A 72,089-nucleotide genomic window follows, 5' to 3' on the forward strand; every position below is an offset into this window, starting at 1 on the left:
TTTGTTCAACCTAAAAAAAATGTAGAAACAATTCAAGAACGCTTCTAATCAAGGGAAAGGAAATGGAAGTCATATTCTATGGGTGTGCTTCTATCCAACAGATGAAATATTATAGATATAATTTAATACATTATGTTTTAATTATTGATAAAGCAGGTTTTGAAAGGGCCTGAAGCCTTATACAATGAAATAGCCAATAGGCAACCAAAATAAGTACCATGAGAAATGGGACAAACAAAACAAACCAGTACAGCAGCCCCACTGCCACTGCCTCTACCACTCACAAATAACAAAACAATAAAACACACAATACGAAAGGATCAGCAACCACCTATAACCTGATAACCAAATATGGGAATCTGAAACGAATTTAGAAAGACTTCTGTTCCTTTTTGAGCAATAGTCCAAGATACACTAGCATCCAAATCTTCAGAATGAGGAGAAGAAGGGGTATCTCCTCCTGTCGTCTCCACCAAAGACATCTCACAGAATGGAGAGTCTAGCCGCAAGGAATCTATTTAATATATCATGTTGCATATTCACATCTTCGAGAATGTACACAATGGTATTTTGCCATATTATATTTGAATAACACAAAATAAGAATATATGCAATGCTTTTTTGCCATATATATTACATTTGAGGAACAAACATGTAGAAGAAAAAAATGTCATTCAAGAGATAAAACCACTTTCAACATTTTTGTTGTATGGAATGTTGCCATGCAACAATACAGATCATCGAGTATTTTATATCTACCTGTGGTTATGTGACTCAAATTGAACCAATTTTTGGTATGTGAAACAGCGATCAACAAAAGGAAAGAATATGGAAGGAGCGTAAAAAAGTATCATGATTCCCAAAAACAAATCAGATTTATTTTGATTTCAAAAATTGCTTTCTGTCAGATCCCAACCCTTTGTTCAAATCTTTAAACTCGATGTTGGGAGATATATCAAAGCCCCCATTAATCAACTTTGACCTTTGCCTTTGAAAAAAAGATGAGTAATGTTTTAAAAACATGTTTAACCAATTCTATAAATTATTATTGAGCGCTTCTCTACTTTTAACTATAGTATTGGAATTGCTTAAAGAAAGTATACTATCACACAGATATGAGATCAACGCAAATAAAGTGTAGAAATAATTTCTTGAAGAAAACATAGCATGTTACATAAATTGGATGCAGGCAAGCAGATACAAGATTTGGTTCTCCTGTCTTAGTGGGCAAGGTTTGAAAACAAAAAATCGGCATTAAAGCTGTTTCAAATTTACTATGGCTTCTGACAAAGAAAATTGATAGTACTAATTTTGTTTTACTTTACACTTATAGATTGCAATTTTCTGAATACAATCTACCAATCTAATGTGCTAAGTTCCTTGGGATTTCATATCATAGAACTTTCACTTAAAGGTTGAAAATCTAGGAAGTTTATCTCGTAGGTAATACAATTTTGCTCGACGAACCTTCCTATGTTTGACGACTTTGATCTCTTTGATTTTTGGCGAGTATCTGAAACAAACCAATAAAAATTAACAAGCTGTGAGCTTCAGAAGAATGTAGCAAGCATAAATATGATCGATGTCTTATCTCATAACCAAGGTCTTAAGTTGAATATTTTTCATACAGTTAAGATATTGCTAACCACTATATCATTATATGCAAGAAGAATTGCAGTCTTTAATTTCCAAGTCGAGACATTCAGAGAGGAAAAGCTTGAAATTTTGAAATCAATACTCAAGGTAGATTTTGAATGACAATTAGACTCATTCTTTAGCATTTGAATATAATACTCCAGGATGATTATAAAACAGTAGAAATTTACAATGATTTTTTTATTGGTAAATGAATTATTATGGCCAATATTTAATGAAGCTAGATTTCAAGAAAAAAATAGACTCGGTTATGTAGCATTTGAAAATAATATTCCAGGGTAATTATAAACTAGTAGAAATTTATACTGATGTGAATGAATGGTTATGACGATCCCGTGGATGCCAAATTTAATGGGTAGTTACCAGTGTGACTCAAAACTGTAACCAATGATGTGTAAGCTATCTTTGCCTACTATTGAGCTGCAGCTCTCGGGCCAAATTTATATAGATTTTTCTTTTTAAATGAAATCTGGTGTGATGGAAAAGCATACAAGATCTATCTAAATTAAAATTAAAATCTCAAAAAAACCCAAAAAATTTTGAAAAAAAGTTAGCCCAAAAATTGCAAAATTTTGGGCATGACTCGTCAAATATTGGTCAGCAATTTTTGGGGGAAATCTCATGACATTTTGATGAAAATATTGGTTTCTAATCTGAGATCTAATATATTGCAAGTTTTTCAGTTACAGTTATCTGCTTCTATGATTCCAAGAACTAGAAACACACCAAAAATGAATACAATTACAGAATACGCAATCACGTGGCCTCACATCTAAGACATTCAACATTAGCAATGCCATGCAATAAATATGCACAAGAGAATATAATGCTCCTGCTCAACTTTTTTCTATTTTGAACAACTAAGTGTTTAAATGTAGAACTTTCACAGAAATTTCGATTCAAATACCTTATTTGGTGGCTATATCGTAGCTCACTTCTTTGATAAGCAGTTACATTTGAATTAAATACGGTAACTGAACAAGCCAACTTTTAAATAGAAAAATATGATTAATTCAGAGAACAATTTCACAACCAAAAATACATCGGAAAATAAAAATACTTACAATGGAAACACTATCTCTATGCCAATGCCTGCAATTATTCGTCTCACTCGGATAGTTGTATGTATACCAGCGTTTTGCCTCGATATTACTATACCTTTGTATAAGTAAAGCCTCCGTCGAGTCTTCGATGCCTTTGTAAATGGAAAGCTAAATTAGACTTTAAATTATACTCTGATAAAACAATACCTTAATGTCAACAAAAGGAGGACCTAGTAATGAGTCATTACCCTATTATTAATTTAAAGATGTTTAAATATATAAGAACTGCTGAAACAAACACTCTGCCTATCCAACTAAAGCTAATCATAAAATGCACAAAGGATTTCTAAAGTACTGGTCATTTACCACTCTAAGCTCTATAATATCTCCTGGTCTGACATCGGGAGTAGGTCTTGCCTCCTCTGCAGCTTCAACTGCTTGCTTGTTAAGCATCTACTGGGGCATTATCATAATTGTATCAATAGTTGATAAATACTCATACATACAATGCTACTCTTATATGGAAAGTTGAATATGAGTGAAACATAAATGCCCATTTATGCTTGTTGAGCAACTAAAACAATGAACATATGGAATTGAAAGAGCAGACTGGACTTGCCAATTTACTTGAAAATTCTTTTTTAGTCAAAAGGTCATCAAGTAATAGAATGTGTAAAATATGGCAGTGATTACAAAAATACCTACCCCCATGATATCACCAAGTTTTACCCTAGGCTTTGTTGGAGGAGATTGAAGCTGTTCCTCAGTTGTTACCAAAGTTGTACCGTCTGGAGAAGCTGCTTCAATTTGGGTATCATCTGAAGAAGCTGCATCAATTTGGGTATCATCTTTTTCAGGTTCAGACACTGTGCTGTCAGATTCTGCATGCGCAATGAGATTTCTTTTTTTGGTAGAAGAGGACAGACTTGTGCACCTGCTGCCAGTTACAAGAGTTGCAGTTAAAGGTGCACATAGCTGTAAGGGTTGTCCTTTGGGATTCATAGCTGATGCAAATGAGATGGGAAGTGCTAGCTTTGGTTTTGATGGCTGTATCACCACTCTGGTGAGCGCAAACCCAGGAACCTGGAGGTAAAACATACATAAAATTCAAGCTATTGGTTTACAACCAAAAAAAAAACATAAACTTGATCTGTACGAAGTTATCGATGAGGCATGAAGTGCACAAGTACAATGCATCAAGGAGGTCCTGAGACATCAAAAGTGGCAAAAGACATTTAATGACACATATTTTAGGTACTACCTGATGAAGGATGTTTGCAGCCATTGATATAATCCCAGCAGCAGAGAGGAACCCAAAAGATTCTGAATTTCTCATCAAAGAAGAGATAAAAGGACTTGTCAGAGAATACTTAAGGCAGACAAATAAAAAATGCAAACAGGCTAACCAAATATTAACCCATCGGGATTCGGAATCCAAATAATTTAATCTTGAGATTAAAAAATAAAGTTAAAACTGAGTTGTACAATGATAAATGTTCCAGAAGTCAAAAATCAACCAAGTAAACAACAATAAAAATGTAATGACAGTTCACTGCCTTAGAAATGAGGAGAAACAACCTGTCATCCAAAACAAGTATTCTGGCACAGAAAATGATATCAAAAACAAAACCATAGAAGAAAAACTCACATTCGAGTCGCAATAACTCACTGCTCACCCTGCTCGGTGATTTATTCTTTTAAACAAAATATTCTCTAAAAGTTGGTCAGCACATTTTTTGACCAAAATGGCAAAAAAAATTATTTGGGCATTCAAACTTTTGACCAGTGCTATGAACCAGAATACAAAGATCGCAAAGGATGCATCAAAGAAACTCTTATTAGGGACAACATGAAACAGTCAGCAAAAGGCCACAAAACAACAGCAAAGTTTAATTATCTTTATGTGCTGCCTTTCGTTAATCATTAACAAGCTTTATTTTATCTTTATTCGCTTCTAATCACTGCCTTTGTGATTAAACATAATCGCTGCCTTTGAGTCTAAATAGTCTTTGCTTGAATGAATTGCTACTCTCTATATTTCCATTGCTTCCCTTTACTAATGCATGATTGTTCTTACTGAATAGTTTGTAATGTCCCCTAGTTTGACCCTTTTATATTTTGCCTATGTAATAAGTTCTGTGCGAATGAATATCTTCTTGCTACCAGTCAATGATTTCCCAATTGATTGATGATGAGTTTGTTATTCGTGATTGCTCCTTTGTCTGATCCTACTTGGTAATTGTATTGGTTTTCTGAATGTGATTGATCTGATTGTTCTTAGGTGGTTGGATGATCGAACTGGAGCTTCTTCTCTTTGGTCGCTGCCTTTCTTTTCTTTGATTGCTGCCTTTCTTCCTTATAGATGTAATTCTTGTTCATGTTCGATGATCCTCATTGATGTATTCCGATCTGTATATGATTCCCCCCCCATAATGTCCTCAGCAATTATATCTCCCTCTATTTATACCTTGACAAAGAGGGGTGACCCTTTGGAAAGTGGTTGCCCTATTAGAAAAGATGTGTCTCTTCTTCCTAACCAATTGTTAACTTCTTTAATCGCACATCCTCATAAGGAATTATGTTTAAGAATATTAACTCTTAATGAAGACATCTTGAATCGCACATCCTCATAAGGTATTATACTATTTCTGCCAGCATTGTACTCCAGCATATTAATCTGTATGCTTGCCCAGTAACTCGCAGACTAGGCATACAATCAGAATTGCATCTCATAGTCTTAAATGCTGCGATTGGGTTTATGTTAAGCCTGTGACTTTCTTTAGACTGATAGGGGCATGTCAATTAATATCAATCTCCGCTATTGTTAAAGATTAATGGGCCACTGATCAAAAGAAGGAGTTTCACTAATATCTGATTGCTGTGGCATATCGAGTTCCCATATGAGAGAAAATTGTAAGTCTTATGACTAGATAATTTTCTGAGCATTAGTGAAGATGTCTAGATCTGTTTCTTATTTTTATTTTCCATATAAGGAAGGTGGGAGAATGCTTTGTGGCGGGGAAGTGACACATATTTGTAGTGGCTAAACAACTTGAGCAGCTGGGTTGCCTTCTTTCTGGTTTTCTCAGAACAACCCAACTGAATGACCACCAAAATCTTCTGAAAAGGCCCAAGCGAGTCCCAGATACGTTTCCATTTTTAGCTGGGAATGAGGGATGGGTAGGGTATGGGAAAAAGCCTTCCCATACCATCTGCGGTATGGGGACGGGGGTACCAGCCCCGGGGGCGTGTCTTTGTGGAACATAGGTATTAAGGCTAGACACATTGTACAAAAAATGAACCAAAGAAGAGTGATGGCCACGTTAATAAGAGTTAGCAAAGATAACTCCATAATCTATGAAGAATAAGCATTGCATTACTAGAATATTCCTAGTTACACGTTGCTTGCTAGAAAGAATGGATAATTTCATTATTTCTGTATGCTGACACCAGTTAAATAGATTAGTATTTATTAAAAGAAATGTTTATTATGATGGACAGTCCACGGGGCAAGAAGAAAACTAATACTTCCATACATGTTAACAATTAATCTTGATCAAGGTATATTTGAGTCTTTGTGGTGAAGGTAGCTGCATTTGTAGGTGAAGCCCTCAAGCATATTTATCATGCAAACAAGTATATTATGCAACGGGCATTATCTAGGGGACAAAAGAGGGAGCAAGGAATATATTTTTCACCCAAGTGTTGATTGCCAATGGAATGCATCATGAAGCAAATGAAAAAAAAATAGAGTTCAAATATAAATAGGAATATAGATATACAAAAAATTGTTTGCAGAGATGTGGCTTCAGAAGAGAGATGACCTTTATGAGTTGCAGTAAATTGTTGGGAAGAAGAGGCTTGATTTAATTGTATCAAAAGATTGATCTCTTATAAAAAGGAAAAATCAGAAGTAAAGATGCAAGAGTATCCTCTACTGCTAATGTTTATTTATCCTTGTCAAACAAAGCTATGGTGAAAAGATGTGTGTTTGCTACAAATGGCAGATTGTTATTCATGTGATATTGGGGGTATCAGAGATAACTGATGGTTTAGAGACCACTCATCAACCTTGAAAAAAGGAACATTGGAGTTCTTGAACAAACTGGTTGAGTAAAGAGACTCAGTAAGATACGCAACTTCAAGTGAATAACTGATAATCCTTAGATAACTGCAATAGGCATTATAAGATTGCATTATCAACCAATGTTTACCTAAAGCATCAAACATCGACCATGTGTATTTTGAATCATGAATGCATTAAGATGTAGCCAACTAGAACTTATGATTGTGGAAACAACAAGTTGAGCTCAAAATGAAACATGAAACAACTCTTGGGACAATAACAAGAGGAATATTACAAAAGAACCTTGAGACCATTAAACAATGTACCTATATAGCCCACATGTAACACCTAATGTGAATGACATAGTCTTAGTGGTTAACTTCTGTTACACTGAGATTATATTTACCTAACTGAGAATGGCTAGTTATTGTATTGAATGCCAATAAGGGTTAAACTAAACTAATAGCATTATCTTGTTTAAAAATCAGGTTATCACACAATATAGTTGGTAACTTGTGGCCCTAATTAGGTAGGTTTTTTCTGGATGGTGATGCCAATATCAGAAAATTAAAGACTTTTAAGTTTGCTAAAAACAAATTCTTATTAAATAGGCATTGTAATGACATTTTTAACAAGAATAAATTAAGATGATTTAGACAAAATCATGGATCTCGTGTTTATTTAGGGGTCTATTTAAGAAAGAAATCAACTTTTAAGAAAAGATGAAATTAGAACCAGTGAAATTAAAGGGTTAAAGAATTGTAAATGTGAGAATTTTTCTCTACCTAATCAAGTGGTACCTTGGGAGCCATCATCCTGACAGAGATGAAGCCCAGAAAGACACAGATTTCAATTCAGCCTTACTAGGCTGATTTTCACTGTCTTGCTTACACAAGTTCAGGCAACCACCGTAAGGTGAAACTGATGCAAAAGGTTAGTTTATGGCTAACCTATAGTTTGTAGCAATCATGCAGCTAAAATTTGGCTACTCATTTGGAGATTTTTTGGTGAAACTGAGGGTAGTATATACAAGAAAAACATGATAAAGGATAGGACAAGCTTAAAGAAGCAAAAGAGTGGATTAATGCAGAAATTTGGGGGATAAAAGAACCAAACAGTTATATTATGTGCACAAATGATCAAATCAGGGTCAGTGGGTCTCAAAAGCACAGAAGTTAAGAGTGTAAATCAGGAGTGCCACATGGGCTCCAATATTCAACTAAAAACAATAATAAATTATGTGTTAGATCTAAGAAGCAAAATTAACTAAAGAAGAGGAGGTAATCCAAATGGGCAAACCCTTTTACAAGTTAGTTTATAGAGTCATATACTACAAAATAAACCTGTGAAAAAGAAACCCTAAGAGAAGTCTTCTAAAAAATCAAGGAAAAGAGAGCCAACAGAGAAAAAAGGTCTATCCTGCTGCCTGTAAAAGATCTTCGGGTACTCCTTCCAGTGTCTCTCCTACCATCTGTGACCAATGACCTTCACGATGCAGAGAGAAAATTGATAACGATTGTATGTTCTTAATATCTGTGATTGTGCACTATGAGTGGTGTAGAGTACCAGCATATTGCACCACCAGCAATGTGCATGCCGCATGGTACATATAAGATTCCAGGATAACTGACAATCAGTGTGACAACTGGGGGTGAGCACCATCCTGTAGATCTGTCATGATGTGAGCTACCAAATCCCTCCTCTGCAGCCCTGGATTTAAATTCAATTTGCTCTGGTTATAGGTACAGGGTTTAATTTGCTGTGGTTAAATTCTGGATTCTGCAATTGCAGGATGGGCCCATCCACCTGTGTCCATGGGCATACCTAGGCAAACCCGGGCTGTAAATGCAGAAAACAGAACATGCCCACAGAGAATCCATAGATTTTTCCATAGTAAAACTAAATACTAATGATAGTTTTCCGTTTCAGGGTGCCTTTTTCCATTTAAGTATTCCAGATGATAAATATGTCAAGCTGACATAGTACTGATGACTAAAAATGGGCATTTGGCCCTGTTTTTGTGGATCCTGTTATAACTCTTCTTGGTCTCTACAAGCAAGATGCAGCCTCAGTAACTGCATCTATGTGTGATGTCCCCTTTTTGTTGACATCAGTTATTCAATGGGATTAGCCTATTACTGACCCTCGTAGGCTAATACGATTGAATAGAGGGTCCTTTGAGGGATGCAGCTTCTCCAGTGGTCAGAGTTTTGTAGGTTTGGCTTTCGTTTGGCTTCATTTGGACTCTGTATGCATTACTTACTATTTATAGTAAGTCAGAGATGTTAGAGATGGACCCCTGCTATTTTTAGTAAAGGGGTATGGTCGTATGCAGCTTCATCATGTCAGCTCCCAGTTCAGACGACGTTCAAAAAGGATGAGTAATAATGGAGATATTAATGTTTATTTAGTTTAAATAAACATTAATGGTTCTGAGTTTATATTATTAAGTTATAATATAAACTTTATATTATAACTTAAGTGAGGGTCGAGGTATCATAAGTTGGGGCCATTGGAATTAATTAATTAGACTCTCAAATCAAGGTAATTATTAAATGATAAAGTGCATCTAATTTTATTATCATTTAATATCATTTAATGAGCAAAGGAGAAATCGAGCTTGTGAGGGAAATATATATATTGTCTTGAAGAACTCGAACCTGATTGTGAATTATGCATTTTGATACTTGAAGAATTTTGGAGAGGAAGAAGCCAAGGGTTTCAAATTTCCAGGCCATTGGAGAACATGATACTCTTCAATGTTGCAGCTGCTGTGAAGTGGTGAAATATCCACTGAATTGTGGCATTCGGGAGAGCTTCATCCAGGAGTTCTACTTGTGCTTAAAGTTGGAGAATTTTATCAAGAGTTTGACGGGGTTTAAAGATTGATCAATTAGAGACTTGTGGCTTCTACTTGGCAGCCATTAAAGAGCAGATTGCCTGCTTTTATCAGCTGCTACAATACCCGTGAATAGTGACACTACAGTACCCATGAGTAATAGATCGCTACAACACCCGTGAATAGTAAATCGCTACAATGCTAATGCATTTTAGAAGAGTTAATCTACAGAAATTCAAAGGGGTTTGAAGAGCGATTTTCAAATTGTTGGAGGCTACATTTATTGCTGTTAGTACCACTCATTGGCACGTGGGAATACATGTATTTATGACAAGTGTTTGTGTTAATGACAATCTGCTGTAAGTGCATTTTGGTCTCTTAGAATGCATGCCAAATGTTCGTAGAAATGTCTAACAGCTGTAGATGCATATTTCATACAATTTCAGTCACACATTGTCATTGAAAGGTCAATGGTAGGTGTTACATTGCATTCTCATTTAGTTTCAGACTTTGATATATGTCCTTTTGAGTTCAATAAATGCATATTATCATCTCTTAAATCAGAATATCAAAAAGAAACCACAATCAGCAAGTACAGAAGTTTCATGACAAGTGTTTGACAATATTCCTTGAGCATTTAAATCACAAATTTTCAATCAGATTTAGCAAGGGATATTACACTATGTATAAATTGCATGGATGGCAGGCATAAAAATAGTTTGAGCAGCATTTGGTTTCAAACTTTATTTATCTCTTTTTGTGAATTAGAATGAACCTTCAATCTTTTCAAATTCTGGAACTCGTTGAAATTCATTACAAGTCTTATACATCATGAACTAGGCAACAAACTTCATAACCTGAAGACCCTTTGATTCTTACCAGGAATTATTATTGCTTTCTACTATTTCTCAGAGCTTTATTATGTCCAATGTATATGAACTTTTGTATTCTTGGATTTCTCTCTGCCCCTGCCAATCGTTGAAGCTTTTGTATTCTGCATGGGATATGTTTTCATGGTTGCTTTGTTTATTATAAAAATGTTATGTGATTATCCAAACTTAATTCCTGTTTTTACTTTCTAGGCTCACATATGTATATATCTATAATTTTTATATATTTTTTGTACAGACATACCCAACCCCACAAATAAATTTTGTCATATGAGCATACCCGAGCTGAAACCAATAACTTAGATCATAATTTGCACTATTGACTACTAAGGCTAACATGTGCTGACAGCTGGAGCTCAAATATACCTAAGGAAGGGAGTGATCAATCTCCTTAAGAGAATTGCAGCCCACTAGTGTCTTGAATCATACTGGCGAAGTAACAGTAGAAGCAGGAAACAGGAATGTCACAATAAACTGTTATCTGTATCTAGAAAACCAGGTCACCAACTCCATGTATGCGCATTTGAGAAGCACTATCATCAAGTTGGCAGCAAAGATGTTAAAATAATTTTGGCAAAGTTTGGGGGTCGTTGACAAAACATTAAGCTCATAATTGGGGACACAAAAGTGGAATGCAAGCCTAAGTTTAAAGAGCTATTCAACAAATGGCTTAACTTAAATCAATTTGGAAGGAGATTATGAACATGTGGTGCAATAGATAGAAGCGTGTGGCTCAAAATGACATTAACACGAAAGAAGAGATAGATTTGAAGATATTGATGAGAGAGGTCTTGAGTTTCTTCTGTGCATGGGTGGATATTCAGATGAATAAGTTAGTTTATATGGGTGTTTCCTTCAATAATGAAAAGATGAAGCCGGAAGAATCTAATTTCGAGGATGATCAAAGAACTATTAGTGATGTCAGGATTCATGTGGATGAAGAGAGTCAAGCTCCCAAGAGAAGGAAAAACACGCCAGGAGGAGTCAAGGCTAGAGGGAAGAAGATTGAGGAGGTCAAGAAGAAGAAACAAAAGACAATCATTCCTTCACCTATCATTCCTTCACCCCCTCTCAATGTCTCATCAATTAAGGAAGTTGAAATAACAGAACAAAATAAGGAGACCCAACAATGTTCTAACAAAATGATACTACCAGAGAATATTCAGGATTTACATGCCACAATGACATCTTCTCCACCAAATGAGAATGATGATCAGCCGGGATCCCCCACCGTCCTTTTGGAGGTTAGTTTGGGAAATGAGATATATGATTTGACCAGGAGTAATCCTGATGATGATGATGATGTTATCTCGGTATTGAGAGGACTTGATCGAGGTATGTGTCTCGATGATGGTATGGAGATATCCGCTATCCTTGATTGGCTAATGAAAGGTATGGAAAAGAGTAAGAAGATGATAGAGATACAACCTGTTGTTCACCAAATCTGGTTAACCCAAGTCCACCTGCAAATCAATCTATGAGAAAGCCAATCTCAATCAATGAAACACTTCAAGGCTTGGACAACATAACATACGATGCTAATGATCCTCCTACACTTTAGGTTCTGCTAAACCTAGGGGGGGACACCCTTTGATGCATTGAATCAAACTCATTTACCCACATATCACAACATCAATAAAAGCAAAAAGATCTCATAAAAAGGCTCAAAACAATGAGGGTATTGTAGATGGGCTAGATCTACACTTACAACTCAACAATGTTTTGAATCATGAGATGGAGGGACACTACCATAGAACAGAAAACAAAAGATATTCTGATTTTGGATTTTAAAATGATGTTCTGACAACCCTTCAATGTTACAAAAGACCAGTGCCTTATTCAGGCCACAGAGTCATGCATAAACCTGGAAGAGAAATCTCAGATGCAAGCTACTCTCAACATTAAATTTTCATGTATGAATGCATTACATTAATACAATCCTCTACTCTGTCACAAAACCATACTTATATAATCCAATATACATTCAAGATCATTAATGCTGAGTTTCAGGATTTAAATTCTTCCTTGAAGAATACCCAAAAGGCAAACATTACACTCTTAGAGAAGGCTAAAAGATACAATTCCAAATTATCCTTGACAATATGAAATTGTATGAATCTGAATACATTTTTGGAAACAATTTCATGGAAAATCACACATACCTTGCATATGTGTAAACCTGCAAACTGAAACAAAACCTACAGCAAAGACAACACTGAAAACCTCGAAGAACACACTGTCATTTGCAAAAATAAAAAGATGCCATCACTGAAACCTGCAATTTCGGATTTCTCCCTTCGAGAAAAATCTCTCAAAAACTGGAAACCTTACAATTGAGAAGAAATGGGAATAAGGAGAGGGAAAAAGATCAGAATCCATCAGAACATGCCAAGTGTCTTCTTTCCCTAACTAAATTTCATTTCCTTTCTCCTTCCCATGGAAACTGCTCTCGAAATATCTGATTTTTGTTGAAACTAACTATATGATTGGATTCCTCATTCCGAGAGCTTTCCGGTGATATATAATACTTGCATATTTGGCCAAAAAATACCCTCTGGGCGAATTAATCTTCAATATGGATCAATCATTTAAATTTTTCGAATTTTACACTATAGTCAAGACTTTATTATTAACTTTGATTTTTCACCGTTTCTTGGCCTGACGCCCTGCCACATGACAGCCTGCGATTCGCTGACGGGGTCCACTAGGATGACACCTCACTGGTTCACCACTTGGACTGCCACGTCACCACCACCTCTACGCCACTGGACTGCTCCATCATCGCCACATGTACGCCACATCATCTTTCGCCATTTCGCGATGGTTAATGGCGGAGCAACTTTGGCTTGCGAAACAACGTCGGCCGTCGGATCTTGATGAACCTACACGATCTTTACCATCCCCTTTTCTGCACGTGCTTTTCGCCATTTTGCGATGGTTAATGTTCGAGCATCTTCGGATAACGAAACAACATCGGTTGTTGTATCGTGATGAACTTGCTCACTCGTTAATCCGCCCTTTCTCTGCAAAACCCGCCTACCTTGGGATCTGTGCACACGTGGGGTCCACCTGGTTGCCAGCAGTCTCTTCGGTCGCCTCGGGATTCACGCCTGCGTGCGTGGGGTCCACTGGGCGCCCAACCGGCACCATGCATCAAAAGCCCTTGAGGCTTTGACATTATAGATGTGTATGGCATTACTTTTAAATATCAAATATTTCCCTCTCACCACCAATGTGGGATAAATGTATTTTGCCTGGGACTGTGTTTTCTTCGAAATTTTCTTCGCCATTCCACCATATCACGCAGCAGATGATGCTCTGGTTGTGGATTTACTCCACACCTTCCAACTACATTTGCTTTACAATTTCTATTGTCCCTTTGTCTGTTGGAGGAGATTGGATGGCAAGTTTAACACCTGTGAAATGCATTTGTTTGGGAGCTTTTTAATTACCCTCCACCAACGCCACACACAGGGAGATGCTGGGAAGGTTGTAGAATTTAAACATTACATCTACCAAGAGCATTTGCATGAAAGACTTCATACAACCTTTACCCACATGCAGCAGAGAGGATGGCATTTGCTTTGGAGTTTTAAATTGCACTCCCCAAACTTATACGCCACACTCCAACAAAGGAATTTGGCACCTACACCTGCTAATTGCTATTTGTTGAAGGTCTCTTTTGCTGAAGGTTTAAAATTGAATGCCCCTCCATTTTTACTGGCACGTGAAGGGAGGATTGGGCATAAAGCCTGCCAATTTAAATACTGAAGGTTTAATGCTTGCTATTAGCATTAGTTTGGAGTTTCTAAGTGGCTGCTATTTGCATTTTGTTTATTTGGAGCTGCTCACACATGGAGGGAGGATTCTGACTGGCATTTCATATGCCAATTGCAATTTGCTTTAAAGATTATAAATGCCCCCTTCCAAGCACGTTGCAGATCCAGAATTCTCTCTGCCTTTAACAACGTTTCACATGGAGAGTAGGGGAAATCCTTTTGCAATTTGTTTTACCAGGCAAGGGAAGATTGGCATTATGCATTTGCCAATTTGCATTTGATTTCTACGGTCCTTTCAACCACCATGTTGCCTGCACCTTTCAGTTTGCCTTCTGCTGAAAGCTTTAATGCCCTTGCATTAGCTTTAAGTTTCTTTGTCTCCTCTCAAACTCCATGCCATCTACCAGGGAGAAGGAACTAGCTTTATGCCTACTAATACACTTGCTTGGGGTTTAAATGCCTTTCCTTCATAGTTAAAATATATAAACATATGATTGCAAAAATAACAATTAAACTTTGCTTGAAAAGATGCATGAAGCTACAAGTCAGGTCGGGCCCCAAAGTGGGTCCGGCTAAAAAAAAATTCGTTCTCATGCAACTGACCTTTGAAATGCCTTAGGAACCTTAAACATACCTCTGGAATCGATCGGCACCATTTTCGGATCATCAGACTGAGTTTTGCAACTTTCAGGTGCATGCGCCACATTTTCGCATTTAATCGCAAAGACGTAATTTTCAAACTAGTCAAAACACTTTTCTAGACTTTGCAAATTTACAGGCGTGTACTCTGATATACAAACATGAACTCTGCCAAGCGGTTTTTCAAGACGAATCCCGAGTGAAGAAATATTAATGGTCAAAGATGACCAACTAGCTTTGTCGACACTGCGGACCTGATGAAGTCAATGCCCAGGGAACTTATGATGCCTTTCTTAAAAATATCAAACGATCTTCGTAGACCCTCAAATCTGAGGCATAGGTACTTTGAAGTACATATCAAAACTTAGAATGCTCAGTTCGACCAAAAGGCTGACTGGGTGCAAATGGTGCACTCATGAAAATAGCAACTTTAACTGATGTAGCAATGAAAATATGGAACACTGAATAAGGTGGCTCAAGAAACCCTTTTGAAAACTGATCAAACGGATTGGCAGGAGCTTGAAATTTGAAACATAGCTTGTCTTTTATACCAGCAATAGCCTGGAAAAAACATTTTGACATGACATTCACCGGGGCATCTTTTACAAATGTGCAAAATAAGGCTCTGACTAGCTGTCGAAACAAGGACTTGTGCAAACAGTAAACTGCAAACGGATTGAGCTTGCTAAACTGAGCAAATGGATTCACAGGGACTTGAAATTTTGCATGTTGACTCACATTTATGCATAGAATTCATTCCACTTTGAATTTCACCATGACGATCAACGGGGCAAAAGTTATAGGAGCTCAAAGTAGGCTACTCAATAAAATATGCATTTGCACCTAACATGCACTTTCAGCTCACCCCTTGAAATGGGTACCTGATAAATTGATCCAAGCTGAATTCTGAAAGTTGCACAACACTTCATTAGCTAAATGAAAGGTGTGCAACAAGTTTCCAAAGCCTTGCCCTTTGAAAATCAACTAGCTCCATTTTACCCTCTCTCTAACTAGGCCATTCAAACTGACTCATTTTATGATCATTTGGAAATGTTAAGCAAAATTTTGAAATGGGCCTCTCAAATTCACTCAAATTTATTGAATCCAACAGTGGCTCTGACTGGGGATGGTTGATTGCAAGATCACCACAAGAATTCAGAATCTACGACAGAGCAGACCACCCAAAAACGAAATACATCTCTTCTCTTCTCTTCTCAAAAACAAAGGGCTCCTTATTCTACCCAAACAACAGGGTACCTTTATTGAAAACCACACAACTGAAGCAAAGCAGCTGTACAAAATATACAACTTATAAATGGCCCCGGGCCATCAAAACTGAAATCAATTCTTACCTCTATCAAACACGACTTTCATTTCCACAAACTAGAGGTAAACTGGAAGTTTCATTATTATCTGCGTGATCAATCACACTTCCATTTCTAATCAGCTGATCACATAAAACATAATTAGTAACGTGTCCATAATCATTCAATCTTTGAAAACCAAATTGAAAACCAAACAACTGTTGAAAGGGCTGGTCACTACGTAACATAAGAGTGTCATACTCTTTATCATTATTTCCCAACTAAAAAGAGAGGTAACCCAACCTAATCTGAACACTTGGAATATCAGGCATATCTCTATTGCTAGTTTGCTCAAATGATAAACACTCTTCCACAATGATGGCTTGCAAACTAGAGAGGAAAACTTCCTCATAACATGATTGCACCTCATCTTGCTGATCACAATTTCTATCAGCCTCTTGCACAAGTAAAAACACATGATTATCACTTGTCAATGGTTCATTTCCCACTTGCAAATCAGGGAAAATTATTTCAAATTTGTCATGCCTTTTAAAAGCAAGATCCATGCAATGCATATCAAAATCTGAGTTCATATCAACATATGAATCTACATCATCACACGTATCAACCGTGTATGCATCTTGTCCATCACTCAAATCAAATATAGAGAAAGAATCAACAACATATGTATCATACTTCACACCCTCAAAAACATCATCAGTATCAAAACATGTACTGGTTGGGTATGAAAGATTGGGCACATTTTTGGATGCATACCTCTGAAGGTCAGCAGCTAAGAGTTCTGAAATTTGTTCACTACTTAGTGAACCTTCTTCTTTATTTTCATTTTCCTTGGCTTCATCCTCTGAGCTGTAAACATTGTCCCAATCTGATAAAGGTATTAAATTAGCAGTGCTCATGTCTCTATGCACATTTATTTCATCATTACAACAACTCGCATCCGCATCATAGCCTTTATCATGCTGCTCATAAAGTGTTGCTATATGTTGCAACATAGTTTCATAACCCTGGTTACAAACATTTTGTGGATTGAACTTAACAATAGTGTCATTCATATTATTCAAATCTGAAAACTCTAAAGAGTTACAATCATACACACTAGAACAACAATTTATATTTTCATCCTCCTCATACTGAGAACAAAATTTTGTACTGTCATGCTGATCATAAGAATCATTTTCAAAACCACAGGAGATATCCCTATTCACAGATTCATCTCCATTACTTTGGTATTCACCAATTTCACTGTCAGCATCATAAGAGGCATATCCACTCACGGATTTATCTCCCTCACTACATTCAATCTTGTGTACATTTTCAGATTTAATTCTTTCAATCTCATATATCCATTCTTTAATACATGCAACACTCCCTTCTCTCAAGGTTGTAGACCAATTATTTGAGTCGGGCTCATCAAGCTCTAAGAATAACTCAATCCAAATAGACTCATGGGGTCTAGCATCAGCTGAAAGCTCATTTAATGCAGCTATAAATCTTCCATAGAAAACATATGATGACTCTTCCTCTTCCTCTTTTCTTTTCCCTACTTTCTTTCTTAAAAACAAGATAAACTTCTCTTGGATCTTTTGAAGACATACTTTAATCTCTCTATCAATTTCTTTTAGATTTGACAAAGGATTTGGAGATCTAGGAACCTGTTGTGACCTTTTCACACATTGCCCCATTGCTAACGGGGACCCCCTCTTTGCTAGCTTCCTGCGTTGTTAGGTTAGGGTTTTGGCTGCTTAGTGGGCAATTTTGCGTTTCCCGTGCCCGAGTCTCGGAGTTTTGATCATGCCTAGTGCCATCTAGGGTTTTTGAAGTGTTAGGATCAAGTTGCAAAAGATGATATTTTTAATGATCCTAATTTTTGCTAAGTGTTCGACCATTTGAGCATTAACGTGTTTTTAAACATGCACATCAGTGATTTTAAAGTGCCAAGATATTCACAGACCTTTTGGAGTTGTTTTCTCGCTCCTAAGGTATTATTTAAATTGGTTTCGAACTTTATTCCAATATTTTCCTAGCGTTTCGCTCATATTTTTGGTAAATTAGCCTAAGTCCACTGTAAATTTAATGTTTCTGAGTGATTTTGAGTGGTTAAAATGATAAAATCCTAAGGGAAATTCATATTCCAAGGGTTAAAGGGTCAAAATCCATGCTAGAGATGTTTTTCCCCTCACATTCCAGACTACCCAACCCATTCCCCCACTCAAAATCCATACTACACATGGGTTTCCCCTGAAATCCATACTGGCCACTAATTTCCCCCACTGTTTATCCAGACTGCCATCAATTTTCCCCTAGAAGTGTTAAAATTTGGCTAAGTGTCAGGATTTATCCAAACTGCCATCGATTTTCCACCAAGAGTGCAGATTGGAGTGCAAGGATAATTCCATGCCTGGGTCAATTTTCCACCAGAATTTTTGTGACAACTAAGTGAGGATTTTTGTCCAGATTTTTATCCAGACAGGGATCGAATTTCCCCTGAGCATTTTTTTAAGGATTTTTGTCCAGATTTTCATCCAGACAGGGATCGATTTTCCACTAGGAATATTTATGAAGAGTTTTGAGTCCGGATTTTCATCCAGACTGAGGTCGAATTTCCACCAGGGAGGTTTTTTTCCAAGTTAAGTGAGTTTTTAAGTATGGATTTTTATCCAGACTAATATCGAATTCCCCCTGGGGGTGATTTTTGCAAACTAGAGTGAATTTTTGTCTGGATTTTTGTCCAAACTCACATCAAATTTCTCCTGGGGGCTTATTTTGGATTTAATTTGCAATATTTTAATAAGTAAGCCCCATTTTTAATTGCTTTTAAATAATTATTAATAATTATTTAAAATTTAAAAGCAAATTTAATAACTTGCAATAATTATTTAATATTTGAACCTTCTAGAAGCAAGTTAGGTTTTCACCAAGCAAGTATTTATACAAGTGTTTTATCCCACATTGCTTGTGTGGTGAAAGTGAGAGGTGAAATCAAGTATATGAGAGGAGACTTAGCATTATTTTATTATTATTTCTGCCAAGTGTCTCCATGAAAGCGATTTTTTTTTAAAGTTGGGCGAATTTTTAACAAGGCGTTTTTGTGAAGTGTGGGATTGAGAATTTTTTTTCCTCCATTTTTTACAGCTTGCTGATTTATTCCTCTTGGCTGCCATTAAAGACCAATTTCAGATTTTCGATTTTGCTAAGTTTGGTGATTTTTTCCAAATTTAGCATTTTTTGGTGAAAGTTGGCAATTTCATGTTTGGAGACTTGGGCGATTTTTCCTCCACCTTTGTTGCTTGTTGTTCAGACCTTCATTGCTGCAGATTGCTGCCATTAACAACATTTTTCAAAATTCTGGAAATTTCGATTTTTGCTAAGGAAGGCGATTTTTTGTGTTTGGGGTATCCAATCCCAACTTGGGCGATTTTTTCCAGATTACTGCCATCCTTGCTACTGCAGATCAAGGCTGCCATTGACATCAATTTCCAGATTTCCATTTTGGCGCCATAGTTGGGAAAATTCGATTTTGCTAAGGAGGTGATTTGGTGCCCACATTTTGGTGATTTTCATGCATGCTTGTTGGCTGCCACCATTTCCAACCTGCTGATTCACTTCAGATCTGAGGTTTGCTTCAGATTTTGACCTCCATTAATGGCTGCCATTAATTTTCAGACTCAAGTTTTTATTGCCCAGCCAATTCCAACTTAAACATTTAGCATTTGGAGGTGTTCTATGGAGTTTTCTGTGCATTTTTTAGACCATTTTATCGCTATTGCAGGTCTGAAACTCCATTGTTAGGCGGTTGTCCTCAGAAATTTTCATTTCCAGCCACCTAATCAATTTTGGCGAATTTGCTTGGGGCTGTTTCCTTAGCAATTTTTCATCATTTTCAGGGATTTAAACCACTTTGCAAGGTGCTGGTAAGTCTGAAGTATCCTATTTTCAGACTTGTCCTCAGAAAGTTAAATTTTACCAGCCATACTTACATTCCAGAAAATGATTGTTTTGATCATTAAAACTGATTTTTTATCAAGATTATGCACATTTCTGAAGATTACAACATGTTTTAAAAGTCTGATTTTCAGGTTGTCTTCAGAATTTTGACTTCCATTGTTGACTGCGGAAGGTGTCTTCAAACATTCATTGTGTGAAAACACAACCTTTCACACCTTTCCTTAGTCATCATCAATCCGGTATACTCCTTTGCATTTTAGCTTGCATATTTTCTAAGCATAAGGAGGTATTCAATGAATTTTATGGAAGGCTTACATGCCTTAGTGTTGTCACACTTCGAACTTAATTGCTAAAATTTACCAAGTGTATGGATTATTTTCCTGACTCCATGCTCTAAATTAATTAAATCTTTAGAAAGTCAGGAATTTTATTACGAATATTTTCCTAAGTCTAACTTCGAGCTTCGTACAGGTGCGATGTCAAAGTCGGGATACAAGGAAAGAAAAGCACTGCTGAAGACGCTGGAGACTGGATTTTATCCAGAGTTTAAGATTTCATCCAGATGGAAGGAGATCGCTAATACAAACATGCATTTCCTGGACTTCGACCAGATGCAGCGTCGGATGTTCAAAGTCAGAGATCAGGTTCCTCTCCCAGCATATGCGAATATTATGAAGAGTGGCATTTTCCATGCCGCTGGATTTCCACAGTCCATACAGTGCAGTGAGCTTATCCTGGAATGTGCACGATGTTACGATCCGCTCACGAGAATGATTAAGAGTCCTAAAGGCGTTGTCATCGCCTACCTTGCTGAGGATGCCATTGCTGAGGTGTTTGGAATTCCACGCGGAACAGACATGAAGGATGTGACCAAGGAGGATTATGCAGACAGATACACGAAGAAGATGGGTGTATGCAAGAATTTAATTAACAAAGAGTGGATGATTGAGCCTAGGTCTCATCATTCCAAGGCTCCCAAGACACTTATGTGCATAGATTTTAAGGAGGAATATAGTGATTTGATATTCCTACTCAACAGAGTGATGGGGATGCCACAGGGAGCAATATTTGATGGATGGATGTTTTACCTCATCCAGGATTGTCTTAGAGGAACACTAGTGAATTGGTCCAAGATTATAAGTGACAATCTGGATTTCCAGCTCAGGAATGTAGAGCGGTCCAAGTCATTCGCCATGACTTCCTACTTGGTGTACCTGCTTGCACGATTTGTTTCATACAGAGGATTAATATGCAAAGGTGAAGTCGGGAATAGGCAAGGACAATTTAAGAGTTATGAATGCTACCCCTAGCCGAGCATGCATAGAATTGAAGACTATAAGAGAGTGAATGATGCATTCACTACGTACATCACACGGATGCTGCAAGGCGGAATCCACAAAAGATTGTCCAAGGAGGCAACAGAGTTAATAGAAAGATATGGATCGTGGTATATACAATTCCCTACTTTAACATACCTCAGGATTCGTGGGTTTCAATCTAAACCCTACAGACTTCCTAGGTATCCAACCGACAGAATGATATTGTTGGAAGTGGTGAGACAACTTCTAGAGTTAGATGTTATCCAAAGAGAGAAGCACAGGACAGGAATGACATTCCCTATTTCAGTTGGGAAGACGTCAGAGGTTTGCCAGTCCGCCATAGCCGCCAGTACTGTGAGTGAGGAGCTTGCATTCTATCGATTTGCTACATATAAGAAGAGAGAAAGATTCGATCCAAACAAGAAGGTCGAAAGGATCAGAGGAGAGAAGTTCACTCATAAGATTGACATAGAAGATTATTGGGCTAACCTGATGGACGAGCAAGCAGTGAAGAGAAGAATGTGGTCCAGAATGTCAGTGGATTTCATGAGGAAGTGTGGACTTTTTCTCATTCCTGATCAGGTATTAGATGATAGAGATCATACACATCCACAGTATGAGAGTGAAATGAAGAAGGCAATCCTATTGCCAAATTGGTCAGAGTCAGAAAAAATTGACCTGAATATATTGATGAGAGAGGTTTTGAATTTCTCCCGCCTATGGGTGGATATACAAATGAATAAGTTAGTTGACATGGGTGTTCCCTTCACTTATGAAAAGATGAAGCCGGAAGAGCCTACTTCCGAAGATGATCAGAGGACTGTCAGTGATGTCAGGATTCATGCAGATGAAGAGTCAAGCTCCCAAGAGAAGGAAAAACACGCCTGGAGAAGTCAAAGCCAGAGGGAAGAAGATTGAGGATGTGAAGAAGAAACAGAAAACTATCATTCCTCCACTTATCATTCCTTCACCCCCTCCCAGTGTCTCATCAATCGAAGTGATTGAAGTAACAGAACAGAATAAGGAGACTCAACAGTGTTCCAACACAATGATACTACCAGAGAATATTCAGGAATTCCATGCCACAGCGACATCTGCACCTCCTGATGAGAATAATGATCAGCCGGAATCCCCTACTGTCCTTTTGGAAGTTAGCTTGGGAAATGAAGTATATGATTGGACCAGGAGTAATCCTGATGATAATGATGATGTTATTTCGGCATTGAAAGGACTCGATCAAGAAGTATGTCTTGATGATGGTATGGAAATGGCCGCTATCCCTGAATGGCTAAGGAGAAGTATGGAGAAAAGTAAACAAATGATAGAGGTTCAGCCTATTGATGATATTGATGACTACCTGGCTAGGAGTGCTAAGAAGAAAGAGCCCAAGAGAGCAGAAATTTTGTCGCACATAGCTAGAGATGAGACAGGAATGCGGATTGCGCAGATTGTTGTTCCTATTGCAGGCGTGACAGCGGACATTGCTACTCCTATAGATTTCCAGATCACTTCAGTCGCCCTTGGTCGTACATCCACAAAGCAGGAATTCCAGGAGATTGGTGACAACCTCCAGGGAATCAATGCAAGGTTAGACAAAGCGATTGCGGAGAATGAAAGGTACAGAGAAGAAAATATTAGACTCAAAGAGTATATTGCAGGGATAAGGCGTGGAGATCCCACCCTTATTTCCCCTATTGCAGTTGACCATGGAATACATTCACACTACAAGGTAGCGAGAGGTACACACTTAGAGGTGGAAAAGTGGATTGAAAGCACAAGAAAGCAGGCAGATGATTTCCTTACTCAGTTTGTCCATGCATATGATAAGACAACAACACTCGTATTCAGAATCCAGCATTTGGAGGGAGTTTGGGAAGAATTCCGACCTATTCAGGACAAGACTATTCCACGCCTCCTGGCATTGAAGAAGGTTCCTAATTCCACCTTGGTCAGCGAGAACATTGTGCACAATGGAGACATATATGATTTCCATGGCTGGTATTGTGCATTAGCCTTGAAGAAATCAGCTTATGAGAACGCCCAATCGAGTTGTATGGAGATGGAGGGATTAATTCAGGACATTTAGATGAAGATCCTTGCCTCGATTGAGGAATTATTGGGTGTTGATGTTAGTGATGCTAGTGGTTTACACTTTGCCGAATTAAGAGACAAGATGAAATTTATGTATTTTTGCCAGTTGGACTCTTTGAAGAAGAGTCGGATAGATGACTTGGTCTCTTTGTTGATTCGTGTTCATAGTTCGCAGAAGCTCATGCCAGAATGGGAGAACACTTTGAATGCTTTCTCGGATTCATTGGATGTGATTGATTTACAGCAGGATACCTTGCCTAGCATTTCCATGGAGGAGTTAGATTCAGTATTGGCTAGATTCTTGGAGTATGCTAGGAGAGAGAGAGATGCAGAGAGGAATCTAGAAGATTGCCTATATGATGACTAGGTATCTTTTCATTGGGCCATATGTTGGTGGCGCCATTTTTGATGTAACCCTAATTAGGGCAATTCTAGGGTTTTGTTGGCATGATCTCAGTCGTTGATCTTGGATCAATCTAGGCCATCCATTTTGTAAGAGACTCTATATATGCCCCTTTGTCTCTCATTTGTAAGAGAGAGTTTTTGTAGAATTGTTGGTATATGCTGCAGCTATTTGAATCCTAATCATTGTTCAAAAGTTGGTGATTTTGCTCTTCAAGTGTTGTATTTGCATTCATGGTTCTCAATTCCTCCAAGTTAGATTAGAATTTATTTTCATGTATGTTAGATTGAGTGGAAGATTTGTTGAATTCACTTGTGTAGAATCCTTAATCCATACCACTAGCCTCTTGCCGTTGGTAAGTGCGCCTTGTGTGGTCAACTGGAATTTGAGTATGCATAACTTCAACTATTACTCGTTCGTCGACAAGCATCAACTTGGATGGTGTCTACGTTTGATGGTAATAGTCTGAAAATCTTTAAGTATACCTTAGATAATTGCACTAAGCTTGTGTCAATACCTGATTGTGAGACCTTGCCTGGTTTAATTCCACTAGATCCATTCATCATTTCCTACATTCCTAGGATTAGAATAGATTTCCTGAACCCTATTCTTTTTCCCCCTTTTTTAGTAAGAAGTAAATCCAGAGCCATATTGATAAATCTTAAGTTGTCAACACACCTATTCCGCATCATTCATGATAATCCAAACATTTGCGTAAGTCCCCAAGTGAAACACAGCAATTCACATCAACCACTGAACTTACCCACTCGTCAAGACCTGACACGTAGAAACCTTGGAATCATTTTAGTTGATCTCATTCTTAGCATCTGAGGTGATTTTGTTCAAAAGAGGGTAAATTACTTTGGTAATTTATTCTGTATTGTTATGTGCATAAATAACACATCAACAGGAACCACATCTAGATCCATCAAGTTTATAACATTTACTGAACCATTATCATGACCATGCATCTTACTGTTTTACAAACTCTCTTTAAAACATATGCAGTCTCTAATTTTCAGAATCATTCACGCTTCTCCCATCACTTATGACTGAATTTTTTTCAAAACATGAAATATGTAAAGTGCAAATTTCTTTTCCTTTCTATGGTGACTGTTTCACCTTATAAGGAACATATAATTTCATGAGTACTTTGAGGAATACCTAGAGAAAAATTGCTGCTGCTGTTCACTTCACTTCTGACTGAAAATTTGAAGAACTCCTCCAAATCTCAGGTTCGTTCTTACAGAGTCGCCACCTCCCTGAATAGGAATAAAATTTAAACCACTGATCTTCACTCTGAAACACTTTTAGATTTCTGGGTCTCACCACACACAACAAAGTCACATAATATTTTAAATTGCAAAGCAACAAGACTTTCCAGGGTATACGCTTTCAAATCTAAATATAACTTTCAAATTTGTAAACTTCTAAGACTCTTCCCCAAATGAATTTTGGCAAGACTCATGGGTTTGACTGCAATCAACAAGGTGAATACAACTTTTCTCAACCTTACTGAAAAATGCAATTACAAAACGCTATTACTCCTCAGCAGAGTCGCCGTTTTTGTTGTTCACCAAATCTGGTTAACCCAAGTTCACCTGCAAATCAATCTATGAGAAAACCAATCTCAATCAATGAAATACTTCAGGGCTTGGACAACATAACATAGGATCCTAATGATCCTCCTACACTTCAGGTTCTACTAGACCTAGGGGGGAACACCCTTTGATGCATTGAATCAGACTCATTTACCCACATATGACAGCATCAATAAAAGCAGAAAGATCTCATAAAAGGCTCAAAACAATGAGGGTATTGTAGATGGGCTCGATCTACACTTACAACTCAACAATGTTTTGAATCATGAGATGGAGGGACACTACCATAGAACAGAAAACGAAAGAAATTCTGATTTTGGATTTTAAAATGATGTTCTGACAACCCTTCAATGTTACAAAAGACCAGTGCCTTATTCAGACCACAGAGTCATGCATAAAAGTGGAAGAGAAATCTCAGATGTGTTGTGACGTTTTCACACATCGCCCCATTGCAAATGGGGACCCCTGCTTTTTTGCTTTTTAGGGTTTGTTTTTTTAGGTCTTTTAGGGTTTTGTCTGTTAGCCTTTGCAATTTGAGTGTCGCCAAGGGGATCACCTGGATAGCAGGTTCTGCTTGAGTTAGGTCAATTTGGCTAAGTCTGAAAGTCCTGATCCTGAAATTTGGCTAAGTCTGAAAGTCCTGATCCTGAAATTTGACTAAGTCTGGAAACTGAAAAACCTCCAAAAACTAGATTTTGCAATATAACTCCTGGAGGTCTGAAACCACTCTCAAACATCCTGAAAGTATATATGGAATATAACTTCACTTATACTTAAATGTTATATTCCATAAAAATTATCCTAATAGAGAGTTCAAAAAGTCAAATGTCGCTCCTGTCCTTCACTGAGGATCCAGAGCGAATTTCGCTCCTGTCCCTCACCAAGGGTCCAAGGCGAATCGCTCCTGTCCCTCTCCAAGGGTCCAGGGCGAAAAGGCTTATTTGAGTCATTCCTGACCTTGTTTGGTTAAATTGAAACATCAAAGGCATGGTGGAGGACGAAATGAACGTGACAGAGCATCCAGACTTGATTGAAGACAATAAAAATGATGGAGTTTTGCCTAGAAGGGTAATTTCGCTCCTGTCCCTCACCAAGGGTCCAGAGCGAAATTCTTCATATACACATTTTTAGACCTTTCTTGGACTTGAACTCTTATTCATGGCATGTAACAAGATGAAATCTTCCCTAGCAAGGACATTTCATGGTGAAAGATGAGGCATTTTGGCCTAGGAGGCAAAGTTCGCTCCCGTCCTTCACTAAAGGACCTGGGCAATTTTTACAAAATCAACAATTTCCCTCCAAGATTACGCTAAGGCAAGGTTGTGCAGGATGGAAAAGGTCTTCTAAGACATGGTGAACAAAGACTGGACTTTTAAACTTGATAATCATAGGCTAAGATGCAAAAGTCGCTCTCGCTCCTGTCCTTCACTGAAGGACCAGGGCGAAAATCTTTGGAGAATCAATTTTGCCTTGCAAAAACGAGTTAAGCATGCATAGAATGAATGAAAGGGATCATTGCTTACCCCACAACGAGAGTTGGCAATTTAAAGATGAAGGATTGAGGACAAAAGTAAAAAATCGCTCCTGTCCCTCTCCAAGGGTCCAGGGCGAAAAAGGTCCTAATGCACTTCCCTCCTAGAGATCAAGTGAAATTAAACTCAAGATTCCAATTAAAAAATGCCATTTAGATGCCTAGATGAAGTTTTGGCAATTAAAAATGAAGAATGCAAGAGCAAAATTGCAAGTTCGCCCCTGTCCCTCTCCAAGGATCCAGGGCGAAGTTAGTGGCGTTCTTCATTTTTTACCATATTTTAAACATTAATATCCTCCAAATCGCATGAGATGCCAAACTTGCCAACTTCGAAATATTTGAAAAAAATTAATTAAATTGGCATTTAATAAAGAACATATTGGCATTTAATAAATTAATTTTGAGCCTCAAAAAATCGAACTTTTATTGTGGAGGCATCTAAAATTAATTTTGGATTTAAATAATTAAAAGATTAAAGGTTGAGCGCACAAGGCATTATTTTGTCTTTATTTATCAAGTCGGCCTTCTTCTTCTTGGTGGTTTTTTATTTTATTTTTAGGCCTATTTTGACAAGTCGGCCTAGGGGGAACAAGGTGGTGAGCGCTCTATATATTGGAGGTGTGTTTTTTCATTATCCAAATCATTCACTCATTGCTTCAAGTACGAATTTGGAGAGCTAATTGAAGGTGCGAAATCTAGCTGGAGTGGAGCGAATTTCTACTAAGTGTGGAGACTAAGGAGGGCGAAATTCATCTTGAAGGCTATTGGAGAGGCGAATTTCTTGCTAGATTGGAGGATAATTTCCAGATTTTTTGAAGGTATTTGAAGGCTAATTTCCAGATTTTGGAGAAGCTAGTGGAAGGTGAAGCTCTTTTGAAGGCTAAAGGAGGCGTACTTCATCCAAGGGAGGGCTATAAATCTTGCCCAACAAAATCCGGTCCTCTTCCTTCATTTTTCAAGGTTTTGTACTTAAATACTCAAAGGAAGGTATAAAGAATTACTTTTTTGAAGTTCTTATTCAAGACTTATTGTGATCCCATTGCAATTTTGTAAAGTCTAAGTCTTGAAGATCCAAATTCCATTCATTATTAATTTGAAAATGTGTAATTCTTGATTTAGCATGACTTTTTTCAAATTAATATCTTAAGTTTTACCTTTGAAAGGTCTTAAATTTCATGCTTTAAGGTTTGATGCTCAAAAGACTAACTTTAATATTTTGTGTAGGCATCAAATGGAGATCCCGGAGTTGGAAAATCAAGCTAGATGAAGCAAGGACAAGGGCGACCTCCTCCAATCTAGCATCGACAAGGACGGACTTCTTTGGACTAACGTCATCAGGAATAACCTCTTCGAGTCCAGTATTCCAAGGCGAGGTACATCATCATCTTGCAAATCAAGGACACAAGAAGTCAGAGCAAAGGGTTCGTTGAAGAAGCAGATAGTTTCAGAAGAGTTAATTAAAGCGAGCTTCTCAACAACATCAAATCAAATATCTACCAAGTTACAAGTGTCAAACGAGGTGGCATCCTACTCATCACTTCTCCAGTCAGTGTGGTCCACCTCAGCATGTCCAAATTCAATGTACCTAACTCATGGGAGGTGGCACAAACTTCTATGTACCTACCCCAACTATCTATTGGTCGAATTTTCCAGAGAAGACGTGTCCTAAAGATATAATTTTATCATTGGTCAAGCATTAAATGTTATGTAATGGTTGTAACAAACCCTAATTAGGGTTTTCATTGTAAAATCTTGGCCATTGATCTCGAATTGATCTCAGCCATCGAATTGTATTAAGGGCACTATATAAGCCCCAACTCTTCATTTGTAAAGGAAGTTAGAGAGTTAGAATAGAAGAGAGAAGTTAGTGAATAGAGAATAGTTAGAAGGTGATTAGAATAGCAATTAGAGTAGAGTAGAGAGAGAAGGCAAAGATTGTTGCCAAGATGTTGTTGTAAAAGACTTGTAACTTCATTGAAGAAATGGTGAAATTTATGGGTCGATTCAACAATTTGCATGGTCTCTATACTTCTCATATATGATTTCATGTTATTAGATGAGTCGAAGAAATGTGCTTGATTGATAGTAGAATTTGTATATCCATACTACTAGCAGTTTGTTGATTGCAAACTTGCCTTGTGTAGTCAACTGGAATCATTCAGCTTAAGCTTAACTTCAATTGTCGCTTCTTCATTGATATGCATCACCCTGATGGTGTCTATGCCTGCAGTGATGATTTGAACATCATAAAGCTTTCCTTCGAAGATCGCACTAACCTTGTGGAGATGGTCCTGGGATGTCAAAACAAGACTTAGTTAGAATTTCATCAAAGATCATTCATTGCTCTTACATTCTTAGTGTTAGGATTAGATCCTTTTCTCGCCCTCGTCTTTTTTCCTTTTTTTTTAAATCTAAGGCAGTAAAATCCTGTGTTCCAGCAATATTCAAAGCAAATCAGAAGTTCAGTCATCAAGTGTAAGTCCCCTTGTGATTCCAGCAAATCACATCATACCGCAGAGAGCTTATCCACACGTAGAGATCCTACAGCAAAGAACCTTGAAGTCATCCTGATTAATCCTTTTCGCGATATCTTCAGCATTCAGAGACTTTATTCAAGAGAGGATAAGGTACCCTTAGGTATTTTATTCTGTGTTTGATAGTGTACAAAAAACACATCAACAAGATGCACGCTACTCAACATTAAATTTTCATGTATGAATGCATTACATTAATACAATCCTCTGCTTTGTCACAAAACCATACTTATATAATCCAATATACATTCAAGATCATTAATGCTGAGTTTCAGGAATTAAATTCTTCCTTGAAGAATACCCAAAAGGCAAACATTACACTCTTAGAGAAGGCTAAAAGAGACAATTCCAAATTATCCTTGACAATATGAAATTGTATGAATCTGAATACATTTTTGCAGACAATTTCATGGAAAATCACACATACCTTGCATATGTGTAAACATGCAAACTGAAACAAAACCTACAGCAAAGACAACACTGAAAACCTCGAAGAACACACTGTCATTTGCAAAAATAAAAAGATGCCATCACTGGAACCTGCAAATTCGGATTTCTCCCTTGGAGAAAAATCTCTCAAAAAGTGGAACCCTTACAATTGAGAAGAAATAGGAATAAGGAGAAGGAAAAAGATCAGAATCCATCAGAACATGCCAAGTGTCTTCTTTCCCTAACTGAATTTCATTTCCTTTCTCCTTCCCGTGGAAACTGCTCTCGAAATATCTGATGTTTGTTGAAACTAACTATATGATTGGATTCCTCATTCCGAGAGCTTTCCGGTGATATATGATACTTGCATATTTGGCCAAAAAATACCCTCTGGGCGAATTAATCTTCAATATGGATCGATCATTTAAATTTTTTGAATTTTACACTATAGTCAGGACTTTATTATTAACTTTGATTTTTCACCATTTTTTGGCCTGACACTCTGCCACGTGGCAACTTGCGATTCGCTAACGGGGTCCACTAGGATGACACCTCATTGGTTCGCCACTTGGGCTGCCACATCACCACCACCTGTACGACACTACACTACTCCATCATCGCCACCTGTACGCCACCTCATCTTTCGCCATTTCGCGATGGTTAATGGGCGAGCAACTTTGGCTTGCGAAACAACACCGGCTGTCAGATCTTGATGAACCTGCAAGATCTTTACCATCCCCTTTTCTGCATGTGTTTTTCACCATTTCGCGATGATTAATCTTCGAGCATCTTCAGATAACAAAACAATGCCGGCCGTCGGATCTTGATGAACTTGCTCACTCGTTAATCCGCCCTTTCTCTGCAAAACCTGCCTACCTCGGGATCCGTGCACACGTGGGGTCCACCTGGTCGCTAGTTGTCTCTTTGATCGCCTCGAGATTCGTGTCCGCGTGCGTGGGGTCCACTGGGCACCCAACCGACACCATGCATCAAAAGCCCTTGAGGCTTTGACATTATAGATGTGTATGGCATTACTTTTAAATATCAAATATTTTCCTCTCACCACCAATGTGGGATAAATGTATTTTGCCTGGGACTGTGTTTTCTTAGAAATTTTCTTCGCCATTCCACCATACCACGCAGCAGATGATGCTCTGGTTGTGGATTTACTCCACACCTTCCAACTGCATTTGCTTTACAATTTCTATTGTCCCTTTGTCTGCTGGAGGAGATTGGATGGCAAGTTTAACACTTGCGAAATGCATTTGTTTGGGAGCTTTTTTATTACCCTCCACCAACGCCACACACAAGGAGATGCTGGGAAGGTTGTAGAATTTAAACATTACATCTACCAAGTGTATTTGCATGAAAGACTTCATAAAACCTTTACCCACATGCGGCAGAGAGGATGGCATTTGCTTTGGAGTTTTAAATTGCACTCCCCAAACTTATACGCCACACTCCAGCAGGGGAATTTGGCACATACACCTACAAATTGCTATTTGTTGAAGGTCTCTTTTGCTGAAGGTTTAAAATTGAATGCCCCTCCATTTTTACTGGCACGTGAAGGGAGGATTGGGCATTAAGCCTACCAATTTAAATGTTGAAGGTTTAATGCTTGCTATTAGCATTAGTTTGGAGTTTCTGAGTGGCTGCTATTTGCATTTTGTTTGTTTGGAGCTGCTCACACATGGAGGGAGGATTTTGGCTGGCATTTCACATGCCAATTGCAATTTGCTTTAAAGATTATAAATGCCCCCTTCCAGGCACGTTGCAGATCCAGAATTCTCTCTGCCTTTAACAACGTTTCACATGGAGAGGAGGGGAAATCGTTTTGCAATTTGTTTTACCAGGCAAGGGAAGATTGGCATTATGCATTTGCCAATTTGCATTTGATTTCTACGGTCCTTTCAACCGCCATGTTGCCTGCACCTTTCAGTTTGCCTTCTGCTGAAAGCTTTAATGCCCTTGCATTAGCTTTAAGTTTCTTTGTCTCCTCTCAAACTCCATGCCATCTACCAGGGAGAAGGAACTGGCTTTATGCCTACTAATACACTTGTTTGGGGTTTAAATGCCTTTCCTTCATAGTTAAATCATATAAACATATGATTACAAAAATAACTAAACTTTGCCTGAAAAGATGCATGAAGCTACAAGTCAGGTCGGGCCCCAAAGTGGATCCGGCTAAAAAAAAATTCGTTCTCATGCAACTAACCTTTGAAATGCCTTAGGAACCTTAAACATACCTCTGGAATCAATCGGCACCATTTTCGGATCATCAGACTGAGTTTTGCAACTTTCAGGCGCCTGCGCCACATTTTCGTATTTAATTGCAAAGACGTAATTTTCAAACTGGTCAAAACACCTTTCTGGACTTTGCAAATTTACAAGCGTGTACTCTGATATACAAACATGAACTCTGCCAAGCGGTTTTTCAAGATGAATCCCGAGTGAAGAAATATTAATGGTCAAAGATGACCAACTGGCTTTGTCGACACTGCGGACCTGATGAAGTCAATGCCCAGGGAACTTATGATGCCTTTCTTAAAAATATCAAACAATCTTCGTAGACCCTCAAATCTGAGGCATAGGTACCTTGAAGTACATATCAAAACTTAGAATACTCAGTTCGACCAAAAGGCTGACTGGGTGCAAATGGTGCGCTCATAAAAATAGCAACTTTAACTGATGTAGCAATGAAAATACGGAACACTGAATAAGGTGGCTCAAGAAACCCTTTTGAAAATTGATCAAACGGATTGGCAGGAGCTTGAAATTTGAATCATAGCTTGTCTTTTATACCAGCAATAGCGCGGAAAAAACATTTTGACATGACATTCACCGGGGCATCTTTTACAAATGTGCAAAATAAGGCTCTGACTAGCTGTCGAAGCAAGGACTTGTGCAAACAGTAAACTGCAAACGGATTGAGCTTGCTAAACTGAGCAAATGGATTCACAGAGACTTAAAATTTTGCATGTTGACTCACATTTATGCATAGAATTCAGTCCACTTTGAATTTCACCATGACGATCAAAGGGACAAAAGTTATAGGAGCTCAAAGTAGACTACTCAATAAAATCTGCATTTGCACCTAACATGCAATTTCAGCTCACCCCTTGAAATGGGTAACTGATAAATTGATCCAAACTAAATTCTGAAAGTTGCACAACACTTCATTAGCTAAATGAAAGGTGTACAACAAGTTTCCAAAGCCTTGCCCCTTGAAAATCAATTGGCTCCATTTTACCCTCTCTCTAACTAGGCCATTCAAACTGACTCATTTTATGATCATTTGGAAATGCAGAGCAAAATTTTGAAATGGGCCTCTCAAATTCACTCAAATTTAATGAGTCCCAACACGACCTATTGATAATATTGATGACTACCTAGCTAGGAGCAATAAGGAGAAAGAACCCAAGAGAGTTGAGATTTTGTCACACATAGCTAGAGATGAGATAGGAATGCGGATTGCGCGGGTGATTGTTCCTATTGGAGGTGTGACAACAATCATTGCTACTCCTATGGATTTCCAGATTACTTCAATTTCCCTTGGCCGTACTACAAGAGAGAAAGAGTTTCAGGAGATTGGTGATAACCTCAAGGCGATCAGCGCAAGGTTGGATAGAGAAATTGAAGAGAATCCCACCCTTATTTTCCCTATTGCGGTTGACCATGGACTACATTCACACTATAAGGCAGCAAGAGATACACTCTCGAAGGTGGAGAAGTGGATTGGGAGTGCAAGAAAACAGACGGATGATTTTCTTACTCAGTTTGTCCAGGCATATGATAGGACAACAGGGCTCGTGTTTAGAATCCAATATTTGGAGGGAGTTTGGGAAGAAATCTGACCTATCCAGAAGAAGAATATTACATGCCTTAGAGCTTTGAAGAAAATTCCCAAGTCCACGTTGATCAGCGAGAACATTGTGCACAATGAAGACATACGATTTCCATGGCTGGTATTGTTCATTGGCCGTGAAGAAATCAACTTATGAGAACGCCTAGCTGAGTTGTACAGAGATGGAAGGATCAATTCAGAACATTCAGATGAAGATCCTTGCCTCAATTGAGGAATTATTGGGAGTTGATGTTAGTGATGCTAGTGGTTTACACTTAGCCGAATTAAGAGACAAGATGAAACTTATGTATTTTTGTCAATTGGAATCTTTGAAGAAGAGTCAAATCGATGATTTTGTCTCTTTGTTGATTCATGTTCATGGTTCGCAGAAGTTCATGCCAGATTGGGAGAACACTTTTGATGCTTGCTCGGATTCATTGGATGTGATTGATTTGCAGCAAGATACCTTACCTAGCATTTCCATGGAGGAGTTAGATTTTGTATTGGTTAGATTCTTGGAGTATGCTAGGAGAGAGAGAGAGATGCAGGGAGGAATCTTCTAGAAGATTCCCTATTTGATGACTAGGTATCTTTCTATTGGGCTAGATTTTGGTGGCACCATTTTTTATGTAAACCCTAATTAGGGCAATTCTAGGGTTTTGTTGGCATGATCTTGGCCCTTGATTTAGTTTTAATCTTGACCATCCATTTTGTATAAGACTCTATATATACCTCATTGTCTCTCATTTGTAAGAGAGTTTTTGTAGAATTGTTGGTATATGTTGCAGCTATTTGAATCTAAGTCATTGTTCAATTGTTGGTGATTTTGCTCTTCAAATGTTGTCTTTGCATTCATGGTTCTCAATTACTCCAAGTTAGATTAGAATCTTAGATTAGAATTTGCTTTCATGTTTATTAGATTGAGTGAAAGATTTGTTGAATATATTTGTGTGGAATCCTTAATCCATACCACTAGCCTCTTGTCGTTGGTAAGTGCACCTTGTGTGGTCAACTGGAAATTCGAGTAAGCTTAACTTCAACTATTACACGTCCCTTGACAAGAATCAACTTGGATGGTGTCAACGTTTGATGGTAATAGTCTGAAAATCCTTGAGTATACCTTAAACAATTATACTAAGCTTGTGTCAATACTTGTTTGTGAGACCCTACCTAGTTTGATTCCACTAAATTTGTTCATCATTTCCTACATTCCTAGGCTTAGAATAGATTTCCTGAACCCTATTCCTTTTGCCCATTTTTTAGTAAGAATTAAGTCCAGAACTACATTGCTAAATCCTAAGTTGTCAGCATACCTATTCCGCATATTTCATGATCAAAGAAGATAATCCGAACATTTGAGTAAGTCCCCAAGTGAACACAACAATTCACATCGAAAATTGAGTTACCCACTCGTCAAGACCTGACATGTAGAAACCTTGGAATCATTTTAGTTGATCTTACCCTTAGCATCTGAGGTGATTTTGTTCAAGAGAGGGTAATTACTTTGGTATTTTATTCTGAAATGTTATGTGCATAAAACACACATCAACACCATCACATGACCGGTCTTGAAAAGCAAACTGGCTAAAACATCGAACCTCCATTCCATCAAAGATGTCTTTCCAAAGCAACAACTAGACTGGGAATTCACCTTTGCTCTTTGTGCAGATGACTTAGAAGGATTGGAATTCAAGGTCAACCTATTGTCACTTGCCACAATGGAGGAAGTGGACCAAATTGTGTCCAAGTTCAATGAATATCAATAGAAAGGGATACAATCCTAAAAAATAGCATCTTGCGACACTTGTCTCTTTTGTAATTGATCTTTGATATTATTTTGGGAAACTTTATCTAGGGTTGGGTTGTTTAGATCTCAGTCGTTGATCTTAGATCGATCTTCGCCATTCATTTTTCTTTCAAAACTCTATATAAACCCCCATTCTCTCATTTCATTGTGTTGTGGAGAGATTTATGAAATTGTTGCACAAAGCTATTTGAGTAATAAAATATTCATTATCAGCATTGTTTTGAAATATTTTTATTGCTAAATGGTTGCATGGTTACATACTCCCTTCAACAATTAGAATAGATTTGCGTAAGTAATTTGTTTTCAAGTCGTTAGATGAATGATATATCTGATAGTATTGATTGGTGAAATCTTGCTCATACTTTTGTTGGATGGATGATTTCCTTTCAATGTGCAAAGTTAGTCTGAGCTGTTTTTAATATGGATGTTTAACTTCTACTTGGAATGATATTGTTTAATTGTTGGTATTCTTCCTAAGTGTGAAAACCTTAAGCACAACCTTAGAAGATTGCACCCGCTTTGCATAGTTGTCCGAGTGTGGTGAAACAAAGCATCATTTCCGGTTTCACCCAGTCATTACCGTCTCTTGAATTTATAGGAATAGCTTAGGAGTAGCATAGGATCCCTAAACCCTCATCCTTTTTATCTTTCTTTTGTCCAAAACCAGAAAATCCAAAAATATAGAGCATAAATTGTCAAATCTGCCTAAGTTCAACTCGTGAATGATACCAATCGATAAGCATAAGTCCCCCTTGAGATTTTCAGCACACACTACCCAAGCAGCTATCCCACTAAAGTCGCTTGTTCGCACATATAGACCTTGGAGTCACCTTCTGGTCTTTCTCACAATCTTGGCACAAATAGTGATTTTGTTCAGGATAGGATAGGATATCCTTGTGGTATTTTATTCTAAGTGTTCGATAGATGATAAAACGTCCACCAACAGGTTCCAAGGTCTAAGAGAGAGAAAAATTCTCTCACGAATCCAAATTTGTCATTTTCTTGAAATTCAGACAAATTTTCATGCCTGGAAGAGGATTTTTCAAAATATTTCTCGGGGGAATTTTTTGTCTTTTCTATTCATCCTTGACCTTGGATTTTCTTGCCTCAAAAAAATTTTCATCTTTTGAATCTTGGCCATGGAATCCATACCATGGAGGAGATTTTAACTTTTCATGTTTTTCCTTGATACCTTCATTTTGGTGCTTTTCTCCACACTTGGGCACTATTTTCACCTTGTCAAGGAATTTTCTACTTTTCTTATTTTCCATGCCATCCTTGTTTGAGCGCTTTCCACTCTTCCTTGGGCACTAGAAGCACTTGGGCAAGGAATTTTCACTTTTTGATTTTTCCATGGGCCCTTGATTTTGGCGTCCTCACTCTGACTAGGGTGCCATTTCTCCTTGGTGAAGGAATTTCCCATATTTTGCATTTTCCACGCCTGTCTCATTTTGGTGCTCTTCTCCACCTTTGGGCGCCATTTCACCTATGCCAAGGAATTTGGCATTTCTTTCAACTTTCCATGCCTTAATCATTTTGGCGCCCCTCTCTGTACATGGGTGCTAGATCACTGTCAAGGAGGAAATTTGACTTGTTTTGGATTTTCCATGACAACCTCCTTTTAGCGCCCTTATTAGGACTTGGGCGCCATTTCACCTGGGTGGTGGAATTTCAAGACTTTCCAATTTTCCCTGACTACCTTGTTTTAGTGCCCATCACTCTCCTTGGGTGCTAATTTGGCACTGAGGAGGAATTTTGGAGTTTTCAAGCTTTCCCAAGCGCCTTCAATTTGGCGCCCATACCTGGACTTGGGTGCCATTTTCACTCGATCAAGGAATTTGACTCCTTCCTCTCCAGACTTGGCCGATTTTGAACATTTCCAGATTGAAATGCCATTTGGGGAATTGAAGTGGGTTTTACCAGACTTAGAAGATACTCACACTTTCCACTTTTGGAATGGATGCTAACACTTAGCCATTTTTTTATCAAATTAGCCTTCTTTTAGACATTCTGAATTCGGTAGGGTTCAAGAATGCTCAATCTTCAGTGTCTACTTGCGAAGAACTTGCCACAAATAGACTTTCCAAAAATAGAAAGTATTTCAAAATGTCAGAGTTGGGACAAAACAAGATGCAATGACACTTAATAAGAACATAAACTTACCAAAAAATAGTAAGTTTGATTTTTGGCTAAATGAAGACAATCCGGGAGGTAGTGAAATCCCTAAAAAATAGGAACTTCCTGAAAATAGAAAGTTGCTCAAAATTCGCTCAAATTTCACTAGGAGGTTTGTCAAAGGGTCCTAATTCCAATGCAATGTTCAGTTTTCCAAAAACCCTAAGAAAAAGTCCTAAAATCTAGGTCTGAAGGGAAAAACCCTAAAACCGACAAGACGAGCTCCAAACTTAACCAAACTTGCTCAAACGCGCTGCAGACTTGATCAAATTGACCCCAGAACACTTGCAAACTCAGAGGACTGACCAGACTGCCATGAAAAGACCCAAAAAACAAAACCAAAAGACCGAGAGGACCTAAAAAGTAGGGGGTCCCATTTGCAATGGGGCAATGTGTGAAAATGTCACAAAAGGCCAACATAGAATAGAATAGATAATTGATTAAATTAATTACCTTAGGATAGAATTTGAAAAATAGATGAATAATAAGAGACATTAATTAAATAACGTAATGTTATTTAATTAACGTAGGCGACAGGAAATAGACGAAAATAGATATAAATTGACCAAATGAAAGTGGTCAATTTTAAGTATCTACATATGCAGTTTCTCGCCTTAACTTACGTCAGGTTTTGTGGTTTTGTGTCTTCCCCTTGCATGCTTCTAAGATATCCTAGTGATCAAGTCATCATGATAGAGTATTGTAGGCAGATTTCAGGAGTTCATTTCTTGATAAGGGAACAACACAAATTGGGGTTTCATTTCCCAATTCAATTGGGTATCCATAAATTTCATATAGCCATTGATTCTATGTACCTTAGTAGGGAAAACACAAAATCAATTTCAAGCTTTTCTATAAAAAGCACAACTGTGATTCTAAAAAACTTATATTTAAGAGGTCAAGAAGTAGATTCCAACATGTGCCTAAAATAGAAGACTGTTAGGCTAATTTGTGCCAATGAATATGAGGTGGGAAGAAGGAAGTATAAGCACATGAATATTGAGCAGTAGGCTGGCATCACTATTGAGGTGGTGCAAGAGGATCTTTCAGATTCGAAATCTGAAATTTCATCTCCTTGATTTGCAGTGGCTAACATAGATCAGCAGCCTCTGCCTAGTGTTGATTAGTTGCTTAGGGAGAGCACCTCAATTCCAGATAAGAACAAACTTATGATATAGCAAAATAAAAGATATCTTCAAGCAAAAGTTGCTAAAAAAGCTTCGGGGACAGAAAGAAAAGGCTCAAAAATTAGCCAACATATTGCAGCCCAGTCAAGGAAAAATGGTCCCCTCTCTCTCATCTTCACATGCAATGACAGATATTGGAGCTGCTGGAGGTAGCGGTGGTGATAAAGAAGGAAGAAAAGATAAACTCAAGACCTCTTGTGATACATATCGAGTGCCTAAGATCAAAAAATTCACACAAGTAACAATGAAAAGTGTGAAGTCTCCTCCTAGTTTACAACCAAATCAAAAAACTTGGGTCATGTCACTTATCCCTACTTTCACTTCTCCTCTTAGTTCACCAACTTCTCACTCTCCATCCAAGTTGCCTTCACACCATCATCCACCACTTGCACCTAGGGATGTTTTGACATCCAGTTCCAAAAGCCCTTCCATTCCACCTCCTCCTCCTCCTTTGCCTCATCCTCAAAACCCTCCATCTCCTGTTCCTTACACCATTCTTTCTCCTAGATTGCCTGTCATCACTTCCCATTCCCCTACAAGAAGTCCTCCTAGGAAACAACAAAATTTGGGAGAAAAGCAATTAGATTTGTAAGATCCAAGTTTACAAGAAAGAACTTTTCAATACTCTCATCTCTTCTTACTCAAAAAATCTTAAGAGGCAATCAAGAGTGCAAAAGAACACAAAGGCCATAAGATTGTCAAAGAAGTAGCTATCCCTCCTAAGGGAAAAGTAGCACGAGATATTGAACTTGATTTTCAGGTGGTAGAAACTGACTTGGAATCACAATCATGGCAAGGTGATATCAATCTCTTCAAAGTAGCTTCTGAAAACCTCAAGGAAAGAGATTTCAAGGATGGTGAAGACAAGGCAGCAATCAAGCTGAAAATAGGTAGCTAAAAGAGTTTATAGCTCACCTTCTGCAGCCCATACCAAACTCGACAGGTTTTGTACCACAAGTTTGCAATCTAGTGATGGGCAGAGGTAATTGGATCAGCTAGTTTCACATAAGAGAAACACAAAAAAGCAAATTGACAAAATTTGTCAACAGTGGTCACAAGTAATTGATGGACTATATGCTTATTTTTTATTAAACAGAATTAGGACATGCCATGACGGATAAGGTCTACACCTATAAACATTTTATGGGATAAATCAACCAGGCTCCCTGCATCTAATTGTCTGCCAGAAACTCTGAACCACTTCTTTTAATGACTATATATGGTACTTGAGTTCTCAAAATAAATATCTAAATTACTTTAGACATCAGTTGTCCAAGAAAAAATTGTGAGCATAGCCGTTAACCATGAAAATCTAATGCATCTAGTGCATTATAATGCTGTTGAAGAGGAATTTACACAAAAGCAAAAAACCATGGTGGGGTGAAATATGTGAACATGTCATGGAAGGTTGTATATCAATGATGAAGTGGCTTATTAATATTCTTGTGATGCCTCTGTAGGTTGTTATGGCTAATAATTATCGTCACTTAGTTTTTATCATTCTTTGGCTTGTTTTCTATTACAAGCTAGGAACTGTTACGTGACACCCCAGATGCTTTGGCCACAAATCTTAGAACATATTGCTTCTTGCCATTAGGTGGTTATTTCTAATAGTTATCGCCACTTAGTTTTTATTATTATTTGGCTTGTTTTATTATAAGCTAGGTATGTTACATGACACCCAGATATGCTTTGGCCACAAATCCTCGTAACCTGTGTTGCATGGGTACATGAACCCAACCCCCTAGGACGCGAACCAGACTAGTACGTGTCTCCTGCACTGGAGACCCGTCAGGAGACGTCTCTGCACATAGGAGACTCCACATCAACAAACTCTCCCGTCTCCACCCTAAAAAACACACACAAAAGTCAAAAATTTTGACACGGCGCACGGGCAGAAGCAAAAACATCCGACACGAGCTCCATCTTCATACATTTGTATGACATTTTGATTTGACTCATTTCAGATTTGTGTACTTAAACTTCAGAGTTAATGTTAATTCTTGTTTCGAAAGTTCAATGTCATTATATTTTCAGATTTTCTATAAATTATTAAATTATATTTAAAAAGAATTGGCATCTCCAAGTACCCCCATCTCCTATTTTGAAAAAATAACCGTACCAGTCTCCGACATCTCCGATTACCCCCATACCCATGCAACCTTGCTAGTAACAAATACTGGTACTTGAGTACTAGTCTGCCAGAAAGTCTGAACCACTTCTTTTAATGACTATATATGGTACTTGAGTACTCAAAATAAATATCTAAATTACTTTAGACATCAGTTGTCCAAGAAAAAAATTGTGAGCATAGCCGTTAACCATGAAAATCTAATGCATCTAGTGCATTATAATGTTGTTGAAGAGGAATTTACACAAAAGCAAAAAACCATGTTGGGGTGTGTTGACGTGTATTTTGTACACAATCATACACAGAATAAAATACCCAAGGGTACCTTATCCTCTCTTGAATAAAGTCTCTGATTGCTGAAGATATCGCAAAAAAGGATCAATCAGGGTGACTCCAATGTTCTTTTATGTAGGGTCTCTACGTGTGGATAAGCACCAGTGGTCGTTGTGATTGCTGTTTCATCAAGGGGCCTTACGTATCCGAATTGCAGGAACAAGATTTCCTAATACTAATGAATTCCAAAAAAGATCAAAAGGGGTAGGGTTTGCAAGAGATAAACTCTAATCTAATCCTAAGAATGACTCAATGCGGGCAGGACTTGGTAAGATTCTACCAACTTCAATATTGCCATGAAATAACAACTCAACTGAAATTGATGCGATCTTCTAAGATAACAAATGATCTTTCAATTCATCAAGGATCATGGACACTACCACGAAGGCACATATCCAAAGCTCAATGACGATTGAAGGTTTAAGTAATTCAAGTCTCTCCAGTTGACCACACAAGGCGTTCCTACAATCAATAAGAAGCTAGTGGTTTGGAATGCGAAACCCACCAAAGATCAAGCCCAACACTTAGTCCTTCAAACTGAAACACTACTTTGACTGAGAATGATTCAAGAAAATAAACAACCATGAAGATAGCCACAAGAATTGCAATAAGACACCATAACTTCAATATTTTATTGATCTCAAAGCCATCATAAACAACAATTGCTCAAAATTCCTTCTTCAAAGCTCAATCTTGCTACAAAATAACTTGCTTCTCTAAAAACTCTAAACTCTAACTATTTCTTATTGCTCTCTCTTAATTCTATTTCTATATCTGATTAATCAAAATGAAAATGAATGAGGGTATATATAGCATCCTCAATTACAATGAACGGTCCAGATCAAAAGAAGATCAATGGCCAAGATTATGACACCTAAACCCTAATTAGGGTTTATTACAAATAGCCCCCTTTTTATTGAACAATATTAAATGCATAGCCAAATATTAAATTTGGCACAAAAACCTAGGAGACATAGACCAATGACAATTAAGGTGCCACATCATCTATAACAACCTTTCTTCTAGAATCTTATTCCCTTTCCAATGCTCCTTCTTAGCATATGCAATGAATCTAGACACGATTCCTTCGATCTCAGCAATTGGAATCTCGGGAAGATTCCTCATTCGTTCCTCCAAGTGGATGACCTGATCGAAAGCCTTGAGAAGAGCAGTGTCCCATCCAGGTTCAAGTTCTTTGATCTTCTCAATCAGGAGCATGGTGGCAAACATCTGATCCCGTTGCTCATCTGTAATAACATTCTCATCTTTGCAAAAGATGACCTTGACTCTTTCTTCTAATTCTTGCAAATCCACATCTGTCTCAACTGCAATCCTCCTGCCAAGAATAGTACATAATACTTCGAACACTTTGTCCTGGATCGGATGGATAATCTATTCAACTTGATTGCATTTGTTACTGATGTCCTCAAAAAGAACCTCCTTCATCTGGAGTAAAGTTGACCATTGGAGTAAACTATGAGGTCCTCCATCCATTATCTTTTCTTGCGCTAGGACCTTCCTTGATGTTTGTCTGATTACTTGCAGGACAGGAATGATAACATCCTTAGTATGAGCAAAAGCAGCTACAGTTATCATTAGGTTGTGGATGATTTCAAGAACCTGGATAGCTCGATGAATGGTCTGCATCATTCTTGTTGCAAATTCAATAGCAACTATATGGGATTTGTCAATCCAAGAGCTCATAAGCTGGACCAAACTCCTGACTCTCTCTACCTCGCCAACTGATTCAAGGGGAAGTGCCTGTGCAGGAGATACTGCTGGATCCTGACGTCTCAAAGGCTGATTGAGATGGCTAAAGTAGCCTCTCCAAGCACCGACCTCTCGCTCAAGCTTTCTATTCTTTTCCATTTCTTCTCTAAGCTTGTCCTTAAGTGCTTCAAACGAATCGGTTGCCTCATCCAACGTTTGCTCGGCTGTGAGTGGACCAAGCTCAAATGTCTCTACATCATATTCCTCTGCGAGGATCTCACCTTCATACTTGTCCACTGCTGGTGTAGCTATCTGCAATTTCTTGGATCCTGTCTCATCTCTGATCATCTTGGACATCTTAGTAGCCTTCCTCTTTTCTGTCACTTCCTGAGAATTTCCAACAAGGCTCTCTAAATCAATCGCATTATCTTCGTCCTCGATCACAATCACCCTTGTTAGTCTCTCTTTAACCAATCTGGAATGGCAGATCTTGTTTCTCTAACTTGTATCTCCTTAGGCAATGTTTCTTCTTCTCTGAGAGGAGATGTCACTTCATCATCGTTCTTGTCTTCATGTAGCTCATTGACTTGGAGAGATCGGTTTGATGAACGTTGAGGTGCCTGTCCTTCTTCATGTTTATCGTTCTGTACCATTGATTCCATAGATTCCTCCATTTCAAGTGTCCTCTTCTCTTGTCGAGAAGATGTGCCGAATGAACGATCTCAATTGGCCTCTTGCTTCTTCTTGGAGGATTCCCTTTTCTCAGGTCTCTCCTTTCTCTTTGAGCCTCTAGGATGAGGATTACCCTCACTTACGCTTCAAAGGTTGCCTTCGCTTGTGCTTCTAGGATTAGGATTACCTTCACTTACACTTGCTCCTCCTTCGCCTAGCCTTTCCTCCAAAGTAAAAGTCATAGATATGCCCTGCTCTCTCAACTTTTGATGTTGCACATCAACCCATCTGCGAGTACAAGACAAAACTGGAGCCATCAAGGCATCTAGATCCAAAATTTCAGGTTCATTCCAATCTAGCTTCACTGCTTTGCTTTCTCAGTCATAAGATGATTGGAGATGTCTGCCACTGTCCTGAGCTTGGTCGGCCACTCTGTAAATTTTGCATTTCCTGATAAAGTCTAAAGGCAATCTGGAATGCATCTTTCTTTTCACTTCAAGATCATCTGAGAGATTCATCACAAAGTCCTCTATCTGAGGTTCATGTCTGTATTTCCTTCCGACTGTCTCTTCTATATACCCATAAGGATCAAAACTCTCTCTCAAGGCAAAGAATGAAAATGAATATAAAGCTAACTCCTTTTCTGCATCATCCATGGCTAGAGCATTAGGACATACCTCAACTGAATTTCCTAGTATGATAGGAACAGGAACTCCATTTCCATGCCTGTGTCTGAATGCCTTTGCATACGCTGCCAACTGTCTAGTTACCTCAAGTAACACTATTCTGTCTGTCGGATATCTCGGCAACATGTAGGGAGGTGAAGGACATCCATGAACTCTAATATATGTAAACTTCTGAAATTGGATGAACCAAGCACCGTACCTCTTTACAAGCTCTTGTGCATCTTGAGATAGCCGATTGTGAATCCCGCCTTGCAATGTCCTGGTGATGTTCATCGTGAAGGTATCATTGACCAACTTGTAGTCACTTCCTGGAGGATGATGCAAATGAACATAGGAATCACAAACTCTGACTTCCCCGTGCCCTCTTCCGATCACTCCTCTGTGAGGTAGTCCTACATATTCAAAACTCCTTATCAAGGCATATATGATGTATGAACTCATGTGGAAAGACTTGGTAGCCTTCAGTCTTCTTAACTGCACGTCCAAGCAATGGCTAATCATTCTAGCCCAATGAATTGTTCCTTTTCCTTGAACTATCACTTGGATGAAGTAGAACATCCACTTCTCAAAATAGAAGGCTTGAGGAGCCCCTGTAACTCGGTTGAGTAATGTTATCAAATCTCTATACTCCTCCTGGAAGTCGATCCTATGTGGTGTGTTCGGAATCTTGCTCAGGCGAGGACGACTCTTGAGTAACCAATTCTTGTTGATGATGCTCAAGCAAGTGTCTGGATCATCTTCGTACATGGACCTGGCTCCTTCTAAGCTTTTATAAATCATATCTTTATGTTCTGGCAGGTGAAGAGCTTCACTGATAGCCTCCTCTGAAAGATAAGCCAAAGTGTTTCCTTCCTTGGACACTATCGATCTGGACTGTGGATCATAATGGCGAGCACACTCGATCATCAACTCATGGCACTGGATTGCTGGAGGGAAGCCGGCCGCCTTGATAATGCCACTTTCAATTATTCTCCTTGCGACAGGTGATGGCTTGCCAATGTAAGGGACCTCTCGAAACTTCTTCACACTAAAGTTTCCCAAGTTGGTATCTCCAATGTTGCTCCACTTAGACACGATCTTGGTCTCCAATTCTTCGTTCTTTTGATCTTCCTTCATGAGGGCTGGACGACTGGTAGATGCTCTTGCCTTCGGGGTCGCCATCGTGACACCTACACAACATTTCATAATGAGTAATGGATTTTGCAATATAGAAATATAGATTAGATTAAAGATTGAATTTTAGGAAACTTCATGATAAATCCTTGAATTATCATTTCCTAAATATAATGATGCAATTTTGGAATTCAAGATTCAAAATTCAAAATTCAAGATTGAGGCTAGGACGATTCAAAATTCAAAATTCAAGATTGAGGCTAGGACGATTCAAAATTCAAAATTTGGACAAGGGGGATCTTGCCATACCTTTCTTGAGAACTAACTCTAAAAAAGATGCAAAATTAGGAAATTCGCCTAGGCAAAATGAAAATTGGAGTCTTCAACGTGAGCTTCTCCTAGCAAATGCGCCTCCTTTATCAACTTCACCACCCTTGGGGTCTTCAACGCCTTAAGGGAAAATTCGTTCCAACTCTATCCTCCAATAAAGTTCGCACTCTTCCTTGGATGGAAATTTCGCTCCTCTCCTTGGATCAAAATTCGCTCCCTCTATTGCTCTTCCAAATTCGCATGTAACAATGATTGAATGATGTTTTAAAATGCTTCAAAGTACCCCTTCTTATATAGGCGCTCATCTCCTTAATTACCCATAGGCCGACTTTTAGAAATAAGGCAAATAATAAATAAAATTTAAATAAAAATGGAGGCCGACTTTTATAAAAAAATATGGAAATATAACCCCAAGCGCTCTCCCTTTTTATTTAATTTAATAATTAATTAATTTAAATGCCTTTGTAATTAATAATTTCGATTTTTTAAAAAAAGGCCAAATTAATTATTAAATGCCTTATGCGCTATTTTAAATGCCAATTTAATTAAATAATTCAAAGTTTTTATCGAATTTTAGCATTTAATGTACTTCAAAATTTATTGGCGCCAAAACATGAGAGATATAAGGGATACTAACCACATCGCTCTGGTCCCTGGGAGAGGGACAAGAGCGCCTTAGCCAACTTGGATTGATTTTCACGTTCAAAGTCACTTCCTTTACGTCCAAACTGGGATCTTCATTCGTAACTTGGAGTTTGATCTATTCAATTTTTGAAATGAATGCCTCTTAGACCCTTTTCGCTCTGGTCCCTTGGTGAGGGACAGGAGCGATTTTTGCTTTTACTCCTTGGTCCTTGTCTTTTGAATCGCCAAATCAACTTGCGAGGTAGGCAATGATCATCTTTGTTTGTTCCACGCATGCCAATCTTGTCCTTTGTAAAGCAAACTTGATATTCTGGAGATTTTCGCCCTGGTCCTTGACTAAGGGACAGGAGCGAACTTCACATTTTAGCCAAAATTTGCCGAGTCTTGGGGTCAATTCCTTGTTTATCATCTTCCTAAAGACATTTGGGATCTTGCATGACCTTGCCTTGACGTAGTTTTTGAAGGGAACAGTTGACTTTATTGAAATCGCTTTGGTCCTTGACTGAAGGACAGGAGCGCCATTTTGTTCTTTGTGCGAACCCTTGATCGTATCAACTTCCAATTGCCTTCAAAGCGAAAAACGTTGTTTCTTATTCCTTCTTGAGTCTTGCAAACGATAGTAGTACTCCAAAATTAGGCACACTTGAAAATTTCGCTCTGATCCCTGGGAGAGGGACAGGAGCGATTTAGGCAATTCCATCAAGTTCTGTGGTCCTTTGCAACTTCGTTCTCCTTTAAAGCATTCCAAACATCATTTTGACTTCGTGTCTTGACTTGGACCCATTCAAATTCGGAGGGAGAGGCTAGATAACCAAGATTTCGCCCTGGTCCCTTGGAGAGGGACAGGAGCGATTTTGCATTTATAAGCTTATTTGTGTTTCGCCAACTTTCAAAATCATCTTCAACGGGGTGATCACGCCTTCCTTCCTTCATGTCAAACTTGAAACTTGTTTCGCTCTTGTTAAAAACTTGTCTTTTAAGAAAATCGCTCTGGTCCCTTGAAGAGGAACAGGAGCTATCTTGAAAATTCGCCCTGGTCCCTGGGAGAGGGACAAGAGCGAACTTGTGTCTTGGGTCAATTTTCTCCTTCGTGGTCCATCCAAGTTATATTCAATGGAAAAAACGTACTTTACTTGATCTCTTCCAAGTCGCGAAATCATTTAATCTTGCAAGAATAAGGCAAACTTGGTGTTCAAGCTCCGGTCCTTCAGTGAGGGACAGGAGCGATTTTTGTCCTTAAGGTCAAAAACTCAACTTTTCATTGCAAACGACTAAGTCTAGATACTCCATCATGTTGATTTCACCCCTTATTGCGTCCTTGATGCTTCAATTTGATCAAGTAAGGCCAAAAAATGCCCCAAGTAAACCATTTCGCCCTGGTCCCTAGGAGAGGGACAGGAGCGATTTGGCCTTAAACTTTAAAAATTTGCCATTTTGAGTCTCAAAAAATCTTCAAAATCTTCAATTCATGCTCGATTGCATCTCCTGGCGACCCTGCACAAGACAAATGAAACAAGTCAATAACCAAGATGCATAAAATACCAATTTTGCCCTGGTCCTTGACTGAGGGACAGGAGCGCCTTTGCCTCTATAGGCCAAAATATCAAGAATTTAGGCTTTCAGTCACTTCACAAGGCATAATTAGGTCATCTCCAAGGCCAGGGGTCACTTATCAAACTTTCCAAAATTTGGTCAAAATTCACCCGGACAAAATTGCACAATTCCATCATCAACACTTAGGTAAAATTTGAACTTGCTTTCAAAATTCCTACTGGACCTAGTCAGATACACCCGACATCCTGACAGACTCATCCTATTTCAAAATTGCAATTCACGCGAGGATGCTCAATAATCTTCAAAATTTGACTGGACTTCGGCTTGAAAATATCAAAAAAGGAAACCCTAAGGCTTAACCCTAGTCCAGACGACTCACTCACTTACTCAAAACCCTAAAAGCAGAGAGAAGGACAGGCAAACCAAGCAAAAAAAAAGGGGGTCCCCATTTCAATGGGGCGATGTGTGAAATGGTCACAACAGGGTGAAATATGTGAACATGTCATGGAAGGTTGTATATCAATGATGAAGTGGCTTATTAATATTCTTGTGATGCCTCTGTAGGTTGTTATTGCTAATAGTTATCGTCACTTAGTTTTTATTATTCTTTGGCTTGTTTTCTATTACAAGCTAGGAACTATTACGTCACACCCCAGATATGCTTTGGCCACAAATCTTAGAACATATAACATTGCTTCTTGCCATTAGGTGGTTATTGCTAATAGGTATCACCACTTAGTTTTTATTATTATTTGGCTTGTTTTATTATAAGCTAGGTATGTTACATGACACCCAGATATGCTTTGGCCACAAATCCTCGTAACCTGTGTTGCATGGGTACGCGAACCCAACCCCCTAGGACGCGAACCAGACTAGTACGTGTCTCCTGCACTAGAGACCTGTAGGGAGACATCTCTGCACATAAGAGACTCCACGTCAACAAAACCTCCCGTCTCCACCCTAAAAAAAACACACAAAAGTCAAAAATTTTGACACGACGCACAGGCAGAAGCAAAAACATCCGACACAAGCTCCATTTTCAGACATTTGTACGACATTTTGATTTGACTCATTTCACATTTGTGTACTTAAACTTCAAAGTTAATGTTAATTCTTGTTTCAAAAGTTCAATGTCATTATATTTTTAGATTTTCTATAAATTATTAAATTATATTTAAAAAGAATTGGCATCTCCAAGTACCCCCATCTCCTATTTTGAAAAAATAGCCGTACCGGTACCGTATCAGTCTGCGACATCTCCGAGTACCCCCGTACCCATGCAACCTTGCTAGTAACAAATAAACAAGTGGCATAAATATTGGTCTGAATGGTATAATGATTTTCATAAGTCTGGAGAATAACACCTTTTGCCCATGCCTTGGAATTTTCATCTCAGCATTCCTATAAGACATACCAATGATCAACAAGATTAAGAGAACTTCAAGAATAATTTTTAAAATGGTAAAAAGCTCTTTAGAGAACACAAATTCTATACTTGCATGCCCCCAAGCAACTTCTTCAAGAAAAAAGACCAAAATAGGACAATTAGTTTTGGAAAAGAACTTGGCAATGGACCCCAAAAAAAAATTTTAAAATTGAGTTTAAAGAAGACCCATAAGAACAAGTAAAAGGGTGCAAATAGAAATTTAGAAAAGAATTACTAATTAGTTTGTCCCAATATTTATCATGCATGCCTCTGGAAAGCACCATGCATTGAGTTATCTCCATCAATAAATGATTCTTCCTCTTCAGTACACCATTCTGGTGTGGTGCATAAGGAAGAACAAGCTAAAACTGAATGCCTTGAGATGTACAAAAAACTTCTTAACTTTGAATATGCCCCCCATTATCTGTTTTTTAGCTTCTGTATATGATGACCTACACAATTGTGAACAAATGTCTTGACTGCAACAAATTTATCCAGCAAATACACTTGTGCTTCAAGAAGTACACCCAAACTCTATGAGAATGGTTATCATTGAAGGTGAGCAACTACTTAGCACCTAAAACCGATAGAGAAAGAAAGTTGTGAAGATTATCATTCACAAGCTAAATTGGCACCTTCTCTCTCACCTTCGTCAACTTTCTCTTCATATTGTTTTCCAAAAGCACATCCATCGCAAATAGAAATAGAACAAAGACCACCAAACAGTTCATTTAAATTTTAAGTGCCCAAGCCTCTCATGCCATTTTTTTCTTACATAATCTGCATGAGCAATGAAAGCATGTAAAGGTGATGACACAAAGGAATCAAATTTGTATAATCTTAAAGAATCGCTGACACCAAAAGCAACAACAATAAACATATCCATGATATCTTTGATAAGGACCCTATCTATTGAAAATTCAACTTCCTTTTCATCTCCTAAATGAATAATTTGTAGATATAAAGCAACAAGAAAAAGTTGAGATATGTTGCCAAATAAGGAGAAGAACCATCACCTACAAGGATTTGGTTTGGTGCTACTCCATGTTATAAGGAAAAGATGCGCATCCTTAAACATGATTTAGAGCCCCAAAATCAAAGATCCAATCACTATATAGAGTATCATAAGCAATCAAGGAGAAATATCTAGCAAAAAGAGACACTTGTTTAACTTTGGAGGAGCTTGAGGAAGGTGAATCAATCTTGATATCAGGTTTCTTCATAACCTCCTTGAGAAATTTAATTATCTTCCAACACAATTATTAAGTATGACCAATCATGCTGCTATAGTAGCATTCCTCCTTGTTCTTGCCACTTTTTTGAAAAATACAAGATATAAAGATAAATTTGAAGGAGAATGTTTTTCTCTCCTATAAGGAGTTTGAGGTGAACCACTTGATCCTTTGGAAGCAAGTCACCTCCCATTTTTCTACAAATGCTTTCTTTTTGAAGCCAACAAAATCTAACTAACCAAAATAGTACAATTTATCTTGTTCTAATCTTAATTACTCACAAAGGGCATCATAAGTAATTGCAACATTCTTTCACTTAACACATCTTGTGAAAATAAAGAGTAGAGACAAAAACAAAATAAGACTCTTTAGGACCAGAAGAAAACCATGCACCATTCACTTGTCATCTTCAATAATGCCAAACTCCACTCAAAATATTTTTAATCAAGAGAGCTTGTTTGAAGAATAGAATGCATAGATTTTGAGAGAAATGAATGACATACACTTCAATGAGTGTGGCTTGTATGTTATTAAATGCATAAGTTACAAGTTGGTTGTAACTTAATTGTAAATTTCTTTTAGACATAAATTATGTGGAGTTATTACATCATTACCATAAGCAATAAATGTCTATATATAAGGTGTATTCTAACATTATGTCCAATATGCCCCCCTTATTGATTTAATCAAAGAAAACTCAATTTTTTGTCCCAAAACTTGACAAAGAGAATAGCACCAAGAGATTTAATCAATAGAGCAGCAAACCATTCCTAACAACGTGTAGTATTGGAGAGGAATACCATCAACATAAATCAATTTTTGAATGTAAAGATGATAAACCTCAACTTCAAGACTCCTTGATTGTCACAAATAATTGGAGTCACAAAGTTGTAGATAACTCAAAACTCTACATAACCATATTGCTTCACAGCTAAGTCGTCGGTTTTCGAGTTCGGGTTCAGATCCGAGTTCGAAGACCTGGTTCACCAATTCGATGAAATTTTGAAAATGGGTTTTGGGTTTGTTTGGGTTCGTTAGCATATATATATATATATATAGACACACACACACACATATACATGAATTGAGGGGTTAGAATATTACATAGCATTTTATAAACAACAAAACCACCATAAACTTGTAATCATAGCATCATGAATCATGATCATACCATCATAGCATCATATACTTCAAGTTCAAAATCAAAATAATAATATTGAGTTCAAGTTTCATTTTTTCAACTATGAATGTGCAGAGATTTGTAACAAGGGATATGCATTATGTAGATATTTATGATCATGATTCCTCGTTGACATATTACTTGTTTAAAGTTTGATGGGAGTTTGAGAGCAACACCAAAATGAGATCGAGGGTAGCACCCCTCGTGGGGGTTTGAGGGTGAGAAAGAGAGAGAGAGGTAGAAGGATAGGTCTAGATCTTGGGGAGAGACGAGAGAGTGAGAGAGACGAGAGAGTGAGATAGAGAGAGGATAGAGGAAGAGTGATAGGGAAAAGATAGGTCTAGAGTTCAGGGCAGATAAAGTGAGTGAGAGAGAGAGTAAGAGAATGCTAATAGGGACCTGCTGATTACTGAAATTTGACTAAGTTTGGAAATTTATAAGATATTATAAAACCTAGAATTTTGTAATATCCCTTGTATTATGTTTGTATTCAATATATATACATATATCCATTCTATTGATTCCTTTAATTATTTCTATACATTATTACTATTAAAAGATATAGGTCTTTAATGGTTACTAATTGTTGTTGTTGGTGTTGGAAATAAGCCACACCCGGACCGACGATGGACTCGTCCAAGAGGGGCCAGTAGTTCAGTGGTAGAGCACTCTAGCAGCACATGGAAGGTCCTAGGTTCGAGTCCTAGCTGGTCCATGTCTCAACATGGTATTAGAGCCAGGTCCAAGCTAGGAGCCCCAAGCACACGAGAGGTGTGGCTTAAGGGGAGGTGTTGGTGTTGGAAATAAGCCACACCCGGACCAATGATGGACTGGTCCAAGAGGGGTCAGTAGCTCAGTGGTAGAGCACTCCAGCAGCACATGGAAGGTCCTAGGTTCGAGTCCTAGCTGGTCCATGTCTGAACAGTTGTATTATTTACAATTAATATATATACTATATTATATAAAATTTATTATTATTATTGATATGGCATTATTAATATGTACGTCCATTACCTATATCAAACTAGTTTATTACAAAGCACCGATCATACTACCAATACATCGGGCTGTGTTAAGAATAACAAATTTAAATCAGAAAGACACGACTCTAAGGGTGAGTCATATCCTTTAAGGGTCATAGTCAGTCAAAGATATTAAAGAACTCTGACCACCTTTCCTCCAGCGACACACACACGAAAAAGGTAAGAGAGGAGAATACGGGAATAGTAAGAAAGAAAGGAAAGTCTGACTATTATTATCAGTCATCACACAACACAGATAAGTGGAAATCTGTGATAATACATAAGAAAGAGGAAATAAAGAAAAAAGGTCAGCAGTCCCACGGTCTGTGCTGGTAAGAATATGGTCAACTAAGATTACAGTAGGATGTTATTAATATAATAAGATGCTGTTAATAAAATAAAATACTGTTAACACAATATGATGTCGTTAAAATAATATAATACTGTAAATACAGTATAATACTATCAATATAATTTAATAATTATCATACAATCTAATATTGCTAATATTATTCAAAATTAATACTACAAATACAATTAACATTAGTACAATTTAATATCATTAATCCAGCACTGAGGGTACAAGTGCTGCGATTTGGTAAGGATGAATGAAAATAATAAATATATATATATATATACATCACTAATATTCATGCACTTAAATTATGTATGTTCTTCTAATGTTCATATCTTTACAAACTATTCCCTTTGCATCCATGTACTTTATATTTTGTAACATATTTTATGTATATTCATAATGAGAATAATACTTAATAAAATAAAATACTGTTAACACAATATGATGTCGTTAAAATAATATAATACTGTAAATACAGTATAATACTATCAATATAATTTAATAATTATCATACAATCTAATATTGCTAATATTATTCAAAATTAAGATGGTGTGCAGATATGGCATTTATTCAATCTTTGTGTTTTCTTTTTAACTCAAAATGCTCTGCGTTGTTTGGAGAGTTCTTGGCAAAATCGGGGGTTGGTGGCTTTTTTTGAGAAATTGGAAAGTGCAGCTACTATGTTGGAGCAGATGGCTTCTTATCCTATTATTGATATTGTGGTTTTTGCTATGGACTATTCTGTGGATTGGTCTCATCCTGTTTCCTAAGGGTTCTCATCATCCTTCTCTGCTTCTTATATGGATGGGCATATGTTCGCTAACCATTTTTATGCTGGCAGGAGTGCTTTTTCTTGGTTCCCTTCTGGCCTTGTATTTTGTTCTTTGCAGAGACTTGGATACATGAGGAGCATAGACAGATTGGTTTTTTTTGGGTGATGGCACTGTTTTATGTTCAGGCAGAGGTGACTTTTTTTGGGATGATATCTTCTCTATTGGTTCTCACAAGCTTCTCACAAGCTTCCTTTATATCTAATGCAAATGGCTATGTAATTGGGGGGTTTTTATTTGGGATGCCTATGGGCTTATGTAATGGGTAGATAGGCTTTTGTTCTCTTGAGCAATACTGAAGGGTTTTCTTAATAGTTCTTTCCCTTCAGTGCTCATTGAACCAGACACCATGTAGAAAATTATAAAGATCTAATATAATTTCAGTGGTTCATCCACTTTTATCAAAAAAAAAAAAAAAATACTTGAAGATCGTGATGTATAATTTGTGTGTTTTATCATTGTTTGCAATTGTGATAGAAGGAAGGGACACAAAAGGGGGATTGGTGAGAGATTCCTCACTAGGCACAACGCCTTGTAAAGATGGTCAAGGACCATTGGTTAAGGACCACGGGGCCACCTCATGATGATGGTTAAGGACCATCGGTTAAGGACCACATGAGGCCAAGGAGGATAAGGTCCTAACCTTGGTCCTAGGGTTGAGGGTCAAAGGCACCCTATTGTAGCTTCCCTACTATCTCCACAGGGATCAGTTGTTGAAGTGAATCAATCATATGAGATGAGAGGTTGATATGATGGAGGGGAACAATGTAAAGCCCTCACTAGGTACGCCACCTCATGATAATGGTTAAGGACCACATGGGGTCACTGAGGATAAAATCTTGTTGTTGGGCCTAGGGTAGAGAATACTTGGGGCACGTCATCATGTCTTCCAACTCAATCTTTGTTATGGTTGAGTTTCCATATAATTGTTGATATTGATTGTGTAGATCAATATATACACATTCTAACCCTAGAATTGGATGTATTTCATGGGTTATATCCACATTGCTGTCAGATCTCATTTGCAGGTTTCAAAAAAATAGGCTTATTTCATCTTTATTCTTAAATGAAGATTATATCCCTAACTATGTTTGCCCTTGTTTCATTCTAGATTTGTGATTTTTGGGCAAAAAGTAGGGCATTTACAAAAAGGGACATTACAAATTTGCATTGTAACTCCTAGAGATCTGAAACCACTCTCAAACATCCTACCAATATATACATGAAATATAACTTAAAAGTATAAGAAAGGAAAAAATACTTAAATGTTATATTTCATATATATATATATATTATGGACGAGTCAATGCAGGTCTCGTTTCTATGGTTTTAATGGTCACTTTTAGGGTTCCCATGGCATTGAAGTCAAATTGAACACCAAAAAAGGTTTAAAACTTGCAAATTTTTGTTTGTTTTTGGTGCATGGGCATCTAGGTTTGCCACGAGTTTGCCTAGGATGAACCAAGCCCCAAAATGGCGCACCCTACTCAAACCCGCAAAGGAACAGAACCCAAATCCAAACCAAGTTCGAACCAAACCCGGATCCGGCAACCCAAGGGACAAACCTTGCAACATAGCTTCACATCTAACAATAACACTTGCTTTGTACTATACTTCAGGAAGATAAGGCTACAATGTGATGAAGCTTAATCTTCTATGAAACAACTCCTAAGCCCAAGGACAAATATAGGCAATAATTGATCTTTGAATATCAACTAAATCATCCCAATCAAAATTATAACTTATAATCTTTTGTCCTCTAGTAAAGAATGTCAAAATCAAGAGTCATTTGACATATTGCAACACTTGTTTTGCTACCTATTAATGTAAAAGCTTCAATTGGCTAAAAATGGAGAGAAGTAACTATAGCAAACCAAAGCTAAAAAATGAAAGAGGTAACTCGTAGCAAAACAAAGATCTAGTAGGTGGATGTAAGATATATCAAACTGCCCATCAATTGCATAAGGAGCGACTCATCAATTGGTTAGGCTAAAACCTTAAACTCAACCTCCATAAAGAAGAAACATTTTTTCGTAATTATTATTATTTTCCTAGGCACTTGGAACATTCTTTGCAAGGTAGCATTAAGTGGGGAAGCTTTATTTAGCCTATAACAATATTTATGGACACTTGGCATGAACTAGAAGAGAATATAACTATTTATTGTGCCGTAAGAGGTGTCAAAACCATCTAAGACATTGTAACAGGTGTAAAAAAACACCTCTAATTATGTGTAATAAGTTGATAGTGTCATGCCCCCGCCATGACACCAGATCAAATATCTAACATAACCTTACTTGCTGGAAATTGTCTTACAAAAGTAAGACTTCCCAGTTTTCAACGATAATCAGAACATCAACAGCAGCATATGTCAACCACAGCTGGCCGGACAACGATATCCTCTAGGACGGGATCAAGGATTAGTTGAGAATAAATAATCATGATTTGAAGGAGCGGTTTAGTTATGAGAGGACATGCGATTGGCAAGGAGACACCTCTTGTCCCAATGGTCACCACTTTGGGGGAGGACATAACCTTCCAAGCCCGATGAAGGGGTATAAGAGAACAAAACCCATGCATTCAAGGAGGCCATTGAAGAAGGATCAGATCTAATATAGATAAGCAGATCTCAGATATACAAAAGCTCAATGTCACAACTGTGATTTGGTATGAAGCAATAGGTTCTTGTGTTGGACAATATACTAAATCTTATTTATAATTACTCTCCTATGAACGATATGTATGCAATCTAAGTATGATCTCATATATATGTGTGTGAGAGAGAGAGAGAGAGTGTGTGAATCTTCATATGTTTGTTTAAGTTCTAAAATCAACCATGGGAAGGATAATAAGGGAATACGAGGAGGGAAAACAGTTATGAGGTCCTCTCCTAAGTAAGCCACCTCATGGTGGTGATTGACAGTCCCGTGAGGCCAAGGGGGCACAAGGAGTTGTTGCCCTTGGGATCAGAGGGAAGGACTTTCAGGACACCCCATTGTAGTTCCCCAAATCCCTACCATGGCTGACCCTTGGATTTAGGAATCCCAATCATAGGGAGAAGGATAAAGTTAGTAAGATAAGGGGAACGACTATAAGACTCCGCACTAGGTACACCACCACATATGGATGGCAAGGGCCACATGAGGCCAAGAGGGATGGTATATCCACTCTTGGGCCTAGGGTAGAGGATCATTCAAACACCCTAATATGCCTCCTTATCCAAACTCTCCTATGGTTAAATTCCATTAATGAATTAGATATGTCATATGACTGAAACAATGTTCCTAACCCTAGTAGGAAAGATCTATTTTATAGATTGCACTTTCAATGAGCTTGGAATTATGATTTTAGGGTAAAAACTAGGGCAAAACCAGAAGGGGGCATTACCGATAAACTTTTTTGGGTTTAGGGAATTGTTATTCTATCTTCTAGTGGGTTGTTTATGTCTTCTACTGAAATTGGAGGCTCAAGTTCATGACAAAATTCTTGAAGCTTCTAGAAATATGTGTGTACCTTCCATACACGTCATGAGCTATTTTTTGCATGTAGACTACTTGACTCATAATTTGAATCCATTGTGTCATAAACCACTTCTTTTGTAATGCTTTTGGCTATAAATTAGAGCTTGGAGTAGGAGGTAGCACAAATTGTTTTGTAGGTTGTAGTAAGCAATGAAGTGCTCCAAAAATTCAAAGAGAGAAGTTGTATTTGGTAACTCTTTTGAAGGATAAATTCATTCTTTAGATCTCTTTGGATATGCAATTATTTGCCACGAGGATTTCTCCACATATGTCTTGTGCTATGGTTTGCATTCTCTTGTAGTTATTTCCATTTCCATTTGATATATCATGGTTTATGTACCTGGATGCTTTATGTTTGTAACATGCTTTCACTTATTAGCTCTATCCTATATCTACAGTTTTAAAAAAGAGATGCATTATATGCCAAACATAAAAGTTACACCAAGTTTTCAAGTGTTGCATGCAAGAGTCCTTCTCAAAAATAACTATGAAAAATAAATGGAAGCAATGTAACTATAAGAGGAAACAAATAACCAAGAATGGCTTAGGAAGTATGAGAATATATAAAAGGTCCAAGATGAAGCTTGATAATAAATATAAAGAAAATTGAAGAGGGTGAAGAGGAAATTGAATTCTTTGTAATTTACAAGAGCAGATTTCATCAAGTGCCAGCAAGAATAAATTTGTCTGAATTTCCAGAAGACTCAATTTGATATAACATAAATTAACACTATCTAGGGAAAGTTAAAGGAATAAATTTACTTACGGTTTTATGAAACAAGTTTTAACCCAAAAGATACAAAATTAATCTTCCACACAAAGTGGTACTACCATGCTTAAGAGCTTTCACAGCCTCGAGATATTCTCCAACGCAAACCGAGTTGCATACAGACACAAATTCTATTATCAGTTTTTAGTGTTACTCTCATTCAAAACCTGGAAAATGATCTGGATGTAGAAAATCGACAATCTCTAATTATGCAGGGTTTGATTGTGATGAAACAAACTGTAAGAGACTTTCAAAGAATAAAGTAGACATCAGAACCTGAAAGACGTTATAGAAAAAGAATCAATCTTCCTCTACATGGAAAATACCTTGTTTCAAGAACCTCTGGAAAACATCTGTCTAATGAGTCCCATGATAATCTCAGCGGTACCAGCCGTAATGTAGCTGCATGAGACCACAAGGTTGGCTGATGATCTTAAGACAACTCTAGATGCCACTCAAGGCTCTCTCGATTTTAAGGCCAAAGGTCCTAAAAAGAAAGCCTACTATCCCTAGTGAAAATCAAGGGAGACAATGTTCAGTATGTATAACCATTAAAACCCATCAAGGCATTAAACAAAGAGGTAGGAAATTTCAAACAGCAAATGATCAAACCCACAACGGTATTATAAATTACATCCAGCATCAGATTGCTTGAAATCTATGGAAGAGCCTAACTCTGCTACTGTTGCTCTGTGGAAATGCTACCAAAATTCCCTGGATGAAAAACTAATGAATTGTACAGCTAAACACTCGACCCAGGCTTAAAACAAGGCAATAGACCCCAAAATTAAATTGAATGTGAAATCCCTTTCCTTACAAGGGCCGAAACACCAAATTGCCTATAGCAATGTACTTTTCCTTTAAGAGAAAGGCTCGGCCAAGTTAGAATGCCATGTACAGATAATTTTTAAAAAGCATCATTTGATACTGCAACATAATTGCTTATACAATAAAAGTTTAATTTGAGGCAACATAATCATAATTGCTTATAACGTATAAAATTGCACCGTTAGCGATTCCCGCTAAAAACAGGGTATAGCTAGCTTCTAAGTCAAACAAATTTTACTGAAATGTGCTGATACACCAGAAATGATCATAAAAAAACCCAAAGACAGAATAAAACCCACTTCACTGTATGTCCCTCTGAATTGATCAGCCTCACAAACCATATCACTTAAAATAAATACCATCAATGCAGAAACACAAAAAACATATATTTCTACAAACTAAAACGAAAGCTAAACCCCAGATAACTTCCAAAAAGAAGGCACTTGGAAGATAACAATACCAGAGCCAAACCAAAATTGCAATGTCTTCTTTAGTAAATTTTACGTATCAAAGTAGACATTACAAAACCATTGAGATCGGGAGAAAAATACGCAGTCTTTGAAACAGTTAAAAGTATCCAACGAAAAAATCCCCCTTTAATACCAAACAAAAGTTACCACGAGTAGCAAAGTAGCAAATTTTGGAAGACCTGTGCCTCAAATGGTTCTCGACATTGCGACCATCATCGAGAAGGTTAAAACGAAAAAGAATGTATTTTTTAATGTTAAAAAAATGTTGGTCACACAATTGTAGCCCATACCTGTGCCTCAAATGGTTCTCGACATTGCGACCATCATCGAGAAGGTTAAAACGAAAAAGAATGTATTTTTTAATGTTAAAAAAATGTTGGTCACACAATTGTAGCCCATATCTGCTAGAGTCTCATGCAAATAACGTACCCGAAAAAAATACATTGCATATACTTTTTAAAAAAAACACAATCTACAGCAGAACAGAGCGAAATTGAATCGAGCAACGCACCTGAAAACAGATGCCGCAAAAAAAGAATTATCAGCCAAATCCAGCAACCCACATCCCTTTACTAACGTTTTAGCGGATAACGTTTAAGATTTGGGGTGTAAAGGAAAACAGACGCTTTACTAACGTTTCAGTAGGATAATGTTTGTGCTAGGGGGTATAAAGGTTACAAATAAACATTTTTTTTATGTGAATCTAAAATTAATATAAATCGACATGGATTAATTGCTTTCAGCTCGGAATGTTAGTGTAAAATAACATAAATGTTAATTTTAGAAAATTGATTATTAAATTGCTATCAAAAAAATATTGAGTTGATCATTCCCATCTATCTTAAAGGAAAAGGATGTCAAATGCTCCTCGAGGCTTTTCATACCCCTCATAGCTGATATTACTAGCAATTGTACCTTGGTGTGTAATGGGTATGTCGAGGAGGTATGGATGGTCAAAAAAATTGGTCTTATTTTTGCATGCATTTGTGTAGAAGTGATATTTTCAATTAAATTATGCATCTACATATACAGATCCAAACATATAATAGCTAAAACATTTGAATCGAGAAGATAATCAAATCCCATTACCAACAACATATGGTATGTTTGTAATAAAGAGAGATGGAAAGAGAGTTGGAGGGAGAGATAAAGATAGAGAGAGATAGGGAGATATAGAGAAGACGGAGTTGGAGGAGAAGGATATGGAGAGATAAAGAGAGAGGAGAGAGGGATAGATAGAGATGAAAGACATATATATATATATATATATATATATATATATATATAGAGAGAGAGAGAGAGAGAGAGAGAGAGAGAGTTGAACACTATTAGATGCAAAGAGGGGGGTGAATCAACATATACAAAAACTCAAATGGAATTAGCCTTTTTACTTATCATTCATTCTATATTCTTTATTCATGAAATTAAACAAATGAAACCACAAAAGCAACCACACATTAACACCAAGATTTTTATGTGGAAAACCCAAATAGGGAAAAACTATAGTGAGAACTATCTCACTATATGAATAACTTAGTTTTAATGTTTAGGCCAAAGGCCAAGGAGCTTACTGCCCCTGAGATGACTTGCAAGGCTAAGGTGCACAACCTTAGAGTAAGATATAAAAGAGACTTGCAAACACTAAAGATCACTTCTTTAGGGCAAGATACATTACTCCAAATACAAAGACATCAATAGGGTTGAACTATAGATCTAGCTGCATCCACTACAATGCTTATCATAGTTCACAATTCAAACACTAATACATTTGGCCTAAAATTCTGACGAAGGTTTCCGACGGAGAAGGCATATTGTGACCAAATTTGATTTTTTTTTTGAAAAAAATGCTCGCATTTGTTAGAATTCCGACGATAATTCAACATTTTGTTTTGATGGAGAAGGAATTGGCAATGAAATTTGTGTATTTTTTAAAAAGTGTCTACGTTCGTTGAAACTTCGACGATCGCAGGCATTACTTAATTTTAAAAAAAAACAAAAAAAAACAAGTCATTTGATAAACATTAACCCCTCCTCTTCGTCTCGTCGACCTCAACCATATTCACAAAAAAATTGGGCATTACAAGGAGGGAAACAATTTTGGATTGCGGTGCCGCCAAGATCCGGTTGAAGAAAAAAAGTAGGGTAATCAACCAATTCATTCACAAGATGTTTTCTTGAAGAAAAAAACGTTATGTTTGTGACAATCTGTCGAATTTTCTTTATGTAGTGATGAAATTGTTTAAAATATACATAGGAGGTTGCATTTGTGTTGGTTGATGATCAAGTTTTATCTTTATTATAATGAATTTTCCTGCTCATAATTTTTTTTTCCCTAGCTCATATTCAGTCTGGTAGAAAAAGAGAAAAATGAGATTGATTTGGATGGTTGATCAAATGAAATGATCAATTATCCTCTTTATAGGCATAACCTCTTAGGGCAGACCCTAATTAAGGACCGGGATGACCTAAACCTATGTGATCAAATAGGGAAGAACACAGATTGTGCCACTCTTGTATCCGACATCCATTGGAAGTGGCCTGAACGGAGGCTCTAGCTGAGGAGCTTACCTTGGGTATGGATGCTGGTATATATGGTTGTGATAGAAACTCCCCGTTGTTGGACCATCAGACCATTGTGTAGTGATCGAGTGCCATTTTTTGTCGGTGTTTTGGAAGGGAGGATAAGCATACCGTGATAGGAAGGTGGTATAAAATGGAAGCTGAGAGGTATAAGGTTATGAGGTGTGGGTTAGGATAAGATAGGGAGGTAAGTGATGAAGGATGTAATGGTGAAAGAGTAAGTTAGGATATGTTAGGGGTTTGGAAGGTAGGAAAGTGAATGGGGGGAGATAAAAGGATGTGAATGATGGAATGGGATTAGGTAGGTGAAGTAAAAGTAAATGTGTATGAGGTTAAGGTTTAGGATAGGATGTAGGAAAGTGAAGGAGGTTAAGAGAGGGGATATGAAAGGTAGATGGAAGGTAATAATGATAGAAAGTGAGGTAAAGGTTATGAGGTGTGGGTTAGAAAATAGGGTGTAGGAAATGGAAGGAAGGGTCATCCATGTCGTAGTGCTTCAAAAGGAGCACATTCACATGAGGGACAAGAAGAGTCATTTCATGTCATAGTGTACCTCCTTGAACCTTCCACCAACACCAAACTCAATACCAAACTATTTCCCAATCTCGCTAATGGACTAACTCAACTCACTATCAAATTGTGATAGTCAATGCAAGGTTTAGGGCAGTAGTAATTAGGATCTTTTAATTATGGTGGGGCCTAGCGAACATAGGGTTATATGAGGCAGGGGTAAGTTCAACAGTGATGTGTATTAGATTGTCATCAAAGTTTCCTGTTAGTGTTACTTTGTATCAACATTAACCACTTATATTCATTTCATTATAATCAGTTTGTTATTCCTTATAAGAATTTGCAGTATTACCATAATTTGCATAACTTGAATCTGATTGTATTTTGTATTCTTGAGATTATGTGCAAATATATATATTTATATGTTATGTCTGGTAGCAACGTTATGTTATTTTAATGTTGTTTGTATAAATAGATAAAATTTTGCTTCTTAACTTAATATGATATTAACTGTCATTGACTTGATTAAGAACATCTTAATTTATATTCAATGATGCACAAATCTTAATTTAAATATGTGTATCATACTGGCTGATATATACTCTAATGCTAACTCAGGAAATTCATGCTTATACATACCTGACACTGAACTTACCCTTGTCTTTATCCCTGCTGGTAGACTATCATTATTCATCTTATATATTCTCTCTAAACTTGGGCATTAAGGTTGTCCTATGCATTATCACATGACTATTTTTTCTTGTTCTTAGGGTTGCCTATTGCTCTAAACATGATTAGGATTTTTCACTATGTTGACTACCACCTTTAATGGACTTCCATCATGAAGACTTATTACTATAGCCCTCTTTGGTTGTCACAAGATGACTAAAATGTTTGCATAGATCTAGGACTAGTAAGATCCTTATATAGTTACTAGGAGTCATGTCAGAGACACATAAAAGCATGATACCCAAGTTAGTAAGATCCTCTAATACTTAGTCATAGATCGCATTCTAACAACAAATAGAAGGTCATATCTTGGTAACCTAACTAGTCCATGAGTAGTAGCTCAAAATGTTATCAAAGCTAGGTAAGGTTAGGAGCCCCAAGAACCTATAATGTGTCTTATAATGGGTGTTGAAAATAATCTACACTCAAGCCAACAATGGAATGGTAAGAAAGGGGGCAGTAGCTCAATGGTAGAGAAATTTATTAACAAATAGAACGCCTTAAGTTGGATTCCTAGCTATTTTAAGAGTATTAGCTTAACATTTTCATGCGTAAATAACATCTACTCCCACTACCATAGATCCAACTTCCACCATTTCTCCTTCCACAACCTCTAGTCACCTTCATGTACCAAAGCCACTAGTGTCACACCTTTAGTATGAAAAATCCTTCACTTATCATCCACCATATGGCCTATTTATCAAATATATTTCTTCTACATGTAAAAGCCATATGCACAATATGGAATGACAATTGGTAGATTTAAAAGCCATATTCCACAACCTTTGCTAAAATCCTTTCTACCAGTGTCAAAATGTGAGGTTTGTAAAAGGATGCGACATCCATCAAAGCATAATAGAGATGAGATTTCTAACAAAATGGCAGATCAAACAATGTAGGAAAGAATCGATTAAAAATAAATACAAGATTGCAATTTATAGAGTTAACTTCATTTTGTCTTTTTGTGGCATTGAATTTCATAGTGTTTTAAAGAAGATATCATAGTTTTTCCAAAAAATGTCAAAACCTTGCCTAGTGTTTACCGAGAGGAGTAAATAATGTATAATTTGGTCTCTCATGCATATAAATTCACCCAAATGTGTGGGAAGGCCTTTGTTCATGCTATGTATCATATTATATTGTGTGTAGGGCTCCAAATTAGATTTGGTACGTGTTTGGGCATGAGGACAGCCTGATATCTCTATGTATCAGACAGTAAAAGGCAGTAAGAGTGAATAATTTGGTGGGAAGACCAAGCGATTGGTATTTTGAAGTGGTTGATGATAGAGAGAGGGGTGAGGCGACCCTATGCAACCTTTGGAAGGGTTTGTGGATCAAAACCAAATGAAATAGATTAAATTTCTATGACTGTCCTAAGGGTATTGATTGTCACAGTCATAGTTTTACTAGTGATATTATTTTTGTTTTGACAGAGTTGTGTTTGTAAACCCAAGTGTGGACATGTAATGGAGTCATGAGATGTCTTAAGACTACATCAATACTTAACAACAGCATAGTGTGTAGGCACCTAAAATATGAAAGGACTACATATTGGAAGGCGCGTGTGATGATGCCATGAAAGGTTGATATCCCTATGTATCGGACTGAGAAAACCAGTGAAAGAAAAAAAAAATGCATTGAGAAGGCAAAAGGTTGAATTGCCTAATGTTTGTTGTTGAAGTGATGTGTGGGGACCCTGCCAAGTCAAATACCTTGTTGTAGTTTCAAAGGGTGGAAAAAGAATAAGCATTTTATTTACCGTCCTAATAGACCATCCATCATAATAATTGTTACCAATGATGTGTGTGTTGCAAACAAAGTTCTAAAGGAAGGCTCTTTCTATTGTAATACCAAGTGAGTGTTCACAGACCTTGTGTAGGGTCCTCCAAGCCTAGAGTAAGGAGTTCGAAGCCTAGATACATTGATTTGGCCTTGTGGCCATCAATGAGTGTTGACCCAATAGGAGAAGTCTTGAGACTGACAATTTTGGAAGTGTGGCATTGTTGAGAGCCAACACTTATGTGTGAACCCCGTCTTCACGTATTATGATTAGTTGCCATGATACTTGACCCTATCCTCATGGTGTTGGCTCAATTCATATTAGTGTATTTTGTTGAAGAAACATGATGTGAGAAGTTTGATGTAGAGGCAAGGGTAGAACTCAGTATTTCATATTAGGACAACAACCACATTGATTAGGTAGGTCAGATAAGGTCTCTCCAATGTTTAGGATACAAAAGGGCAACATTAGTCATGTAAGTATGCATGAGCATGGGAATGGATAGTTGCTTTCCTTTTAGACTGATTTGGACAGTATTGAGAGGATCCTATAAGGAATGACTATCACCATACTCTCGATGACTTCACAACATTGATAATGAATTCACATTAGACACTCATGGATTACCCCAATTAGACATTAGTCAACTTAAGATATGATACAAGGATTGCATACCACAAAGCCATTAGACATGTTTTGAGATGAAAAAGAAGAGTTAAATGGTTTTGGTTCAATGATGGTAATTTCTATGTTCAAGTAATTTAATTTGGTATATTATACTGAAACGTGATTTCATAACTAACATTTCAACTTCTATATAACTAGTTCTATAGCCCGATTTTCTTGCCTATGAAGAAATACCATGTCAGACAATATCAACGAACAACAAAATAAGGAGACAATTGCTAGATTGTGGTCTAACTTGAAAAGAAAAGGTGATGGAAAATGTTATTGTCCCTACAAAAATTTTAGGGGGTTAAAGACTAGAAGACTTCTAATCAAAATAGCTAAGAAACATTGTAGGCTGCATGGTCACATTGAAGGTGGACATGATTATCATCCATTGGTAAGTTTTTCATTATATCGTTTTAACAATTTATATACATAATAAATCACTTGATTATGAGATCATGATCATGGTTTATTTATGTTTATCAATTTTATATAGGTCAAGCACCCCGGAGCACATGATATGGATCATCACAACCCGGAGAATATGGTTTTTGAAGTGGATGAACATGGAGGTGTGAATATCGAAGCTAAAGATAATGATCCCATGGAAGATGACGATCATGAGCCACAAAACACAATTGAAGATGATGGTACAAATACATTGATCCATGACACATTTAGTACTCACACAGCTAATCATGATGATGAAGATGACCTTGATGTTGTTCATGATGTCCCTCTACTTGAGAAGGCATCTGAGGCCCTTTACAAAGGCTCACAGACAACTCTTCTCTCTGTTGTATTGTTGTTGGTGAACTTGAAGGTTATGAATTGTTTATCTAACATAACAATCTCACGTATGTTAAGGTGTGTCATATATGTCATAATAAATGGTGAATCATGTTGTACCATTAATATTCTTTATATTAACAAATTATATTTTTTTGTTGTAGATTGATAGGTGAGTTTTTGTTACCACCATCAAATATTCTACCTCGCTCATACCGAGAATAATCTGCCATTATGAAAGATATTGGAATGGAGTATCAAGCAATAGATGCTTGTCCCAATGATCATATTATATATCACAAACAACATGAATTTCGAACTGAATGTCCTGAATGTCATATCAGTAGATATCGAACAGATCAAATAACAAAAAGGGTTCCTCGCTATATTCCCATTAATCCATGTATGCAACGATTATTCAAGTGCACTAGCTTGGCACAATTTATGGATTACCATGCACGCAATAGAAGTCAAGATGACACTATTCGAATGCCTGCAGATGGTTCAGCATTTATGGACATAGAGGAAAAGTGGCCACACTTTAAAGAAGAACCCCATAATCTCAAGCTTTCATTGGCAGCGCACGGTGTCAAACCATTTGGATAAATGAGATCTATTTACTCAGTGTGGCATGTTTTTGTTATCAACAATAACATTCCTCCATAGATGTCAATAAAGAGGGAGCACATAATGTTGGCAATGATTGTTCTAGGTATTTTACCATTTAAATATAGTCGTCTACATTTAATTATAAATATTGCAGTAAAATGATCATAATAATTATGTAATGTTTTTGTTCATTCGATTAGATAAGTACCAAGTTAAAGATATGAATTTATATATCGAGCCTCTTATCGACGAGTTGCTGGAGTTATGGAATGGTGTCACTATGTATGACGTTTCTAGACCAATAGGACAAAGACAATTTCAATTCCATGTGATGCTTCTATGGACAATACATGATGCCCTAGGGCTAACACATTTTTGTGATATGTTATAGTGTTTAAGTTGTGCATGAACATTATAATTCAAAAAATTATCATATTTAATCCAATTATACATTATCTTGTAGGTCTTCAAACAAAGGGAAAATTTGCATGTCTAGTTTATGGTCCAAAGATGAAATCTCGTCATTCAAAAAGTTTAGGAAAGCATGTGTTTGATGAGTATAGGCACTTTCTCCACAAAAATCATAAGTATTAAAATACTAAAAAACATCTTTTCAATGGGAAATAAGAGAATACATCTAATCCACGAAGAATGACACCTCACCTATGGAAGTTGGAATATAATAGAATTAATCGTCAAGGTAATGCCATTCCATCTAATGGTTTGTCATAAAACATCTTTTCTATTTTGTTTTGTTTATTGATGATGTGATTGATGATCATGAAGGTCGTAAAGGCATAAATGACCACCTTCCTAAGGGACTAAAAAGTTATCCTCGACAATTTAGGAGGTTGCTCTACTATGAGCAGTTACAAATTGTGCATTTGTTTAATACTATGCATATTGAAAAAAATATAACAAAGACATTATGGAAAATATTGGATGGAAGGCGTGACAAAGAAAAAATTGTCAAAATATGTAGTGACATTCAGGATTCCAATCATGCAATGATAAATGTCATTCAATCAAATAGCCATGGAGACCAGATTAATATAAGTGAGCTTCCTTGGTTATTAACGAACCAACAAAGCAATGCTATAAAAGAAGTCATACGAAAAAATTTGATTTCCCATAGGATTTGCTGCAAACATAAACAATCTCATATCAAAGAAAAGTGAATTTGGGTCAGGGATGAAAACGCATGATTGGCATACCTTCATTAAGGTAATTCATGTTCTTGTGTTTTTACTATGTATTTAAGTACTGCGTGTATGTGTACTTTTCATTGTATTATGTTAGAAAAAATGAAAAGATAATTTTATAATTGTTGCAGTACGTTCCACCTCTATCTCTCCCAGACAACTTCGAAAATAATGTCAAGCAAGTCATACACGATCTTGAAAAATACATGAGGTAAGTAGTGATATTTGTTCAGTTCGTTGTATAGATATTATATTTGTGATTTGTTTTACTTGTTATGTAATATTTTTTTTGTGTTTTGAATATCTTGTAGGTGGTTGTCATGTAAAGAAATCCATAAAGAAGATATAAAATATTGGAAGAGAAAATTTTCTCATTTAATGTGTGAAATGCAAAAGTGTCTACCTCCATCTTTTTCCAGTGCACAAGAACACTACCTCATACACCAAGTTGAGAAGACTAAATTGTGTGGACTTGTACACACTAGGTCAATGTGGATGGTTGAGAGGCACTTGAAATTTTTGAAGGATTTGGTTCGACAAAGAGCACATCCTGAGGGTTCTATGGTGGAGGGATATATGGTATACCAGACTATGATGTACATTTCTGAATATCTTCCTAAGTTTGCAGCAAAGATCCATGTGGATCACATTTGGGATCCCAACCCCATTAACAAATTCGAAGGGGAGTACTTGACGGGGAAAGGTAGATTGAGGAAAGTGAGAGGTAATTATAAGATGTTATTGTAGTTAATGAATTCTTAATCTTCAAAATAAATCGGTTGTAAGACGTCTATTTATTTTTTGTAGAATTGGTCGAGAGTGGGATGCACTACATTTGTATATTGCAAACAATCTTGATTGGATGATGGTATGGATTGAACGTTGTCAATATTCTGGATGCACATTAACATGGGAAGATGTGGCTTCATTGGTTAAAGAAGCTCATCGTAATGGAGATTCCAATGTTACGCAAAGGGAAATTGATTTAGCATATGGTTTAAGAGATAAACAGGTACGTATAAATTTATTAATCACCCATATGTTTATCAACTCACAATGCAATAAATTTTACATGTTTGACATATCGCAGGTCAAACACCACAACGCTATGTGTTGCAATGGTCATAAATTTTGCATAAAAAAGTTGGATGACACGAAGAAAACTTGTGATTCTGGCATCACTGTAGTCTTTGAGGTGACAAATATTTCATTTAGAAATGGCATACATCCTCAACAGTCTCAAAATCGATACTATGGAATTTTGGATGATATACTTGAGTGTGACTTTAATTCCTTCAAATTAGTTTTGTTTGTCATCAAATGGTACAGGCTACGATTGAATAAAAATGATCCTGATAGAACTGTTATTGAACATGATAATGGTTTTACAATGGTTAATACAATTTCATTTGAACCAGTTGGGGATGGGCCCTATGTTCTTCCAAGCCAATGTGAGCAAGTATTTTACTCAGAGGTTTCCAAGAGGAAGACCGATAAAGTATAATGTGATGGAAGAAGAAGATACTGAAGAAGTAGAAGATGAAGTAGATGATGATCACGATCAATAGTTTCTCAATGATGAAGAAGAAGAAGAAGAAGAAGAAGAAGAAGAAGAAGAAGAAGAAGAAGAAGAAGAAGAAGAAGATGATGATGATGATGATGATGATGATGATGATGATGATGCTGATGCTGATGCTGATGCTGATGCTAATGGTGATGGTGATGGTGATGGTGATGGTGATGGTGATGGTGATGGCGAAGACGATGATGGTGGTGGTGGTGATGATGATGATGATGATGATGATGATGATGATGATGATGACCTTGATGTTCATGATGATGAATTAAATGTATGAGGTATGCGATTAGTATATTATCTATTTAATATGGATTTCTCGATAGAATTTTTTTACATAATTAATTCATTATGTTTTGAATTCTAATGCCATTACATAATTAATTCATGATGCACCTTTTAATATGGAGATGGAGATAGGAAGAGTGACTATTTATGTGACATTTTTAAAACTTTGTGTTTATTTATGGAATTTGGATTGTTTATTAGCTATGTGATGGATGTTGATTTAAAATACATATGTGATGGATTACATGTTTATGATGATGCATGTGACATTTTTTGAACTTTGTGTTTATTTATAGAATGTGGATTATTTATTACCTATGTGATGGATGGTGATTTATGATACATATGTGATGGATTACATGTTTATGATGACACATATGTGATGCTAATTATGATGCTCTATTACATATATGATGATACATCATGTGATGCTTATGATGCTTATGATACGCATGTATTTATTGTTTATCAACTTACAAATGTAGTAATGCTTATGATGTTCAATTGATGGTGTTGATTCATGTATAGTCCCTGTGTGATGTTGTCACCCTTGGTGGGAACAGGTCGTTGAGGATCCTGCATAGTCTACATAAAGTAAAGGTAAGGAATTAAAAAATTTACAATGATTTTGATGACAATATCTTTTTATTATTTAATACTCTTTTTGTCTACAAAGTTCATGTTGTTCATGTTGTGTACTATGTAATTTTTAGCTAACATAAGATAATTGAATTACATGTGCAGGAACCTGAACCCCTTTGACGAGGATCCTGCATAGTCTCATGGATGGACAGGTATAACTAGTCAATACACCCTATAGAAACAGTTTATTTTTTTAAAATTACTTGGAAAAAAAACTTCCTCAGTTTTTCAAACCTCGACATTAGCAACAAATCTAATACAGTTATCAACACTTGAGGCCCCAGTTGGACTTATTCCAGTTTTAATCCCAAAATCAACTTTAGGGCTGACTTCTTCATCAACATTACCCTCATTTGCAAAATTTCTCTCTCATTACCAATTAACTCTATCATTTGATGGAGTGCAGGTACCCCCAAATAGGTATTTGTCAGATCTGTCTTCGTCGAGTGAGGGAAATGCAGGAATAGAAAATGAAAGTGAGACATGTAGTAGGTCTACAATAGGTAGATCAACAAGAGGTCAAAAGATTAGAAAAAAAATCAATAAACACAAAAAATTTCTTTGCTTAAGGGGGGTCATTTTCTTATGATGATGAGACCAAAGGCGACATTGAGGTGACACTGAGGTACAAACATCTATAGAAAATAATGGGTGCCCAAGGAACTTCCTCCAATAAACACCAATTTTTGTGTTAATGATAGGATATATCGTATAGCACCTTCGTCGTTACATGGTTTCGGCTTATTTTCCATGGACGACATAAAGGTCTGTTACAACAAAGTTGCTGAATTGATG

The 72,089-nt window shown here is 37.2% G+C and overlaps 1 protein-coding gene across 1 annotated transcript; it reads right to left on the bottom strand.

The window, feature by feature from the left end:
* Window positions 1–1,131: 1,131 nt before the first annotated feature.
* LOC131066164 (large ribosomal subunit protein bL19c) lies at window positions 1,132–60,326 on the bottom strand. The gene is made up of 6 exons (XM_059221473.1): window positions 60,065–60,326; window positions 3,961–4,022; window positions 3,405–3,782; window positions 3,066–3,152; window positions 2,721–2,851; window positions 1,132–1,513 (listed from the first exon to the last, which is right to left on the bottom strand). Exons 2-6 carry the CDS (start codon window positions 3,982–3,984, stop codon window positions 1,405–1,407), a joined length of 729 nt encoding a protein of 242 aa, XP_059077456.1. The 5' UTR covers window positions 3,985–4,022; window positions 60,065–60,326; the 3' UTR covers window positions 1,132–1,404.
* Between the last annotated feature and the right edge of the window lie 11,763 nt (window positions 60,327–72,089).

The sequence above is a fragment of the Cryptomeria japonica genome, chromosome 5 (genome assembly GCF_030272615.1).
Source record: "Cryptomeria japonica chromosome 5, Sugi_1.0, whole genome shotgun sequence".
In the NCBI taxonomy this organism is placed as follows: domain Eukaryota; kingdom Viridiplantae; phylum Streptophyta; class Pinopsida; order Cupressales; family Cupressaceae; genus Cryptomeria; species Cryptomeria japonica.

Excerpts from the sequence above, each read along its gene's own strand:
- LOC131066164 (XM_059221473.1), bottom strand. The coding sequence starts at position 3,984 with ATGGCTGCAAACATCCTTCATCAG. Across the intron at positions 3,783-3,960 it reads CTGCAAACATCCTTCATCAG|GTTCCTGGGTTTGCGCTCAC; the intron begins GTAGTACCTAAA and ends TTTTACCTCCAG. Across the intron at positions 2,852-3,065 it reads ATATTATAGAGCTTAGAGTG|GCATCGAAGACTCGACGGAG; the intron begins GTAAATGACCAG and ends CCATTTACAAAG.